Below are 72,089 nucleotides of genomic sequence, written 5' to 3'. Positions count from 1 at the left end.
TTCTGTTATTTATAGCATGGCTGGTAATTTCTTCGTCAAACTACTTAACTGTATTTTATCATACTTTTAAAAATATGGTATGAGGATCTAAAGTTCAGGGAAGTATAACAGTCAGTTGAAAAATACTAACCAGAGAAGTAATCATATAGTCTTGTGTCACCTGACATGCAGTGAACAAGCTGATGAATGAGTTAGGATTTAAATGGTAATTATCATTCATCATTATAATAGACTTATTAATTCATAAATTCTTGGTAAGCCAATTTTCTATAAAAAGGTTAATAATAAAAGTGGAAAAGAAAAAAAATTGCCTCAATGTGATAAAAAATGTAAGAGCTAAAATATCTTTACTGCCACATATCCCTCCTAATTATCCAGTAGTTTTATATTAAATGTTTCTTAATACAAGACTATATTTTCTCAGTATTTTGAAAGAACAAAAAGTACAATTTCTTTTATTACTCAACCCCTCACACTCCCCTGTATGAACCAGCGTAAATACAATAACCAAACTGAGATAATATTTGAATGCTCTAAATTAATATAATCCCAAATAAACTGAGATGGTTTTGAACAGTGATTCTTGTTGGTAAATGTCAAGGTATCACATTTCAAGTGTTTACTGGACTAAATCTTGCATATTCCACACAGTAGCAGTATACAGATATCTGCTTCAGATTTATGTGCATAAAAATGACAAATTGAGCCAAACGTAAGCATGATTAAGTTTTCTTTAGTTTGAAAATGCCAATCAGCCATCTTGACATCAATTTCAACAATACCGGTAAAGCATTTTTGTTGCGCTCCATCCCTTAATAGAGCTACAAAAAGAAATGCAGCAACTGCAGAAGAAAAAAAAATAAGATCAGCTCTAAACACTGCTAAAGTTTAATCCTAAAAAGTCAAAGATAAAACTTATTGAAATTCTTTCTTAAAATTCTTTAAATAGTCATTTAAAATTGTTACTGTTGATTATATTCAGAGAAATAGGACAGATTCTATTTGCATAACTTTTGCTCTCAGTTCGGAACATGAACAACAGAGTGCCATGATTAATGATTTTTACCGTTCTTTTTGTTTTCCTGGTGATAGTTGGCATAAAAATGGGCTATCAACCATGTCAAATTGAAGTCAGTAGGAATAAAATAAATCAAAATCCTTAAGTTGAGTCAACTATAGAGTCAGAATATGATACTCCACTGGACAAATTTGCATCCAATTTTGGGGGGAAATTTTTGGTCATCAAAATAAGTGCATTTCCCATTAAGTTGGCAGTAAAGCTTGAGGGAGAAAGATCACATTGTTTACTGTAAAACTGATACTATAAAGATTATATGAGATCACATGTATAGATCCAGATATGTAAACTGTAATGGGATTTCAAGTAACAGAATAATTATGAATTTCAAATTTTCCTTTATATGCAGTAAAAGTTAATAGTACAGTAAAGATCCAAATCTCTAGGCCATAGGCAGATAACCTGCTGTTAACATTAGTGATTGGAATTTTGTTTAAATAATAGCTGTATAATTAGGACCACATTGCCTGACAAATGTTTGGCACATACAGCTTCCAAGGTTTCATACACCTTGGAAAGAAAGAAGGCAATATCTAACAAAAGTTGATAATAGCCAAAACAACATGGAACAATAAGACCTCCCTCCCTCCCTCCCTCCCTCCCTCCCTCCCTTCCTTCCTTCCTTCCTTCATTCCTTCCATTCTTCCATTTATTTTTTTGTTTTTATGTTGGAGAATATGTGTGTTAGGTGAGCTCTCTGATGTCTTGCCTTGAGGCTCATTTTATGCTTCTAAAACTGAATAATGGGATGGCACATCAGACTGCAGTAGGGAATTTTCCTTTGTAATCGGAGTTCTGAGGAGATATGTTATACTGTATCGTGTTAGAAAAATTAAACAGGTCATCCATGCCTTTCCTGACTATTCTGTTCTTCTCCCTTAGTGGGCAAGAGTAGAATTTCCTGAGGAAGGATGCTCTCTGTCAGGCAGACAGCCCAATGCCCGACCAAAATAAATGAATAAATAGACTAGTTAGTTAATTAATTAATTTAAAATAAAGAAATAAATCAAAGGCTCAACTTTGCCACTTTATCACAGACTGCCTTTGAACCTTAAACACCAGGCTGTGGCTGGGGATCTCAAGCCCTCTTTAGGTGGTTTAACAAGAGCTGCTTCCGTTAACACTAGGCCTGATGATAAATGTTATGTGGCTGGTTAGAGATTGAAAAGTCATCAAGCTATAAAAGTCTATGTTGTTGCTGAGACTCCAGAGGACTAAGTAGTGTTGGATAATAAACTCAAGTTGTATGAGAATCAGAACATTACAGACAAAGCATTACAGCATGAAATTCGTAATTTATTTGAATCAACACATATATGATTAATAACAAAATAACCTCTCTCCTGAGTGTTACTTTGTTTCTATAAACATCCTGTAGACCTTTGGAATCATTCTTATGTAGAAAGTTCATAGGTGTGATGTACACAATTTGTTGTTTGTGCTGTTGTTAGAACTGTTGACCTGTTACTTATTCTCATCATATTTTCCATGTACATTTTTGCAAATATACATGTAAAGTTCATGCATTCTCAAAACTGTTAAAATATATCGAATACATTTTCTTTCTTCCTGCGACTTCCAATTTCAGGTGTTGTTTTCAGTTTTCTAAAGTGGCAGTTTGTTATTTATTTACTCAACTAAGTCCCTGAAAAAGATCGGAAAGTTCTGACTGCTGGGTGTGCGTGCGTGTGTGTGTGTGTGTGTGTGTGTGTGTGTGTGTGTGTGTAGTGCTGATCAAGAGAGGGAAATGCGTTTGCACTGTAAGCACAGTTCCTCGAATTCTGCCTTCCATCTAGAGACCGAAGCAATCAATCATGACTGACATGATGAGATGCAAAGAGTAAAGATGGCAGGACATGATCACCTACAGAAACTGTTATATTTATCCCATCTGTAACTCATTCATTGTTGCTCCAGTTTTCCTAACATTCTCCCACTCACCTCTGAAAAATTGGCAGAAAATTTGGATGGGTTTATTTTTATGACCTCGTGGTTTCATTCTATTCAATATTTGGGGGGAAATACCAACTCTCATGCTGACTTCTTTCATTAAATATATATTTTAAAAATATACATACTCTGAAAACTGAGAATTCTATATTTATCTAACTAGTTGATTTAGTGCGTAAGATACCTAATCTCCTAGCACTTAACAGCCAGGCACCCCATTAGGTTCCTTGGAAAAGAGGGCATGCTTATCTTGGTAACAATGAAACACTGTTTTTAGGATAGATTTCCTCTCATCTGCCAGCATAGCACATGAAATCCCAAACTAAACTGTTGGGACACATCCTTCAAGCTCCCTCACTCTTAGTTACTTCTCTCTGTGCTGACTTCTGGGGTCCTCATGAAAGAGTACAACCAGAATGCCCACTCTCCAACCTGGTTTTGACTCTCTTCCTGGGTGAGATCAAATGATAATGATTTCTTCTGCTACCAAAGGAATTTCAGAGTTCTGGGAGAAAGTAGGCCTCAAGATGGAGAGAAATGGACAAATATTCCTCAGCCTTTGTTTTTTGCTCACAATGATCTCCCTTTGCCTTACAATACATACATTAGCTAGTATGTGTTATGGAATACTGAAGCATTTATTTGGAACTTACAACACTGCCTTTATACCTAACCATATTTTATCCTTATGCTTTGGCAAACAATATTTAAGCATTTCCATGTAAAAGGGTATTCCTTTTTTCTCTTTATGCCTTCACAGCACGTAACATTTCTGTTTTTCTTTCTCTGTAGACACACAAACTTACACACACACATGCACACTCATGCATGGCATAATCAGCGAAGCAAATTTGGCACATAAAAAACTTGGCATTAAAGAGCACAGTGTGTACAATTAAATGCATATAACATGTGGATTATCTTATAATGCCCAACTCTGGCATTTAAAATTTTACATTAAACTTCCCTGGTTAGGATATCATCTCCATGCAAGCAAGAATTATTTATTTGCATATTGATCACCATATTCCCAATGATTGGCACATAGTAGGCACACATTAAATATTTGTTGAATAAATTAGAAATATACCTTTAACCCTGAAACTTCATCAGATAAGAAAAAGATAATTTGTAATAGAAAAGCTATGACATGATTTGTGATTAGTAATTCATGAAGAGTGAGTAATGTTGATTCACAGGGAATACAAGTTTTCGTGTGGGTTCCTGACAACCTTTCAACTTGAAAATTATTTTAAACAGAAATTTGGTCTGAAGTTGAGAAACAGGGATTCAATATAGAGTTTCTGTTCGCAGGGAGATGGTCTTCTTGCAGATCTGATATGGAGCCAGCACACAGGTGTATCTATACCAGGTACACAGATACTGAAATATTTCCATACTGGCTGATAACTATTATAAATGCTCAGCCTCAAATACCTTCTGTAGCCCCAGGCATTTCAATCTCCTTAAGAATTCCCGGGACCTTCCTGCAATCCCACAAAGAGTTAGTGCCCAGTATAGCAGGGGGCCTCCTGCACGGTGGTCAGAGATCATTCTGAATGACCAGTGCCTCTGCTGTACTGCTTGCTAAATATTTTGAATATCATCTCTGTTTTCTTGTTAGAGTTCTGACAGGAAGCCAGTCCTTGCCATTCTCTCAAAGGTTTCATGAGAGGTGTAAAGTTGTCCTACCCACTGTGCAGAAGATCATTTAAAGGTTTGTTGAAAATGAATGAAAGAATGTGTAACTTTAATAGAGATCAACAGCATAGAACAAAGAGGCATGAGACGGGTAGCACTTCAGAGAGAACCGGTATAGAGTAGAAGTCAGGGAACAGAGATAAGAGAGTAAAGCCTTGTCTTGGGCTACAAGGCAAGTGGAGAACAGAACAGCTTGACCGAATAATGATGGGAAGAAACCGGAGGAGGAGGTCAGAGACTGGACAAATGAATCTAGCTACAGTGGTGCCTCTGTGGGCACCCAGGCAGGCTAATGCTGGCATGGTGCACATGTGTGTCAGTCAAAGACATAGACATGAAATCTATCAATCTAATGGGTAAGTGGGGTAGCAGAAATCCAGGCAGTAACACGAAGTAAGGCAGTCCTGGTGACCCTGTTGGCTAAATACGGAATAAATGTGGATACCAGAACCTGAGAAACGAAGGGAACTGGGGAGAAAAGATTCTTGTGGCAGGATTGTATGTGTTTTATGATTCATTAAGCTAGCCAGAATTAGTGAAGCACCTTATGGATTTCAGCTTTTAAACTCAAAGTGAGGCAATCACTTGAGGTTACTCACCTTCTTAAAACTTATTTTTCCTTTGATTTCTTCTCTGTCTGTCCTTTTGACTTCATAACTTTGTCTCTCATTTATACCTCCAGTCCCCTCTTTCATATACCCACTAGCAGTACTCTTCACCCCAAAGTCCTGGTAAGTTGCTCTTTTCAAATGGAAAGACCTACGGTAGCCTCAATCTTTTTTTTTTGTTTTAATTTATTTAATTAACTTATTTTTTTTTTTTTGGCTGCATTGGATCTTCGTTGCTGTGCATGGGCTTTCTCTAGTTGTGGCGAGCGGGGGCTACTCTTCGTTGTGGTGGTGGGATTCTCATTGTGGTGGCTTCTCTTGTTGCAGAGCACAGGCTCTAGGCATTTGGGCTTCTGGAGTTGTGGCTCGCGGGCTCTAGAGTGCAGGCTCAGTAGCTGTGGTGCACGGGGTTAGTTGCTCCGTGGCATGTGGGATCTTTGGACCAGGGTTCAAACTCGTGTCCCCTGCATTGGCAGGTGGATTCTTAACCACTGAGCCACCAGGGAAGCCCAGTAGCCTCAATCTTAATGAACACAGTCTGTACCCTGGCCACAAAGCCAGCAACCAGCTGAGCACTGGCGCTCACCTTGGGTAAAGATGCAGGATTTTTACATGAACCAGTTAAGCAGAGGAAGAGGATACAGAATTAGTCCAAAACCGAAGTAAAAGATAGATAAACTGAGGCAGAAGCCCTAATTTTTATAGTCTGGACCAAATCTGAAAGCATGTAATCAATGCTACCACTCAGAGGGCTCATTATCTGGTAGTGGTTTTATGAGAGATAACTTGTAGGTCATGTGGACTGGTAATGCTGTGGGTTCTGGTCAGCTTCTACAAGGATCAGCTGGACCTGCAGCTGGTAGTCATCTGTGACCCTGTCTGCTACATGCTGAAGAACGCAAAATCAGTTGACTTCTCAGGAGAAGGAAGCCATACACACACACGACAGCATAGTGCATGAAGGGGGGAAATAGTGTACACAAAAAGAAGAATGACATATATAGCAAGAAGGAGAATATCTTGAATAGATACTGACCACTAGACATAATGAGAGTCAGTAAACTTCTTGTCACACACATAGGAACAAGAAAACCGTTGGGAATACAAGACTAAAATATTGGCTGAGCCAATTCCTGGCAAGAGAAATATGACCAACTCCCTATTGAGGAAGAATTGGTAATAAATACTAAACTCATACACCTGTAGTATAAGTTTAACTCATAATTCATACATAACTTAATCTAGTTGATATTTTATAAGTTTTTTCACACAATGATCAAATTATTCTTAAAGAACTTTCTGGATTTAAAAACCCAGTTAAAGAGATTGGTTCAAGATGGCAGAGTGGAAGGACGTGAGCTCACTCCCTCTTGTGAGAGCACTGGAATCACAACTAACTGCTGAACAATCATTGACGGGAAGACACTGGAACTCACCAAAAAATATACTCCACATCCAAAGACAAAGGAGAAGCCACAATGAGATGGTAGGAAGGGCGCAATCACAATAAAATCAAATCCCATAACTGCTGGGTGGGTGACTCACAAACTGGAGAACACTTACACCACAGAAGTCCACCCACTGGAGTGAAGGTTCTGTGAGCCCCATGTCAGGCTTCCCAACCTGGGGGTCTCTCAATGGGAGGAGGAATTCCTAAAGAATCAGACTTTGAAGGCTAGCAGGATTTGATTGCAGGACTTCGACAGGACTGGGGAAACAGAGACTCCACTCTTGGAGGGCACACACAAAGTAGTGTGCACATTGGGACCCAGGGGCAGGAGCAGTGACTCCATAGGAGATGGAACCAGACCTACCTGCTAGTGTTGGAGAGTCTCCTGCAGAGGCGGGAGTGGCTGTGGTTCACCATGAGGACAAGGACACTGGTAGCAGAAGTTCTGGGAAGTACTCCTTGGTGCGAGCCCTCCCTCCCAGAGTCTGCCATTAGCCCCACCAAAGAGCCTAGTAGGCTCCAATGTTGGGTCACCACAGGCCAAACAACCATCAGGGAGGGAACCCAGCCCCACCCATCAGCAGACAAGCTGATTAAAGGTTTACTGAGCTCTGCCCACCAGAACAACAGCCAGCTCTACCCACCACCAGTCCCTCCAATCAGGAAGGGCAGACAGCAGAAGTAAGAACTACAACCCTGCAGCCTGTAGAACAAAAACCACATTCACAGAAAGATAGACAAGATGAAAAGGGAGAGGGCTATGTACCAGAGAAGGAGCAAGATAAAAGCCCAGAAAAACAACTAAATGAAGTGGAGCTAGGCAACCTTCCAGAAAAAGAATTCAGAATAATGATAGTGAAGATGATCCTGGATCTCGGAAAAAGAATGGAGACAAAGATGGAGAAGATGCAAGAAATGTTTAACAAAGATCTAGAAGAATTAAAGAACAAAAACCTAGAAGAATTAAAGAACAAACAAACAGAGATGAACAATACAGTAACTGAAATGAAAAATACACTGGAAGGAATCAATAGCAGAATAACTGAGGCAGAAGAATGGATAAGTGACCCGACGACAGAATGGTGGAATTCACTGCTGTGGAACAGAATAAAGAAGAAAGAATGAAAAGAAATGAAGACAGCCTAAGAGACCTCTGGGACAACATTAAACGCAACAACATTTGCATTCTAGGGGTCCCAGAAGGAGAAGAGAGAGAGAAAGGACCCGAGAAAACATTTAAAGAGATTATAGTCGAAAACTACCCTAACGTGGGAAAGGAAATAGCCACCCAAGTCCAGGAAGTGCAGAGAGTCCCAGGCAGGATAAACCCAAAGAGAAACATGCCAAGACACATAGTAATTAAATGACAAAAATTAAAGGCAAAGAAAAATTATTGAAAGCAACAAGGGAAGAACGACAAATAACATACAAGGGAACTCCCATAACGTTAACAGCTGATTTCTCAGCAGCAGCTCTACAAGCCAGAGGTAGTGGCATGATAAAGTGATGAAAGGGAAGAACTACAACCAAGATTACTCTACCCCATAAGGATCTCATTCAGATTCTATGGAGAAATAAAAAGCTTTACAGACAAGCAAGCGCTAAGAGAATTCAGCACCACAAACCAGCTCTACAACAAATGCTAAAGGAACTTTTCTAAGTGGGAAACATAAGAAAAGAAAAGGGCCTACAAAAACAAACCCATAACAATTAAGAAAACGGTAATAGGAACATACATATCTATAATTACCTTAAACGTGAATGCATTAAATGTTCCAACCAAAAGACACAGGCTTGCTGAATGGATACAAAAACAAGACCCATATATATGCTGTCCACAAGACACCCACTTCAGACCTAGGGACATATACAGACTGAAAGTGAGGGGATGGAAAAAAATATTGCATGCCAATGGAAATCAAAAGAAAGCTGGAGTACCAATACTCATATCAGATAAAATAGACTTTAAAACAAAGACTGTTACAAGAGACAGAGAAGGACACTACATAATGATCAAGGGGTCAGTCCAAGAAGAAGATATAACAATTGTAAATATTTATGGACCCAACATAGGAGCACCTCAATACATAAGGCAACTGCCAACAGCTCTAAAAGAGGAAATCGACAGTAACACAGTAATAGTGGGGGACTTAAACACCTCACACCAATGGACAGATCATCTAAACAGAAAATTAATAAGGAAACAGAAACTTTAAATGACACACTAGACCAGATAGATTTAATTGATATTTATAGGACACTCCATCCAAAACCAGATTACACTATCTTCTAAAGTGCACGCGGAACATTCTCCAGGATAGATCACATCTTGGGTCACAAATCAAGCCTTGGTAAATTTAAGAAAATTGCAATTGTATCAAGTATCTTTTCCGACCACAACGCTATGAGATTAGAAATCAGTTATGGGGAAAAAAACGTAAAAAACACAAATAAATGGAAGCTAAACAATATGTTACTAAATAATCAAGAGATCACTGAAGAAATCAAAGAGGAAATCAAAAAATACCTAGAGACAAGTTACAACCAAAACACGATGATCCAAAACCTGTGGGATGCAGCAAAAGCAGTTCTAAAAGGGAAGTTTACAGCAATATAAGCGTACCTCAAGAAACAAGAAAAATCTTAAATAAACAACCTAAACTTACACTTAAAGGAACTAGAGAAAGAAGAAAAAACAAAACCCAAAGTTAGTAGAAGTAAAGAAATCACAAAGATCAGAGCAGAAGTAAATGAAATAGAAACAAAGAAAACAGTAGCAAAGATCAATAAAACTAAAAGCTGGTTCTTTGAGAAGATAAAAGTGATAAACCATTAGCCAACTCATCAAGAAAAAGAGGGAGAGGACTCAAATCAATAAAATTAGAAATGAAAAAGGAGAAGTTACAACAGACACCGCAGAAATACAAAGCATCCTAAGAGACTATTACAAGCAACTCTATGCCAATAAAATGGATAACCTGGAAGAAACGGACAAATTCTTAGAAAGGTATAACCTTCCAAGCCTGAACTAGGAAGAAATAGAAAATATGAACAGACCAATCACAAGTAATGAAATTGTAACTGTGTTTAAAAATCTTCCAACAAACAGAAGTCCAGGACCAGATGGCTTCACAGGCGAATTCTATCAAACATTTATAGAAGAGCTAACTCCAATATTTCTCAAACTCTTCCAAAAAATTGCAGAGGAAGGAACACTCCCAAACTTATTCTGTGAGGCCACCATCACCCTGATACCAAAACCAGACAAAGATACTACAAAAAAAGAAAATTACAGACCAATATCACTGATGAATATAGATGCAAAAATCCTCAACAAAATACTAGCAAACAGAATCCAACAACACATTAGAAGGATCATACACCATGATCAAGTGGGATTTATCCCAGGGATGCAAGTATTCTTCAATATATGCAAATCAATCAGTGTGATACACAGTATTAACAAATTGAAGAATAAAAACCATATGATCAACTCAATAGATGCAGAAAAAGCTTCTGACAAAATTCAACACCCATTTATGATTAAAAAAAAAATCCTGGAAGCGGGTATAGAGGGAACCTACCTCAACATAATAAAGGTCATATATGATAAACCGACAGCAGACATCATTCTCAATGGTGAAAAACTGAAAGCATTTCCTCTATGATCAGGAATAAGACAAGGATGTCCACTCTTGCCAGTATTGTTCAACATAGTTTTAGAAGTCCTAGCCACAGTAATCAGAGAAGAAAAAGAAATAAAAGGAATAAAAATTGGAAAAGAAGAAGTAAAACTGTCACTGTTTGCAGATGACATGATACTATACATAGAGAATCCTAAAGATGCCATCAGAAAACTACTAGAGCTTATCAATGAATTTGGTAAAGTTGCAGGATACAAAATTAATTCACCGAAATCTCTTGCATTCCTATACACTACTGATGAAAAATCTGAAAGAGAAATTAAGGAAACACTCCCATTTACCATTGCAACAAAAAGAATGAAATACCTAGGAATAAAACTACCTAGGGAGACAAAAGACCAGTATGCAGAAAACTATAAGACACTGATGAAAGAAATTAAAGATGATACCAACAGATAGAGAGAGATACCATGTTCTTGGATTGGAAGAGTCAATATTGTGAAAATGACTATACTACCCAAAGGAATCTACAGATTCAATGCAATCCCTATCAAATTACTAATGGCATTTTTTACAGGATTAGAACAAAAAGTCTTAAAATTTGTATGGAGACACAAAAACCCCGAATAGCCAAAGCAGTCTTCAGGGAAAAGAATGGAGCTGGAGGAACCAGACTCCCTGACTTCAGACTATACTACAAAGCTACAGTGATCAAGACAATATGTTACTGGCACAAAAACAGAAATATAGATCAATAGAACGGGATAGAGAGCCCAGAGATAAACCCATGAACCTATGGTCAACTAATCTATGACAAAGGAGGCAAGGATATACAATGGAGAAAAGACAGTCTCTTCAATAAGTGGTGCTGGGAAAACTGGACAGCTACATGTAAAAGAATGAAATTAGAACACTCCCTGACACCATACACAAAAATAAACTCAAAATGGATTAGAGACCTAAATTTAAGACTGGTCACTATAAACTCTTAGAGGATAACATAGGCAGAACACTCTGACATAAATCACAGCAAGATTTTTTTTGATCCACCTCCTAGAGTAATGGAAATGAAAACAAAAATAAACAAATGGGACCTAATGAAACTTAAAAGCTTTTGCACAGCAAAGGAAACCATAAACAAGATGAAAAGACAACCCTCAGAATGGGAGAAAATATTTGCAAAAAAATCAATGGACAAAGGATTAATCTCCAAAATATATAAACAGCTCATGCAGCTCAGTATTAAAAAAAACAACCCAATCAAAAAATGGGCAGAAGACCTAAATAGACATTTCTCCAAAGAAGACATACAGATGGCCAAGAAGCACATGAAAAGCTGCTCAGCATCACTAATTATTAGAGAAATGCAAATCAAAACTACAATGAGGTATCACCTCACACTAGTTAGAATGGGCATCATCAGAGAATCTACAAACAACAGATGCTGGAGAGGGTGTGGAGAAAAGGGAACCCTCTCGCACTGTTGGTGGGAATGTAAATTGATAGAACCACTATGGAGAACACTATGGAGGTTCCTTAAAAAGCTAAAAGTAGAATTACCCTATGACCCAGCAATCCCACTACTGGGCATATACCCTGAGAAACCCATAATTCAAAAAGACACATGCACCCCAATGTTCATTGCAGCACTATTTACAATAGCCAGGTCATGGAAGCAACCTAATTGCCCATCAACAGACCAATGGATAAAGAAGTTGTGGTACATATATACAATGGAATATTACTCAGCCATAAAATGGAACGAAATTGGGTCATTTGTGGAGACATGGATGGATCTAGAGACTGTCATACAGAGTGAAGTAATCAGAAAGAGAAAAACAAATATCATATATTAATGCATATATGTGGAACCTAGAAAAATGGTACAGATGAAGCAGTTTGCAGGGCAGAAATAGAGACACAGATGTAGAGAACAAACGTATGGACACCAAGGGGGGAAATGGTGGGGGTTGGGGGTGGTGGTGTGATGAATTGGGCGATTGGGATTGACATGTATACACTGATGTGTATAGAATGGATAACTTAATAACCTGCTGTATAAAAAAATAAAACTCAAAAATTCAAAAAAATAAAAACCCAATTAAAGCTCCCCATCTAGGTGCTGAGAGAAGATTCCAATTATTTTATCAATAGACCAATGCCTCAAAAAATCTGACTTAAGTTTTAATTGACCTTCTTACCTTTAATCCTTCTTGGGGGGAAAAAAACAGTGGAGACAGAAGAGGACTATGTGATTGATACACTAGAAAATTTTAATAACAAAAATATGAGGAGGTCAGTTTTTTAGAAGTGGTGATTAATAACTATTAATTTTGACACGTGAACACCAAGAGTAGGTTTTTATGGATCCACTCATAAGAAGTTTTTTTTTAACCTTATATTTTGGGTAACAAGGAATGTTTTTAGTAGCAATATTGTTCATTTATGAAATAAATCTGGATTCAATTAATAAGCTATATTCATACTCAGTCTGTCAAATTCCTGTTTTTAAACAACTTGGTTCACTGAGCAAGCTAATTTAATGCCTTACTAAAAAGAAAAAAGAATGGTCATTCTCTCTAGTTAAAGATACATGTGGATAGAATTTAAGCAAGTAAGTCTTTTCTCTGTGGAATACAAAAATATAACTGAGTATGTATTTTAAACACATATACACAATGGAAGAAATCAAGCTAAATGTGTGTGTTTAACCTCTTCAACTTTCTGAATATTGGATGTGGTGAGATTGGGTATGACAGTCAGGTAGCTAAGTTGAAAGTTTTCTCTTTGTATATGTTTTTTTACCCTTTTCTGTTCAGAATCTAAATAGAAACAGATGACTTCTTCAGCGGTATTTAGACATTTTTCTTCAAAAAAAAACTGAATTTCACCAAGATGAATTAAATGATTGATTGTGCCAATAATCATTAAAAAATGAGGCTGGAAAAATTAAACCATGTTTGCTACTGAATGTTCAGTTATATCTGCTTCTCATTCTTGTTTCACATATGATCATCATTTGGAATAATAATAACCATACACCCAAAGAAACGAGGGCAAAGAAGAGTACATTATCATATTTTCTGTTGTATAATTTATACATTTACTTTTTGTGCAACAATATAATTTAACTTTCTTCTAAAAACAGAGACTAGTGGAGATGCTATAATTATCATCCTTTATTTATGCCAAATAGCCAAGGAAAATTAAATTTTATTCCTAATTACCTTGATTCTTGAGAAAGATTTTGTGAGAATGTTGTAGCAATTTGTACAATCTTACTTTTGTACTTTTATCATTACCAAGTAGGGTGGAAACAATGGACATATCATAGGCTCTATATAACTTTCAATTTTCATCTGACATCTTAGCCTGATAATCACCAGTGGTGCTCATGGGGACATATGTATATGTATAAGTGATTCACTTTGTTATAAAGCAGAAACTAACACACCATTGTAAAGCAATTATACTCCAGTAAAGATGTTTAAAAAAAAAAAAAAAAAGAAGTAGGCAGCTTGGGCCTTTCTACCTCCCTGGCCTATCCTTTTAGCATTTTTTTCTTTCTTTTCATTTCTTCAGAACCCACTGTTAATAAATGGTTCCATCCTGAAGTCAGTTGAACACTAGAGATTTAACAGGCTATCTCATTCAAGAATTAATTGCATTCACACTTGTTTTGATGGGGAAGAAAGCTTATTTCATGGGATAACTTACATGATAAAAATCCAGGCACTATGGATCATGGAAAAGGAAGAAAGGGAATATTGGTAAAGAGATCTCCTTACTGTCACTGTAAAAAAAAAAAGTCTTGCTTCATCCTTAAGACATTGCTGAAAGGTATGTGTGTGTGTGTGTGTGTGTGTGTGTGTGTGTGTGTGTGTGTGTGGGAGAGAGAGAGAGAGAGAGAGAGACCCCCATATTTTCCCTAGCAATAAAAATAACCAAAATCCTGTAAACACACTCATAAATCTCTAAAGGGATTTCTTATATCAGCCATAATTTTGAGTGTTTCATGAATAAAATGATCATACCCAGATGTGCAAGAAATGACAACTGTAATTTGTAAGGACTGACAGCCAGGACTAGGTAATGGCATTCAAACCAATGAGTAATCAGAATAGTTGACAGCCGTTCTTCAAGACTCAAATTTCTGATGGGGCACAACACTTGGACAAACAATTGTTAGTGAACTATGGTCCTATGATAATCAATTTATAATCCCTGAAATTTTAGGACATGCCAATACTTACCAGAATATGCTTTATAAGCTGTATAATTTTCATTAGAAAAAAATCTGTAAAAGGATATCTGAAGCTATAACTACATGATTAATTTTTTGCCACTAGAAATATCAATCACTAAATACCAAACATTTTCCTCAGAGCTACTAGAGACATTAAATCAATATGTAAAATGCCAACAAGACATTACAAAATACATTCCCTGCGCTGTCAAAGAGCATTCTCCAGAATATTCACACTGTAGAATGTTACAGCCTCTACCAAGAATGCCACCATCCGAGCAAGCAGTGAGTCACCATCTATAAAAATTCAGAACTTGCTTAAATCTGGAAGTTTTACTGCTATGGCAAGGAAGTTACCAGACCAGAAAAATGCAGAGAATCTGAGGCAATGCACTAAGTCATCTCATTAATTGTCCAGTGGTCCACATCATTAAATAAGAAATGTTGGGGAGGAAAGAAAACAAAGGCAGCAAGCAGGAGGGATCAAGTAACCAAGGCCAGCCCTTCAGCTATTTTTTTCCTCATATCTCTTTCCCACTGTCCTTCTGACACCCTCCTCACTCTGATGCCCTTCTTCCTGACTTCCTAGATTCAAAAAGTATATTTTGTCCCACAATTTTCTCTACCCTTTGCTCTTGCATTAAAACTAACCTCTTTCCTATCCTATATTCTATTAAACTGTATTCTTTGGAAGATAGTTTCTTTCATTGACTTAAATATTTTTAAAATATCTCCTGCCCACCAAATGATGCGATAGGTGCTGGTGATACAAAGATGAAGGTGAAAACAATTCCCTTCCTCAAGGAGCTTTCTGTCTAGATCAAAATACTCCTGCAAAAGGGCTAAAAATATATTATTTGTAAGGTCTGGATAGGTTTTCATTTTAATAGAGTACTCCTATATACAACTGATAACCTAAAAAAGGTAGTTTTAATGGAAGGAATGTTAGATACTTCCTGAGGAGTGGGGAGGTAGTTTGGGTGTGGATAAGAATATGAAAAAGACCTTTAAGTAATAGTCAAACAACACGTTGGCTCATTTAACATTGCTTTCATGAAAAAGCAACACCATTACTAAGTAAATATAATACCTGTTGAATATTAAAGCTATTTGATCACTGTGGAATATTAATGTATGTTTATCTTGCACGTCCTACGCTGGTAAAGTCAAGCTTGTTATGTTGAGAATTGAGTCTCATTGTAAAGTGATGTCATTCCCATTGTTATTCACCTCTGTAAGGGTGAATAACACCCTTACCTCTGTAACAAACACCCTTACCACTTGGCCCTCACCTCTGTAAGGGCCAAGTGAAGGAAGATCCAAAGATAGAGAGGAGTGCTTCTCAGATAGGTGACTTTGCCCGCAAAGGGACTTTTCACAACGTCTGGAGACATTTTTGGTTGTCAGAACCGGGGGAAGTGCTAGTGGCATCTAGTGCATAGAGACCAGGGGTTGCTGCAAAGCTTTCTGCAATGCACCGGACAGTCCCCCACAACTGAGAACTATCCAGCCCCAAATATCAATAGCTAAGGTTGAGAAATCCTCATATAAGTGATATTGTGTCATCTCTTTTCCTAAAGTTATCGTCTCTTTTCCATTCTGAGATCCCTCCCTCCTGCAACCCCCTTGGGCTAGGGGCAAACTCACCGTGATAGGATTAAAAATGTGATACTGTCACAACCTTATCTAAAAGCATTCAGTGCATTCCTCAAACTTGAGTGTTAAATTATCTGGGATACTTCTTTAAGTATATATTCCCGAGTCTGCTTCTGGAGATCCTTAGTAGGTTTAGAATAGGAGTCAGGAATCTTAGTTTTTCAGGTGATTCTGGTGTGAACGTTTGGAAGGGCATACAAAAGGAAACGCTGATCTGTTGGATAAAACCCAGGTTCTTTAACGTTTGATCAGGCCTCCACTGTGATCCAATCCATGCGTATTTCTTCTGATACGTACCTTGTCCCTCTCCTCTCATAATCTCTGTTCCAGCAGTATTGATCTACTTGAAGTTCACTGAAACATTGTACTGTTTCATGAATTCCCCACCATTAATACGTTTCTTCTGCCTGGATTCCCTTTCCTTCTTTGTCCTACTTGTGTTGGTAAATGTTGAGTGGCTGTTCAAAAAAATAGAAAAATTCCCTGATTTGTAGTATTTGCCAATTTGTATGGTATAAATATTCCCACCATGGCTAATTTCAAGCTACCGATGTGACATTTCTGAAAACTGAGCTGGAAGGAAATATGCACAATCAGCTCTTGAGAAGTGGTGTGAGCTTAACTCCAGCACAACATTGCAAGTAATTGTTATCTTTTATCCTTCCTCATAGCCTTTCACAATAACTCAAGACTGTTTCTTGCACGTTTAATATCGCAATTATTCTTTCAGTTGTATTTCTCAACATGAACGTTACTAACTAGACTGAGTTCTTCGAGATGAAGTCCTATGGTAATAAAAATTGTGTTTTGCTAGAGTACATCTTAACTGAAATGTTTCTGTATTTATGGTTTTGGGAGTATGTTTTCCTTTTATATACCAACTTATTAAGTAAAGTGTTAAGTATTTTTTAAGTTTCAGCTTCAGTCATGCTAAAGTATATCAAGCCAAAGGGCTTTTTGTTCATGCCTAAGCCAAAATGTTAAAGGCGGAAGTGTGTCTTCTGGGAGCCAGCCTAAGCGCTAATAAAATTGAGATATGTGACCTTGGGAAGTTAACTTCGGGCTACTTTTCGCTAATGGGGGATTCTCTTCTGAAGAATCTAGGTTCTGGGTTATTTCAGTCAGAGGAAGTTGTATTTACTTAGATAGTACTTTATCTATAGTCAACTTGGCTGAGTTGAGCTATTTCTCCTTTTAAATTATCAGGGACTTCTTAACCTGAACTACTTTTTACCAAAAAGGATCCCCTTACTGTTTCATTCCTAAGTAACTACCTTCTTGAACTGGAACATACTTTTGAGGGCAGAAATATTTGATAATTGCTCTAGTACCCAGAGACGATAGAGGAAGACATTTTATGCTGCCATAAGAAAGGGTCAGCCTTAAATACATGGACAGATTGTTTCCCTTCATCTGAAAATACGTATAGTTATCTTTCTGAATCCTCAAAACATCACTCTGTATATATTATCCCAGTCATTTGCCTTCTCTATTTATATATTAGATAGTATACTTGTTTTACTAAAAGCCCAATTCTAAAAAGTTTAACAGTCGTCAATGTTCCTTCCCTCTCTCTCTTCCTCTCTCTCCCCCTCCCTCCCTCATGACTCTTGTGTGTATAGTGATAGATTCAAATAGATCTAAAAAATCATAATACAGTATAAACAGAGGAAATGATCTTCCTATAAGGGCATAGGTATAAGGATCAATTAAACAAACTGTGGCATGCTATGGTATAGTATATGCTTTCAATATTTTATAGAATTCTAAGTTGAAACCTGAAGAATAATGTCTCTCCTGGGAGATAATGGTAATTATAAACAAAAAACATGGGGAAGTTTCTTTTTTTAATCCTTAGTTATAAAATTCATTTGTTTGATGCCCATACCAATTTTTTGCTTATTTGCCTGTCATTGGTTCAGGGAAAGATGCAAAAAACTAAGAGATTTAGATGTGATTCAGTAGGATTAGAAAAAAAAATTCTCACTGAGCCAACTAGACTAGTTCCAACTCAAAAGCAAATCCAAATAATGTTTAATTCTTCTGACTTAAATTACTCACTTGAAAAGTAAGTTTAAATTGGCAGTGAGAACAATTCTATAAGCTAGTAGGGCAAGAAACTTCAGGATAGTGATATTTAAATTTAACTTATTAAATACTCGATAAGACTGAAAAATCATTGAAGATCATTTTTTTTGATCCGTTGTCATTTCAGGTTTATTTATTTATTTTCCATTGAAAAAATGTCTTGCTTCCAAGCTTATATCTCTAAGAGAGCTAGAAAAAATTTTGAAAGACTAACATTATACTAGGCAGGCATCCCAAAAGTTGACGGGACACAACTGTGCTGTAGAACTTGGTGAGGTAAATGGCATATGTTTCTTAAGAAATGGACTTTATAACTTTCTTAAAACTTTACTCCCTTTGAATGATGGGCCTTTTTGCCCAGGAGTGAAATGATTATGTAGGGTACTGTACTATAGCACTCTCTTAAATATACATTGCATCAGGGTCATGGTGTTGTAATGTAGAATTTTAAAGGTAAGAGAGTGAGCTTTTAAATTTAATATCTCAGGGACTTTGGATCCTTTCCACCCAAAACTTGGCTTACAGTTTGTCTCCACAGATGATTTTAATGGTTTAAATTAGTTATGGCTTTTCAAACTGTGAAGTAGCCAATAATTTCTCTTTGACCAAAGTTTAAACAATTAGTTCTAACCAGCACCAGTTATTTTAAAAATCAGGTTTTAGAGGAAAAAAAGTAAATGTGGTTAGTTAATTTCTTATTGCTCAGAGACTTATATATTTAAAAATAAAACTCCAGAGATTTTAGTTTGAGGGAGAACTCCCTAGTTCTGTGGCTAGTTGCCCAACGTATTGTTGTGTGTCAGTGAAAATTTAGAAATGTAGAGAGTTATAAACCCCTCTGTCCTCTTTCATATGCATGTGAACAGTATTTCTGTGGCATAGGGAGGTTTTAGAGTTTGTAGGTTAATTTTGGGATCAGCTATCATTTGCAAATTGTAGAAAAGAAGGAAGTGTTCCCATGATGGCATGAGTTTCCTGACTTCACTTCATGGCAAAGTTTAGAGTCTTTTGAATTTCCTTGATCCAGAGTCTGCAAAAGCCTTCAGTGGCAGGTTGCCAGTTTCAGTTAAACTTACTCGGTCTTCGTCTTACTTGAGAGTTTTCAGAGGGACATAATGCCCATTTTGTATTGCCTGGATCAACAGTGCACTCGAAGGCTGTTAACAGAGAGCTGAGAAAGGGGCTGCGTGTGGGGGTGCGGACTCCTAAGTACCTTCTCATGGTTCACTGTATGGTTTGTACTTGTGTCCTTTTGTGGGCAGTTATGCTAACTGTGCTCATCTATCATTCTTTATTTATAAGATGACTTAGATTAACATTAGTATCAACGTAGGCAGGGAGGATGGCTTTGGAAGGGCAGAGGTAATAAAAACAAAACCCACTTCTCCAAGTACTCTCTTTTCTTGCTTAGACGTTCTCACCTTTGAATAAATGTAGCAAGAACCAAGAAAAGTGATCTGAATTCTCTGGGATTAAACATGAGTATGAGTTTTAAGAAATGGAATTGCAACCAGTTCATATCCTCTCATCTTGTCTGGATTTTTTTCCATAACAAAGCCTGGTTTATCCACAGAGTCCATCCATCTACAAACTTTTACGTTTAATAAACATCAGAGTTGAATTAAGTCACTACTATATTTTTGTAGTAATTGTGGAAGGAAATGAAAACAATGGACAGGTTGCTGAATGGTCTGCTACTGCCATTGTGATCTAAACTAGTCATAATATTTAATTTCAGTTTTTGGGTCTGTCAAATGGGGAGAGGTTGGTTAGTCATTTTCTAAATTCCCTTCCTGCCATAAGACTGTCACTATGACATTACTTTAAAGATTATGGTCAGGATAGGATGAAAAAGTGAACGAAAAGGAGGCACTGACTTTTGTCTGGAGACATCTAAATCAAGAGATTTTTGCAACTAAATTTAATAATGGAATGGGAAAATAGTACAAAATAAGGAAGTATAGTGTTGGTGTTCGTACATAATAAATTGATCCTCACCCTCCTGACTGCCATAGTCACCCCCCAAAATATACAAGTATGATAGAGGGGTAGCAGCTGCCTCATATGTCAACTCACGAATTGTTAAGAATGCCAGTGCTTGTCAGTTAGTAGTTTCCCAGCGCAAACTCCTGGGAGGGAAGCTGGATTTAGACCCTTTTGGATTTCCTACGTTCTCCTCTTCCTTCCTTAGAATTTTGGTAGTACCAGTAAGTCAACTCAGGGAGATAAAAATGGAGAGTAGTTATATCAATATCGCCTAAGAGACTGGACACAATGAAGAGGAGGCTAGATTGAAGTGGTATTGAGATGGTGCCCGCTAATTACTCTGTTCACATTTTGAAAGCTGCATCAGAATAAACTCCAAACAGAGTAAATGAAACTGCAATAATAACATTCTATTAGGAATTTTGGATTGGATCTGGTGTAATCTTATTGGTATAGAAGCACTTAGTACTGATTTATTAGGTAAGTGGAGAAAATAGAAATGTGGTGGAGTATGCTCTGAAAAAAGTGTCACTTTCCTTGTTTTTAATCTAAAAACCATTGTGTCAGTCAATTTAGTTTCTGTACACAGTGTTTGAAAGATAACCTTGATTTATGTAAAGTATTATTTCCCATGTTCATTTGTTAATTTAAGTGTTGAAATCCTGATTGAGCACAAGCTATGTGCCAGGCATCAAGCCTGCACTGAGTTACGTGATGAATAAGACCCACTTCCCATTTCCCCATCTCCCAGGAGCATGCTTTATAGTCAAATAATATGGATTGTGTGTCCTTTGTTACAGTGGCAAGTGTCAGCAGCCTATGACATAATTATAATCTGACAGAAAAACAAAATATTCTATAATCAACTTCTTTCTGTGCATATCCACTCCATGGTGCTCTGCTGCTATGTAAAATTATACTCACAAATGCTCTTTAGTAGCATTTTTAAAAGATGAAAAATGCCTATATGGTAAAAATTAATCCCAATTCATTTTAGACATTTATGTAGAATTAGGATATGAAGATATTAGCCAAGAGACTGAAAACTGAGTGTGCCTGCATACAACTGTGTGTTCTATTTCTCAGGCTTAACGGCTTAGCTGTAACATTTGTACATTAGCTAAATAACATCTCAAGGGGAGATGGAGATAGAACCTTGATGTCTACTGATTGTACATGTGTGAGTTTGTGCTCTCAAAGGATGGTCCTTAAAAACTCCCTGCTGGAAGCTATTGTGCATATTGTAAAAGGACTTGCTAAGTGCCAATTGAGCTAGTACTGTATACTTGCCATTTAAAAAGAAGATTTCATACCACTTGATTATGTTAAATAGAAATGTTTGAAATTTATACAGAATTACATCAAAATGGCACACTAGTTATATGTCTAAAGGGCTGCAACTACTGTATTCCATAACTGTCAGTCCTTCTGGTAGATGGTTTAATGTAAGACTGTCACAGAATGCATTACATGAGAAGTATAGAAAGTCTTAGAATAGTGAAGCCATAAATATATATTGTAATAGAACCTAAACCCATGTTTGCATTGAAACATACCTACCTATATACATATACGTACATATATATTAAATTTAATGGTTCAAGTAACACAAATAGAACTCTGAATTTTTAAGTATGTAGAGGTCTAGATGAATCAAGTAAGGTTTTTCTGTGTACATAATAGAGTCAGAGTATCATTCTTGGTGCTGTACAGGGTTCCTATGGGATAACAATATGTTGTGTTACTTTGAACAATTCCTTCTGAAAATGTCCTTTCTTCAGAGGCACCTAATTTCCCCCCTAAAAATGGGGGTGGTTGGGGGGGATTTTTACAACCTTTTAAGTGAATCCTCTCCATCAGCCAAATTATATTTTCAGTGGGTATGTTATCTACGCTCCTCATTAGTGAAGTATACATGCCATAAATGCAATAATAAGCTACCTTAATTCATAAAAATATGGAACTGGGAAGGAAGTAGGCTAAATACCATGACTTTAGCCCCCTTTCCTCCAAAGATCCCATGGAAATAACAAAAAAGAGACATTTTTAAAGAATGAAACTGAGCTGTATATAGAAAATTTTAAAAAGGAGGCAGCTGTGAGCCAGAAATTTTGAGAAAATCTTGGAAGACAGAATGGAGGTGACGGGGGAGAAAGAGAGAGGAAGGAAAGGCCCAGCTCCGATCCCCCAGGGATGGGCGCAGACTTCCCAGGAGTGCCGGAGAAATGCTAAGCCTAGAGTCGGCGGAAGAGTTTTGTGGCATGTGAATTATTGCTCAACAAAACTCTTTGAAAATTTTTTTTTAGGGAATAAAGAAAAGCATCAGTGAGCAATAAGGCAGCCATCAGGGCAGAGGGCCAGCAGGATCTTCTGCTCCCTTCCCTTCCTACGAGGAGGTTACTGTTCCAGAGAAGCTCCAACTTCATAAGCATTCTTTTAAGAACAAAAATGAAAACAATAAGTGTGAACTGGGAAGGCCTTCTTTGGGCATTAGGGTGGAAAAGAAAAGCTAGCAGAGCTTCACTTAGATCCCTACTAGCACCGGGAAGAATTGGAAGGGGACAAGAGGAGGTATCTATCTGCCCAAGAAATAAAAGCATTAAAATGCTCCACCTTCATGGGGAATAGTCCCTAATAATGTTGGCTTTGGGAGGGATCCCCATCTGCTAACCTGCCCAACCCTCACAAACCCCAAGCAAACCTATCGATTGGCCTGGGCTGTCAGATAACACAGTTGCTGCTGCCAGGAACCCTCTTCCCTGCCCTGCCCTGCCCTGGACTCCCACTCAAAGGATGGGCTCTTTTAGAGAACTGACTACTTTCCTTTGACAGTGCAGGCCTCTTCAATATGCTGATCAACCTGGTCCTTTATAAATATCAACCTACAGGCATGTATCATGACATTTGGTGAAAACCCAGTGGTTTGAAAGGGGAGGATTGGTAAGAACAAATAAAAATAATCCTGGGAAATAGTATCCTTAGATTTGAAAAAGTATCTCACAAGCTGCTGTAATAAAAGTGCCAATCAGAGAGTGAAATTAGTCTCTGGGAATTTAAAATAGGATTGAGAAAATTGAAAAAGAAAATCCCTGAATCACTGAAAAAAATACTTCCAAATAGGTGATTTGAGAAAGAAGCTTAAATGTCTTATAATTTAGAGCAAAAGACAAAGAAATGAACAATATGGGACAAAAGTTAAAAGATACAGAGTTTTGTTCCAGGAGATCCAAAATTCATCATCTGAAGTTTTAGTAGCAGAGGATAGAGACAATGAAGGAGCATGGAACAGGAAATGGAAAAAAATTCTCATCATATCCCACAAGTACCAGAACGACAAAAACTAACTTTGATAATATTCAGTGTTGGCAGTGACATGGAAGTAGGTAATCTCACAAACTATTTAGGGAGAATATAATCTGCATAACTTCTATAGGGAGAAATTAATTTACCTTTGACCCAGCATTTTACTTCTAAAAATTTTTCTTATGGGTAGTTTACCCACATGAACAAGAACATATATTCCAGTATTCACTTAAGTGTGATTTTAATAAGTAAAACCTGAAACAGTCTGTCTATCTATAATGATACACCTATGTAGTTAAAAAATCAAGAAAAAAATTTTATATGCTGATATGGAGAAATATCAGATATAGACAAAATTAAATGCCAATCAAAAATATTAAGGAAAAAATGTATGTTTAAAAAAGAACATAGATATAGCCATAGATTCTTTTGTGTGCCTAACAGTTTCTTTAAAAAATCTAAACTATAGAATTCAAGTTTTATCTTTGCTTCTAATTAAATATGTTAGTAAATCACAATATTCTCAAAGATACAAGAAAACGATTGAATCATAAAATGTAACCTTAAAACCCCCCTGGTTCATTTGATAAAAATCAAAAATACTAATTCAGTGTAAGGTAATATTTAATAAAGACAATGACTCTCAAAAATAAAGCATTCAAATGGATCAAAAAAGGAAGTTCATACATTCTCTTCCAGAACAGACAGTGCATAGTCCTGGCTTATCGTAACTCAGTGTCAATTATATAGTGAATGTATGCAGTATTTCTGTGTATTTTCTGATTTCATCATGTGTAAATTGAGGAAGACTTGCCTAGTAGAAGAGAGCTGTTTTAAAAATCATTTAAGGAAAAAATCCTTAAACGGATACTAATGTCTCCTGTTCATCTAAAAATAACAAACTATTTTATGGACCATCCAAGCTATTCATCACTTTCTCTTGGCTGTTCAGCTACCAAGAGAAAATATGGTCACTTTATTCTTTTGGTCACTTTATTCTTAATCATCAGAGAAAAATTGTATAGATTTGAAACTCAAACGTGTACTTTTTCTATCTGCTCACACAAGAAAAAAACAGATTGATAGAAGAGAATATTGAGTCTAAGAGAGAAAATATATGCGTGGATAGAGGAATTAATATGAAATAACACATGACATCATGGTGGAAGAGTGGTAAAAAAAAAAAATTAGAACTTTTAAGTCCTCTAAAATGTAATCTTGTATTTTGGACATTCTATTAGTTAGTTCCCAAGCTGCGGACCCTGAAAAACTAGTATCCCCCAAATGTTAATGCATTTTACTGCTGAAAAGGTTACTGTACCTCTGTTTCTGGCATTCTGGCTGATTAGATGTTCAAATGGACCCTCCTATAAAGCAGCTATATTATGATAATGTACACTTTGAGTTATTGCTAGTTTTGTAGATGTAGGGAATATCTTTAAAACCTGCCTACTGACCCTCCCATACATGTACACATATTGACAGTGAACTGGAACCATATCAGTGGAATGGAGTTGAGACCAAAAAGGTCAGAAGTCAAGATGCCACTAGTAGCATTGCTATCTAGACACCGAGGCTCCTCTGGCAAGGTGGTGAAGTTGGGACCGAGATTCCCTTGAGAAATCAAGAGAAGGACTGAGGTCATTTCAGGTTGTTATCCCTCCCCATCACCCACAAAAGAAAATACTTTTTAGAGGAAAGTTTTCCCAATTTAGACCTATAGGACCAATAAGATTAAATAAAATATTTATAAATGAAGATCATCGAGTACATTAGGAGACCAGCCATGATAAGAAAAAGTTAAAAGAAACAGTGAACAAAAGATTGAGACATCAAGGAAAACTGATATTGGAATTGCCAGATAATTCACATAATTGCATAGGAAATGTTTAAAGAAACAAAAGATGCATTGACAAAGATGAGCATGAAACAAAACCTATCAGGAATGAACTGACAGATTTGGAAAAAACAAAAAGATACTTCCAGAATGAAAAACCTATGTGTCAGGGGGGAAAAAAGCCTCAACGGACAGTTTAAATAGTAGATAAGACAGAGAGAAATGCAAATCAAAATCAAAATGGGGTATTATCTCACACTTGTTAGGAACACTTATTAGGACTCTGTGTGTGTGTGTGTGTGTGTGTGTGTGTGTGTGTGTGTGTGAAGTTTTGGTGAGGATGTGGAGAAATTGGAACCCTTCTACATTGTTGGTGGGAATGCAAACTGGTGCAACCACTAAGGAAAGTAGTGTGGAAGTTCCTCAAAGAATTAAAAATAGTACTACCACATGATCCAGCAATCCCATTTCTGGGTGTATTTCCAAAAGAATAGAAAGCAGAATCTCAAAGAGATAATTGCACCCCAATGTTCATCGCAGCATTATTCATAACAGCCAAGATGTGGGAACAAGTCAAGGGTCCAGTGATGGATGAATGGATAATATACATGTATATATGAATATTATTCAGCCTTAAAAAGAGAAATTCACCAAATAAGCTCCCAAACTGGAGAGGAGTTCCCTATAATAAGAAGCCATGGAAGAATTTCAGGCAACAATAAAACAGGCTCTGCCTTGGATCTCCTTATCTCCTTCAGTCCCCCGTGAAATTATAGGTATCTTAGAACAATCTCACAGCTTACTGGAGCCTTTGGCAATTAGACTTCTATTATCCTTGACATCTGGGCTGAGTAGCAATTACTAGTTTGTCATTGATCCCTAATGGAGAGGTTGTCTCATTAATTGAAAAGTTAAGTCTCTGACCTGACAAATTCTTTCTACAGTGAGTGACTTTGTATTAAACACCCATTAGATGAGAGAAGCCCCCCAAATTTTGCATTGTGAAATGGAAATGGCACTGCTAGTAACTTAGCAAATCTTATGAACAGACTCTTAGCCTCATGAACAGCCTCACTTTTTGCTATACCCAACCTTCTGGCTCAGTGTGAGCCTACAAGACTTGCCATGATTTACTGTTGAAAGAGTATCTCTGCACCATGGGAAAAATCTCAAGTAATGCCTTAGCCATATGCAGTCATAATGATAAATTGCTGATATCTTACCGTAATTGATATGCTCCCCACGGTAGGCTAACTTCAGACAGCTGTCCTGGTCATAGCGCACATCATTCCAATATTGATAAAAATATACCTTTGCACAAATAAACGGGCCATCTCTAATGGCCTGGCTACTTGTTCAGGCCAGCCACCAACTCAGACCTCACTACAAAGCCACACCAATATGGAATAATTTTTACGGAAAAATACAATATATCTGTTACATAAGTACAATATATATCTATATGAAATGACCACTGCTCAAGGAAGTAGTCCTTGGGACTGAAATAGTCAATCAGGTACAGGCAGATATCTCTACCAAAGCCTACTTGATTCATGCTCAAGCCCACCATGGTTATGGGACCACCACCAAATTGATGTCAAATAAAATGTTACATGTATACAGCCCACTGTTGCCGGAAAAAAAATCTCTATGACTTGCCAACCATGCAGCCTTTCTAATGATAATCTCTAACAGGGCTGTTTGGTCCATCTCTCTTCAGCTGTTTATGAATTGCATATGACATACTTCTGCATTGGCTGAGCTTCAAATCACCCAAAGCTGGGGGAAGAGTCCCAGGAGAGTTTGAGGGAGCACAATACACTTGTCTCCCTTTTTCTGAACAGCACACTTCTGAAAGGAAAAGTAAATTCCTTTCCTCTTACGTGCATGTGTGTGTGTTTTTAATGCCTGCTTCTTTTTTTTTCCCCCTCAGAGGATACCTGAATACAAATGAGCTTGAACACTGACTTTGCTTAAAGAGGTTACCTTCTACTTTGGAGGTTGCTTATAACAACAAAATGTGGCTTCTGAGTTTTGGTGGAACTCAGCATGCTGGATAAAGGGAGGACAGTCTGACTCATTCCCACGTACTTCTGAAAACAGTGGTCATTGTCTTGTGAAGTTGAACATTTTCATTTATAGTTACATCTTGGCACATAAATAAACTTTTGCTAATTTAGATACCTACTGTTACATGTATGTACCAGGAAGCGGGTACAAGAACATAGGAAAATTGCTCAAAAGAGCAAAAGACTGGAAACAACTCAAATGTATATCAATAGGAGACTGGATAAATGAAATAGAAATATATTTACAGTGGAATTGTACACAGCAGTGAAAAGGAATGCTCTGTAGCTGCAGGTTACATGCAGCCATATGGATGAATCTTAAGAATGTAACATTGAAAAATAACATTTAAAAAGTCACAAGTCCCAGAATACTGCATATTGTGTTTTCATAAATCTCAAGAACAAGCAAAACCAGTATATTATTTATTCATATTTTTAAAAGAGAAAGTTATGACAGACACAGAATTCAAGATAGAGGTTGGTTGCTTTGTGGGGGGGAGGTGAAGAGGGGCATAGAGAAGAGCATACAGATGCATGCCAGGTTATTGGTGAATTTTTCATTCTTGGATTATGATGAGTTCAGAGGCATTTTGATATATTATTATTGTGTTATATGTAATATACACATAGATAAAATGTGTACTTATATATGTCAGATATTATATTTTAAAAGGTAGTGAAGAAAATAGGTTAAACATTGTTTAAATGGTTCTTTAATAAAATATGTGGGAGCAACTGAGTTACATAATAAATAGGTATATATTAAAGCTGGACTTCTTAGATATTTCAGCATAATATTATTCACTGTGAATCGCTAACTGGGGATATATTTCTTAGTTGAATCCTTTAGGGAATAGAAATCTCATAAGTAAATGAGAGTGCCCCTATCCCTTCAAATTCCTGTACCATCTACCTGCCGTTTTGTCTAAAAGTGCACCATTAATTATCCCCTTCATGCATTAAGTATCATTAGTTCACTGACAAATTATAAATATCTTTGGGTGAGATAATATGTTAATCAACAACTTTTTAGTACATGAGAGTTTATCTGGTAATGATATGTTGCTTTTGAAAGCAGAATCTCTGAGGAGGTGGGCAACAGGACAGGTATGTTTAACTAGAGAAGGGGAGGGCTAGGTCTGGTGAATGGAGAAGCAGGTAGGACTTGTGGGCCTTTGTAGGACTCACGGGCAGGTATGTGGGAATTTACTGTCAGGTCAGGGAATCTTCAGAAAGGAGAAAAGCAACAAGGGAAAAAAGAGAGAGGAAATTTATATGGCTTATTCGGTAGCTGCCATCATCTCCATTGCATGCTTAGTCCTTGCTTTTTGATTCCTTCCAAGCTTAAACCACTCATGCTTGAACTAGGTGTGTTATAACAGACACTGTCAGTACTTGATTCATATCCTCTCGGCCCACTCAGGTTCACCTGCAGCTTTGCTGGACAATTATTGTATATACCAATGGCTTCCTATATTAAGCACCGGTGTCTCTATTTCTACTAGATGGGATGTTCACTTAGAGTACAGGGTAAGCCATGAGTGTCTTGTTTTTAAAGTCATCAAGAGCCACCCTCAGCCACTGAGCAAAGAGAGATGGCTAAGTACCCAGGTTAGCTCCTACCTTGGAGGTGTGTTTACACTGGCTGATTCCCAGGGGCACTGAACTTCAGTTGCTCACAGTAGCGACTTAGCCATTAACACATCCTCTTTATGGTCCTCCTCTCTTCCGTTCTCATTCTGTTGTTCTCATACTGTGCTTCCTGGGATCACCTCCAAAATACACTACTTGACCTGAATCTTTATTTCAGGGTCAGCTTTTAGAGGATGGAAGATTGGCATATATGCACTCAGATTTTTAAACACCTTCTCCTCCCTTTTTAATTTGTTCAGTCGCATTTCTTGTGGATACAAAAAATGCCAGAGTAAATGTTAAATGCTGCAGCATTTTAAGTATGGTATATTATTGTGGTACCCATGCTGCAATATATTTACGTAAAGTTCTTTAATCAATACTGTTTCTCTAGCTCCTTCTACCACCAGGGCAAAGGCTTACCATCCTGTACAAAATTAAGTTATTTCTGCTGCAGGCAGGTTACTTATCATTAAGCCTCAGCTGTCAAACTCAATACAGAAAAATCTAGAAGCCAGTCCCTGAGTGACTGTTTTTGAAGCCGTGGTACATTGTGGAGAGGGTGAAAGTAGGAAAATGAGGGGAAGGAGGCTCATGCCTTTCTAGTCAAGAGCTGATGCTTTCCAGCATTGTCACTTTCTCCACATGTCAGTAGAGGAGGGTTTTTCTAATCATCAATGATCTTTGAAGAGTTCAACAGGCAATTCTATCTTGTATTTTGAGAATTTGGAGCACTAGAGCCTCATATCAGAACCAGATTTGTAGATAACCAATTAGACCCTGCTAAGTCAGTCTGATCCCTAACTAAATATATGTCTAGGGCACTGGGAAGTATACTCTTTTGGATATTTTCTTTCAGTAAATGCAAATCGTACAGTGGTACTTAGGATAATAATAAGGCAAGCAACTGTGTTATGCCCTATGAAAACTTTTACCAGTGGCTCAAGCTGGGAACCCATGACTATTCAGCTATCCATTCATGTTTGTAAAGAATCTAGGAGCTCCTGGCTTCCCATTTCTGAGGTAATTGCTCTCGGCAATTTTGCAAGACAAATCAGAAAGTAATCAGAGTTCTCTCAAGCTCCCTTGAACCAGGTAGAGGATCCAAGTTGAATACACTGAGTTTTCACTAAGGTGATAGGGGAACCAGAGGAAAATGCCTTCCTCTGACTTCTCAGCAATGTCAGGCCACTCATGCTAGCAAGAACCCAGAGCCCTGGAATGTAGAAGAATAAGAAACATGCCCCTCTGAAAAAGTGTGGCATCTATATTTGATAAAGTCAGAGGAAGATCTACATAGAGATCAACTGTAAAGCCCTGGATATCCTTCCTTGATCTCCCCTGAGGACAGAGCAGTACTGATGAATGTGGTTTTCTTGATAACTTAGCCAAGGATCCAATAAACATCTCAAAGTACCCAGTGCCTCCTTATACTTTGTGCATTGAAAATGAAAAACTGGTGAGCATCTCTGTACGGTTCAGGGTAACAGTAAGCCCCAAAACAAAAAGATGTGACCTGGGAGATTTTATAACTGAACAGTTATTCTAATGTAAGGTGGCTCTAAAGTCTTAAGTAAAAACAATTAAAGTGGTCAGGTTAACCACAATTCCTATACAGTAAGGCTAGATAAATGCCTTAATGTTAATTTAAGCTCTGAGACTAACCGTGGGCAAAGTTTTACCTTTGTGATCATTTTTCTCTTTTTGTGGTCCTTGGTGTACTGGAACCAGCTCATACTGGTTAGAGAGAGCCGCTGCCAGCAGCTCTTCCAAACTCTGTATTCACTGACGTCACATGGTAGCTTGAAATTGGCCATGGTAGGAGTGTTTATACCACAGAAACAGGAAGTGGGTATATAAATATAAATCAGAGCACCCTCCCACCCCAGTTTGTTGTTAAACATTTATAAGTATGTGCCCATTTATATTGAAATAAGTAAGGAAAACAAGCAGAGATCTTCGCTTCTTGCCTTTGGCCAGAGGATTCATCTCACTCAGATACTTTGGTCAGGATGAGCCTGGGCCCTGAGGCAACATTGGAATATTCATGAGTCAGTGTGTTTTATCTGGTAAATGTCTAATTTTCAAACTCTTGCAAGTGACCCAATCTCTGTGAGATTTAGACTTTTCATATGCAAAAACGGTTGTAATGCCTGCCCTATCTATTTCACAGGCATGTGATGAGATTTCAAATGAATAATGCATGTGAAATAAACTAATTACAATGTACATATATATATTGTATAGTACAGATATATTTAATATACTTATACATATTATGGTAATAATAGTTAATAATTGACATTTAGTGTTTAGTGTGTGCCCAGCACTAAGTGCTCTACGTATTTTAATCATTTTATCCTCATCAACCATATGAGGTAGGTGCAATTATTATTCCCATTTTACGCTTGTGAAAACTAAGGTAAAATGAGGTTAAATAACTTGCCCAAGATCACACCATTAGTAAGTGGCAGAGCTGAGCTGACAAACCCAGGCAGTTGAGCTTCAGGTCCTGAACTCTTAACCACTGTAGAGATTAAATGTCTAAGGTAAATTGTAGATATTTTTAATAGATAATTTATTTGCTCTAAGAGTGTAAACCCTGATTTCTGCATTGCATCTTGTTACATAAACCCCAAAATGTCACAGTGAAAAGAGGAAAATTTTAAACCCAGTGGACAAAGATTTTATAGCATTATCAAGGATAGAAATATTGGTATTACTGTAATGCCAAGAAACCTCCAAGGTTTAAAGTTTCATGGATCTTTAAAAGCAAGAAAACTATATTATTTTATTCTACTGTAAAGCAGTAGGAGTGCATTATCAAATATTTGGAGGGGAGTAAAACAGGAAAAATCTGATTCCTAAGGTCAGTCTTACCATGTTGGGTGTATATATATATGTACGTATTTTTTAAGCATAGTTTTGACCATAGTTTATGTGCAGTTTTATAAAGTTTTTCAGCATAAAATTCCAGTGTAAATATTTTCCATGTTGCTAAAAATATACATAAAAATTATTTAGTGGATTTTTAGAGTAACTATACCATACATTACATAAGAGGTTGTCTACGTTTGGCATTTACATGTGTTTGTTTATCCTCTTTTTTTATTATAAATGCTGGCATATTCACCACTTGTATATATAGCTATTACAATATTTTGGATTATATTTTAATTTGTACCGAGTTTTATAAATGAATTGGTTCAAATGGGATGAAAAATATTATTGATTTTGGCATTTATTGTCAAAAGTATCTCCCTCTATATATACAGCATTTGTTTATAATGTCTTTAGCAGAGTGGCAGAGATTCCATGTTAGAGATGTGTAGTGGAACTTGTATGTCATACTAAGATGCCTTGTTGGTGATGAAGGCTTTAAGTTTGGGTTAAAATGGCAGCATTTGGCTTTTAGGATGATTGCTCTTAATGCAGATGGAAAGTGATCAAAGGAGATCTAGACTGGTGTCTGGGAGGCCACATAAGAGGGTTTTGCAAGAGTTCAGGCAAGATATAACAGTTCTGAATTAGGTCATTAGAAATAAAGAGCAAAAGAAGAAAACATATTTGTAAAATAACTGGGAAGTAAAAATCAACAAGGTTGATGACTAATTGAATGGGGTATAAGGAAGAACTGTTTTGAGGGGAGAAAGATTCTCAACAAAGTTTTGAATATGTTGAATTTGACAGGGCTGTTTTATACTCAAATGCAGGTGTGTCCTGTAAGCAGTTTGGTATATGAATAGACATATATGCATTGAAAACTCTGGAAGGAATTATCATAAGGATATTGTATTATTTAACTAGGAAAGTGGATGAGATGTCCTAAAGATAGTGTTAAAAAAGCAGAGGGCAAAAAATAGGAGTCAGAGAAGGACAGAGAAGTCCAAGACAGACAAACAAACAAACAAAAACCAACCAACTAACCAACCAAAGAAAAACAATGATCAAAGAGCTATGAGTAGAACTGGCAGAAAATAGCATCACGGAGACTAAGGAAGGAGAGACTTTAATGAAAGGGTAAGTTGTTGGGAGTGTCACCTGCAGTCAGGAAACGTGATGCCTGAAAGGTGTCCTTTAGATTTTGAAAAACAGAGGCCACCAGTGCACTTTTTAAGGCCAGTTTCTTTAGCAGAGGGTGTAGGGAGGTCGAGCTGCAGACGCCCTTGCATCAAAAATGAATCAGTTTTCATTCTTCATCTTTATTAATGTCTTCTGTAAGACAAATTTGGTCTTATTTTTTTCAACTTCTTTTTGGGTTTATTGGCATTTCCTATTCATTTATTTATTTAAGTCAACAGTTCTCAATGAATGATCTGGGACCCCCTGGGAGTTCCCAAGACCCTTTCAAGGGGTTCACAAAGCCAAAACTATTTTCATAATAATAGTAAGACTTCATTTGCCTCATCCTCCTCTGATTTTCTCATGAGCGTAAGATGGAGTTTTCCAGAGGTTGCATAAGTGATGTCATCATCATTCTAATAATTAATGAAATGTGTTTTTGTCTATAATCATGTTTTTAAAATTGCCCAGTTTTGATTTGTGAATATGTTAAGTGTTAAAATATATTGGGGATGGCCAAAAAGTTTAAGATCATACGGGAAAACCCGAATGAACTTTTTGGCCAAACCCAATATTAATCCATATAAACAAAAACTCTTGAGTCCTCAATAATTTTTAAGAATGTAAAAGAGGAATGATACCCCCCAAATTGAGAACTGCTGATTGAAACTATGCTTTCTTTGTTTTCTCTTATGATTTAGAAGTTATATGCCTTCATTTATTTCTACAAAGATTTGCCTTTAAGGAGAAAGAACAAATAAGCATACTAGTTGTAAACATCAAAAATTAAGTCACACCTATTGACATAACAAAAATAAAAGTGGATATATTAAGTGGATAGTTTGAATTCCCTTTCACTACTCCTATGTCCACTTACTAGTTTTGGAAATTCAAATTCAAGGTATAATTCGTTTAATTTTCTTATATTATCAATCTGTTTTTCTCAAGCTGTATTTTTAACATGGCTACCATTTTGTGTGCGGTTTTTTCATGATAGTTTTTCATATTTATTGAGTTAATAGCAGTCAATATCTTGATCAATAACAGTAAATCTTTGGAGCCATTATATAGTTGAAAATTTCTTTAAGTTATCTTCATATAGGAATTAAAGCATGACTGGGTATAGAGTTATCATATTATGTACTTTCACTAAGCCCACAAAATTCTGAATAAGTTGAACCATATCTTCTGGCTTTTAATATTGGATGGAACTCTGAGAAAAGCTTTATTTTTAAACGTTGTTCGGTAGTGTTATGTGCTGAATCATGCTGCCCACCAAAAAAATTCATGTATTGAAGTCCTAACCTCTAACACCTCAGAATATGGCTGTATTTGGAGAGAGGGTCTTTAAAAAGGTAATTAAGTTAAAATGAGGTTATTGGGGGTGGGCCCTAATCCAATATGACTGGTGTCCTTATAAGAAATAGGGATTAGGACACAAACACACAGAGGGAATATCACGTGAAAACACAGAGAAGACAGCCATCTACAAGCCCAGGAGAGAAGCTTCAGAAGAAACAAACACTGCCAACACTTTGATCTTGAACTTCTAGCTTTCAGAACTGTGAAGAATAAATTTCTATTGTTTAAGCCATCTAGCCTGTGGTACTTTGTTATATGGGAGTCCTAGCAAACTAATACAGGTAGAAGGCTTAATTATTTTTGTCTACAACTCTGTAAAGGAATTTTTATGTAATATTATTATTCCAAGAGTTCACAACGTATGATTAGCTGGTGCTTTTGAAGCTACAGTACAGAATACTACTTTTGCAGAATGTTAATTGATGTTATTTGAAAGAAGGAAATTCATGGTCAAGTAATTTTGAAAAACACTAGATAATAGCATAATTTCTTAGAGATGTTAATACATAATTTTTCATCTTGAATGTCTAAGATGGAGTACTAATTTGTTACTATTTTCTGAAACCCACCTCTTTTTTAATAGGAACAGTAATCCAATAAATATATTTTAAGAATTTAAAAAATTACTTTTAATATTTGTAGCAGAATGAGATCTTTCAATCTGTAGACTTGTATCTTTTTCCAGATACAAAAAGGATTTTTTCCCTCTCCTCTTGTATGTATGGCCAATTTAGATAGAAGGTTATTGTTCCTGTCCCATTTGGTCTAATGCCTTCTTCTAAAATGCCAATTGGCCATGAAACAATTTTATTTCTTCCTATTTTATATTTTTAATCTTCTCTCTTATCGTTTCATCTCTTTTGTCTTTATGCTCTGTGCTCTGGGGGAGTTTCTCAAGATTGCCTTAATTACTGATTTAATTTTATGTGGTATCAATTTTGCTCTTTTTATTCCTAAAGCTGATGTATATTCAGATGTTTTATTTTCAGTTTCCTTATAATACTTCCTTGTTTTATCGTCTCTCTTTTACATATTTTGGCTATTCATTCAGCATCCCTTTTATCTGAGACTACTTTGTCTTATTTAATATTTCATCTCCTCTTTCAGTGTTCATGCTCCTCCATTTAATAAGTACAAGATCTGCTTTCCCCAAAACACTTTTGTTTGCTCTAGTAAATTGTTCAAAAGTTTCTTTCTGCTTTCACTCTTGAGTAAATTTATTTTCATCTTGGGTTATGATGTAGATTCTTTTTATTGGCTTCATGGTGAGTGTGTGCATTTGTGCCACGTATGCATAGGTTTATTCATGTGTTTGAAAATGCACATGCTTGTTAATAATAGGACTGTTCAGGTTAGTTGTTTGCCAATATTTGGGGTGGGAGGACTTTTCTTCATTGCCCTCATTGCTTACTCAGATGCTGTCAGCATCTACTTTAAGTTATTAAGTCAGAAGTCTTGCTCTCTCCCCACGTGAATTTTTGTTATCCAGGTATTAATTATCTAATTGCAATAGCTGGTACTTAATGATTACTATGTGCCAGTTATTATTCTAAGTGCTTTAGGTGTTTCCACTCATTTAAGCCTCACAAAAAAAAAAACCTTTGGGGAACCCCAGGCACAATTAGGCTGAGCAACTTGCCCAAGGCCATGTAATTATTACGGAGCCAAGCCTAGGTACTCGACCTCTGTGCAGTACCATCTCTCTCACATGTGTTACTGGACTGAGATGAGGTCTCCCTCTCCCACTGCCTCTTCATCTGACCACGCAGAATTATTTCAGATATTCACCAGTTATTTTAAAAAGTCCTATAATCCTTCTCTTGCTTGAAAAAATTACTTCAGAGTGTGTTGCTTACAAGTCTGTTCCTACCTTGCAACCTCCCTGCGGCAAAATTCCCATGACAAGAGGAAATGTTGCACTGGCCATGCTTTTCTATGATTGGCTTCGTTTTGTTCTTGGAAAATAGTCTTCAGTTAGATACAGAAAGAGAGGTTCTGATGGGGTTAATGGTATGTAATGGTCCTGTCCAGCTTGAAAAGTAACTTTGGCATAGTAGAGAGGTGCGTGCAGAATCCTGTCTGTTGAGACATCAAGTTTTTGACACAAGCACACAGTGAGATTCCATGGAAATGTTCTGCTTTGCTCCTGCCTAGCCCTGATAATCTGCCTTAGGGCTCCTTTACTTTGGTCCTGGAAATTCCTCCTGGAATCTTGCAGACTGTAAAGAACATTCCTAGCTGCTAGTACTACATAAAAGGGAAAGCTTAACCTTATTATTTTACATGAGTGGCAAGCCAGTCTGGTGTTCTGACTAGGCAATTTGGAGGATGGAGAACCAGGGTTCAGTGTAGGAGTGAGGTCATTGAGAGCAAAGGATTACAATGTAGATGAGACAGTTTCAAAATGAAAAAAAACATCTGGAACATCAAGGCCCGAACTATGATGGAAAGGAAGAAATTAACTAAACAAGAAGGACCAATAGTGGCAGTCAGGTAAATGAGCCAGTAGAACTTAAGAGAAAATATCCACTGCGGTTATGATCTACAAAGAATATGATTTTTATATGGATATCTTTGGCTATTTTCATACCTAGAAGAAAGTTATTGAGGTCAAATAATTTAAATTAATTTATTATTAATTATATTATTAATCTGTTATCATTTAAACACAACCCAAGCCCCATCATCTAAGGTGCCAAAGACTCTAACCCTAAGGCATCCTAAGAAGAGGGAGGTTCTTCACCAGAATTTTTTCTGTGGATTGATTGCATTGGACTAGGTTCATTGGACTTTCATTGAAGTGAATCATGGCATCTGTGGGACTATATCACATCTTGTGTGAAATACTCAAATGTTCTATTTTGAGTGAATAGGCAAATGAAGGAAAAGTAGACTGTGGAAGGCTAGTGAATAGCAGTGAAGCATAATATAGATTCATCTGGACATGCACAACAGGAGTCACAAGGCTCAGACTTGATGCCCTTGATCACTTTGAAGTAGTTGACTTCTGGCAACGTGGGATGCTTAGAGAGCCAAACAGGAGAGTATTTTCCTCCTGAATGGTTTTCACTTTGGCCTCATGCTGATTGGGATCATTCTTGTACCAGTTTTGATCCTTCCACAGTGGACCGTCAAGTTCCACCAGAGAAGCCTGATGATCCATTCAACTTCTGACAGTAACAGCTGGAACATAGAGTGTTAGTAGGGGTCAAAGCTACTGAAACCGTGAAAGGAGCATTTTGGATAGAGAAGTACAGTGAGTGGTGTGTGTTCTTGAAAGTAGCAAAGTAGGTAAACTAGTTGGTTGTCAGTGGGATCTATTCTATCATATATACTTGAATCCCCTGCTCTTTCTGGCCAGAAGTCTTTGGGTGGTGAGTAATAAATAGATACGCGTGAAATTGGAGGGTCTTAAGTATTTGGTCTTTCAATACTTACTTGATAAGCATGGAGTCCCAGGAATCAGGTCACTAGATTACTCTTTGATGTAAAAAATATGGTCAGTAAATCACTTAATGGAAGGTATGTATGGCAGATGTCAGCGAGGGGATGAAACATGTCATCATCATGTTGAAGATCAACCACCACTAAGATAGATTTAAGTTTATCAAAGGTGTTAGAAAAAGAATAAAATCCAGAGCAATCATATTCTGAAAAGATTAGAAAATCAGGAGGACACAGAAAGTTCTTTAGGTTCTTGACCTGGTCCTTGATTTAAGCATACATGCCGTACATAGGTGGATGCTCCCAAAATGAAGCCCACGAAATTCCCCATGGCCTGTATTTAATATCATGAATTTTCCTCAGCCCTCTCTGCTCTTCCCACACAAACACACATATTGACCCGTGTCTTGGGGACTCTTAAAATGCTACTGCAACTAGATATTTATTTGTAGTTTTTTTCAGGTTAAAATGAATGGCTAAAGATTTCCTAACAGAGCTTATTATAAGGTGAGAGTAAGCACACCACCTTCTTGTACTGCCTTTGGTAGAAGCAACCACTCTGTGATTTCGGTTGTTTTCTTCTGAACCTGGAGCTCAAAATGCCCTGAGCACCATCACATACATAGGTGTACTACATTCTAGTACATGCAGTTTTTCAACCTGAGTGATATCAGCCTTATTTAGAATCTTGACATTTACTTTATGGTAGAAACTACCGGTTCAACAAAAAACATTGCCCATTCCTTCTTAGGCTGCTGAACAAGACTACATATCTTTTTTTTTTTTTCTTTTTTTTTTTTTTTTTCTTTTTTTGCGGTACGCGGGCCTCTCACTGTTGTGGCCTCTCCCGTTGCGGAGCACAGGCTCCGGGCGCGCAGGCTCAGCGGCCATGGCTCACGGGCCCAGCCGCTCCGCGGCATGTGGGATCCTCCCGGACTGGGGCACGAACCCGCGTCCCCTGCATCGGCGGGCGGACTCTCAATCACTGCGCCACCAGGGAAACCCGACTACATATCTTTTTAAAAAAATTTTTATTTTATATCGGAATATAGCTGATTAACAATGTTGTGTTAGTTTCAGGTGCACAGCAAAGTGATTCAGTTATATGTACACAGGTATCTATTCTTTTTCAAATGGTTTTCCCATTTTGGTTATTACAGAATATTGAGCAGAGTTCCCTGTGCTATACAGTAGGTCCTTGTTGGTTATCTATTTTAAGTATAGCAGAGTGTACGTATCAATCCCAGACTCCCAAATCTATCCCTCCCTCCCACTCTTCCCCCCTGGTAAGCATAAGTTCATTCTCTAAGTGTGTGAGTCTGTTTCTGTTTTGTAAATAAGTTCATTTGTATCATTTTTTTAGATTCTGCAGATCAGCGATATCATATAATATTGGTCTTTGTCTGACTTACTTCACTTACTATGATAATCTCCAGATCCATCCATGTTGCTGCGAATTGCATTATTTCATTCTTTTTAATGGCTGAGTAATATTCCATTGTATTTATGTACCACATCTTCTTTATCCATCCGTCAATGGACATTTAGGTTGCTTCCATGTCTTGGCTGTTGTAAACAGAGCTGCAGTGAACATTGGGGTACATGTATCCTTTCAAACCACGTTTTTCTCCAGATATATGCCCAGGAGTGGAATTCCTGGATAATATGGTAGCTCTATTTTTAGTTTTTAAAGGAACCTCCATACTGTTATCTGTAGTGGCTTTACCAATTTACATTCCCACCAACAGTGTAGGAGGATTCCCTTTTCTCCATACCCTCTCCAGCATTTATTGTTTGTAGACTTTTTGATGATAGCCATTCTGACTGGTGTTAGGTGATACCTCACTGTAATTTTGATTTGCATTTCTCTAATAATTAGCGATGTTGAGCATCTTTTCATGTGCCTCTTGGCCATCTGTATGTCTTCTTTGGAGAAATGTCTATTTAGGTCTTCTGCCCATTTTTTGATGGGGTTTTTTGTTTTTTTGATATTGAGCTGTGTGAGCTGTTTGTGAATTTTGGAGATTAATCCCTTGTTGGTTGCATCATTCGCAAATATTTTCTCCCATTCTGTGAGTTGTTTTTTCGGTTTCTTTATGGTTACCCTTGCTGTGCGAAAGCTTTTGGGTTTAATTAGGTCCCATTTGTTTATTTTTGTTTTTATTTCCATTAGTCTAGGAGATGGATCGAAAAAGATATTGTTGCAATTTATGTCAAAGAGTGTTCTATGTTTTCCTCTAAGAGTTTCATAGTGTCTGGCCTTACATTTAGGTCTTTAATCCATTTTGAGTTTATTTTTGTGTATGGTGTTAAAGAATGTTCTAATTTCACTTTTTTTTTTTACATGTAGCTGTCCTGTTTTCCCAGCACCATTTATTGAAGAGACTGTCTTTTCTCCATTGTATAGTCTTGTCTCCTTTGTCATAGATTAATTGACCATAGATGCATCGGTTTATTTCTGAGTTTTCTATCCTGTTCCATTGATCTATATTTCTGTTTTTGTTCCAGTACTGTACTGTTTTGATGACTATAGCTTTGTAATATAGTCGGAAGTCAGGAAGCCTGATTCCTCCATCTCTGTTTTTCTTTCTCAAGATTGCTTTGGCTATTTGGGGTCTTTTGTGTTTCCACACAAATTGTAAAATTTTTTGTTCTAGTGCTATGGAAAATGCCCTTGGTAATTTGATAGGGATTGCATTGAATCTGTAGATTGCCTTGGGTGGTATAATCATTTTGACAATATTGATTCTTCCAATCCAAGAACATGGTATATCTTTCCATCTGTTTGTGTCATCTTTGATTTCTTTCATCAACATCTTACAGTTTTCAGTGTACAGGTCTTTTGCCTCCTTAGTTATGTTTATTCCTAGGTATCTTTTTCTTTTTGATGCAGTGGTAAATGAGACTGTTTCTTTAATTTCTCTTTCTGATCTTTCATTGTTAGTGTATAGAAATGCAACAGATTTCTGTGTATTAATGTTGTTTCCTGCACCTTTACTGAATTCATTAATGAGCTCTCATAGTTTTCTGGTAGCATCTTTAGAATTTTCTGTGTATAGTATCATGTCATCTGCAAACAACGACAGTTTTTCTTCTTCTTTTCTACTTTGAATCCCTTTTGTTTCTTTTTCTTCTCTGATTGCCTTGGCTAGGACTTCCAAAACTACGTTGAATAATAGTGGTGAGAGTGGACATCCTTGTCTGGTTCCTGATCTTAGAGGAAATGCTTTTAGCTTTTCACCAGTGAATATGATGTTAGCTGTAGGTTTGTCATATATGGCTTTTATTATGTTGAAGTATATTCCCTCCATGCCCACTTTCTGGAGAGTTTTTTTAATCATAAATAGGTGTTGAATTTTGTCAAAAGCTTTTTCCACAACTACTGAGTTGATCATGTGGTTTTTATTAGTCAGTTTTTTGGTGTGGTGTATCACACTGATTGATTTGTGCATATTGAAAAATCCTTGCATCCCTGGGATAAATCCCACTTGATTATGATGCTAAGCTTCCTTTTCAATGAGGGCTGGCCAAATGATGGAGTTTTAACCGAGAAATGTGAGCAGAAGTGATGTGTGTCATTTTCAGGTGAGGCCCAGAAGATCTGTCAACATGAATTTCTCTATGGTTTTCTGGACAGTCCTTTGACACTATTTGAGAATGCATATTGAAGATGGCAGAGAAACCATCAGCCTGAGTCCCTAGGTGAAAATTTTGGGAGGGTCCATTGCCTCATCCTCCCACTTGCCAACCTGAACAGATGCTGGAACGTTATGTAAACACGAAATAAGCTTTGGTTGCATTCAGCCATTGCATGTTGGGTCTGTTTATTACTGCAACACGTGTTACACTAAAGTACTTTAGGTGATGTGCTCAGTATTTCTCATCTAAATACAATTTTACCTTACAAGTAGATTATTAAATGAGAACATAGCTACACATACACAGTGGCTCAAGGAATAGCAGTTCAAAGACTAAGTGTTCAAGCAATAGTCGTTACCCATAATAGTATGATCCTAGGTCACAAGGAATTCTTAATAACTCACTTGTGTAACACCTAGCTGCAAAATGAAAATCTTTTAGTCACCTGGAGTGTTAACAGGCTTCTGAACTAAACTTCAAGGATCAATCTGAATGGATAGTGCCCTATAAAACTTTTCTTTAGTACATGTAGTTGAAAGTTTTTATTCCTGTTTTCTCTAATAGAACTTCTAGGTATTTTTATTAACCTCTATGGTAGGCAGAGTTCTAAGTTGGCCTTCAATGACCTCACTTCCTTGAATTCCTATCCATGGGCAATTACCTTCTCCTTGAGTGGGAGCTGCATCTAGTGACTTGCTTCTAACCAATAGAATACAACAAAAGTAATGGGATTTCACTTCCACGATCAGGTTACAAAAGCTTATGACTTCCATCTTGCTAGCACACTCTCTTTGTTCTCTTATTTGACTTTCAAACTCAGAAGAAGCAAGCTGCCATGGCAGAGAGCCCCGTATCCCAAGGAATTAATTGAGGATATGCTGTGACCAAAACCAGCAGGGAACTGAGGCCCTCAGTCCAGCCACGTCTGAGGAATTGAATTTTGCCAAAAAGGCCAAGTGAATGTGGAAGTGGGTCTTTCCCCGGTTGAGGCTTCAGGTGACACTGGAGAACCTGGCCTGATCCCTTGGTTGTGAGAGAGTGTAAGGCAGAGGATCCACCTAAGCGCTACCCAGATTCCTGATCCCCAGAAACTGAGTGATAATAAATGTGTATTGAAGTTGCTAAATTTAGGGGTAATTTCTTATGCAGCAATAGATAACTAATACACATGGGGTATTAACAGGCCTCTGGACTAAATTTCATGGATCAGTCAAAATGGCTTGTCCCTCAGATAATTTTCCTCAACACATACAGTTGAGATGATCATCTCTTCAGTTTTGTTTTCCCCCAGAGAAAGTATATGGGTATTTATATATGACATTTTAATGTGTATTATAACATTTTCCATGCCAGTTTGTTAGTAGAACGTAGGCCTCTTGAAGGGAGCGATGTTATCTTGCCCATTGTCTTTGTGTCTTCTATGGTTCTGGTGCAATGTGTAGTTGGTATTCAGTGAATAACATAAATGCTAAAATAATGCTCTATCTACTATTTTGGAAATGTACATTTATAACTTATTTAGATATTCCACATTTCCTTTTCTAATGAAAAGTACCTTATTTCTCTCAAATTATGGACAGTGTTTTTCTTTCGCAAATAAATTTATTTTCAAATATATTCTAGGATTATCAACCATAGATTTATACAATTATCTTCAGCATATTTTTCTAGAAAAATAATTTATTCATAGAATTTTTTCTTACTTAGATTCAACAGAGAATTTTTAAAAACATGATTCAAATTTACTAACTGAAGGCAATTTCTTTTTTCCCCATAGTAACAATATAAAAAGCTTTATGATATAGATATACATTTTATCAAAGCATGTAGAAATATATTTAAGGATCTAGCAATTCAGTATCATCAATGTAAACTAAAAGTGAAACCTTTTAAAAATTATGGTATATGTAGAAATAACCAAAGGTAGTAAATAATAGAATGTATGTGTACCTGTGTTTGTATATGTCATACATATTTATGAATACATATAAAATATGTAGGATGAGTTAGAAAAATTAAAATCTCATTTCTAATAAAGGGACTCTTTTTTTATATTTGCTTTACATTTTATGCTAAATTTTATTGAAGCATTTTTAAATCATTCATTTTAGTATCCATTTTTTGTCCAATTATAATCTTTGATCACTTAATACTAGAGGATAAGAAGCCTTTTAAGCACATAAAAACGATGACATTTTGATGGAATTCAGTTGAGCAATAATTTTATCAAATAATATATTTCTTTTTTAAAATACTATTAAAGAAAATATCGAGCTTCCCTGGTGGCGCAGTGGTTGAGAGTCCGCCTGCCGATGCAGGGGACACGGGTCCGTGCCCCGGACCGGGAAGATCCCACATGCCTAGGAGCAGCTGGGCCCGTGAGCCATGGCCTCTGAGCCTGCGTGTCCGGAGGCTATGCTCTGCAACGGGAGAGGCCACAACAGTGAGAGGCCCGCGTACCACACACACAAAAAATATCACACAAATTGGACAGAATAGAAAGAAAAATGTCATCTTAAACCATCTGTCCCACCTTTCAGGTAACTGTGTATAATTCTACAATTATACACGTGTTGATATATACTTGAAATACATACAATATGGAAATAATAAATTTATCAATACATTATGACAGTTATTTTATGAGAGATATTCATACTCTTCTATAGATAGAAGAAAATCTGTATAGATGCTAAAGCAAGGAATTTATAAAAGAAAAGGCTAGAAATCATACTTCCAAATGAATGATATTCTTCTTTATAGTAATTCCCTTGGGAAAGCTCATTTATAGGAATCTTAGCATATTCCGACATAGATGAGTATATGCGTTGCAGTGATGCTGCCACTCTTCGAAACAATTTTGGAATACTTGTTTTGGTATTATGTGAGAGCCATTCAGTAAGCCCTATAAGACATTAGATCCTCTTTTGTGATTAACCAAACATACTCATCATTGATAAAATTTTGCCAGGATTTAGGCATTAACATAAAAGTGCCATAGGTTCTTAAGGCAATTTCAGAAGATAAGTTGAAAACCTTTATTGAACAGTGGTGTAGTTGTTGAAATAAAGTCTACAGCCTTCCAAGACAGTTGCTTCACAGAAGATACAATTGCTTTTTTGATTGTATACATATTGGTATGTTTGCTTAAAACACTCTGACAATATTTCTCCAACTCTGCTTGCTTGTGTATGATGGATGCATATAGGCATAAATATTTTTATTTGGTTACTTCACAGATCAGTTCTATCATGTTCTCTCCAATACTTATCTGAATACTAAATCTGAATATTAATAATAGAAATCATTAGCACAGATTTGAATATAAAACATTCAAAAATAAAATCATTTAAAATTATCCCTGTCACTAGAGGAACAGAAAGTAATCTTTAAACGAAGTGTCATTAGAAGGCAATAAAGAAGAGAGAAAATTTAATATCTTATCTATTGCATTTTTAGAGATGAGAAGATATGACCTAGGGGAGTTAAATGATTTGCACAGAGAAAATAAAATCTTCCAGATGTGGAGGACATCAAAGGGACATGGTCTCTTGGACCACAGGAATAGCAGCTAAGTCACTTAGGTTTCTATTAGATGACATAAAAAGGGCAAAAATCAATGCTATCATTTTGGGACTTACGTATACCAAATTATCCTAGGATATTGACTTTGTTAGTGTTTCGATGTTTAGAATATTTCACTATATTTAGCAGATAGAAGAACTAGCACAAAATGAAAGACACTAAATGCTAACTCTTCACATTCTAATTGCTGCAGCCTTTTTTTTCCAAGCATCAGTCATTGTATACCTGGGCAGTCTGAGCTGACAGCCTTGTCACCAGGCTTTCCTTCTCCAGTGCATTCTAAAGAAAACAGTAAGGTGTTCTTTCTTTTAATGAAAAATTCTAAGAATCTAACTTTTCCATTTTCTAGTGATATTCGGCTACTCCTCTCGGAACAAATAAATATGAAGAGGTATTATTTATGTAACAGGGATTCCAAACATATTTTAATTACCTTTTGGATTGCCCTAATCACACATTCTTTCCTTTTCCTGTAAACCACTTCTAATTGACTGGGAACAGAACCAATAACTCAAAGCTTATTAGCAAATATAAACAAGCAATAGCACTAAATGAGGACCCACAGGATGGCATCCAGCGAGGGTAATAATTGCAGTATTGGCTCTTGTTCATTTGGGCCCTTGCAGCAAAGGCTAACCAGTAATGCATTATACAGGGAGCAGGGTAGAATGTGTGTTGTTCTAGATGGGGTTCCTTCCCTTCATTTCCTTTTCTGTTTCTTCTTTTTCCTATGCTTCTCTTCCATTTTTTTCTTCTATACATGCAACCTATATTTTCCAGCCCTAGTCAGCCTAAAGTACAGTCAAAAGACACAATTTAAATAATAAGAAAATTATCATTGCTATACATTTTTTTCAACGGAATCCTTGGAATGCCAGCCCTCTCTAGGTTCCTTCCTCCATCGTAATGCTTTCAACATTATAAGAGGTTGTATCTTAGTTACTAAAGGCACAAACCCTACAGCCAGCTGCCTGAGTTAGTCTAGTTCCAATCCTTAGTAGATGTGCACCTTCTAAACCTCTCTGTGTCCCAGTCTCATTATATATAAAATGATAAAATCTTAATAATAAAAACAATCCTACATCATAGAATTATTGTGAGGATGAGTGAATGCACATAAAACACTTAGCATCATGCTTATGACAGAGTAAGAACCAAAAAATATTAGCAGTTGTTATTATTGTTGACATTTTTTCTGTGTACCTACACATTCTGAGAATGTTTCAAGCTTACTTCCATTAGCTGTGTGTCTCTCTCTTTATTTTGGACTATATCTCTTTTATACCTTTTGTTTAACTTAATATTTCAGTGTCTTGAACTCCGCATGCAGCATGATCCCCACTGTTACATCACATTCAGACTCCCCCCTGACGTCTCACCAACTAGGATTTAGCTAATGAGCTTCAACTTGTTTCTTCTTTCAAAGTAGTTTCTTCTTCTATTTGGGGCACTGCACAGTGCTTCAGGAATTAAAACTGAGCTGTGACTCTAATATGCTTAGTTATTGTCTCTGTCATGAGATCTTTAAGATGTTCACATAGATAGCTTAGTGGGACAGGTGTCTAAATACCTGATTTCCCATTTTGAATAAGCTGACTACTGCTGAGACCTTTAAAACAAAAAACAAGTAGAAGATATACACATGCAAAATCCAGATCTGCTGACACCTCCTTCATAAGTTGCTTTTTGTATCTCATATTTCTACTCATGAATAAATTATATACAATGATCAGGTCATTTCATTCTTCATATGAAAAATAGATTTAAATTTCTCCACGTGTGTTTGGCACAGTACGTGTCTCAAAGTATAATACTTCCAGTTTTAGTGCCAACTTCACTCCGTATTTTCGAACTTCAAGAATCCATCCCAGCTGGGCAATAACAACTGGTCCTTTCTCACAGAAGTTTTGTGAGAGTTAAATACATTAAGGTATATAAAACCTCTATTATATTGCTACTAGAACTCTTCAGAATGTCATTTCAGAAGTTCAGGATCTCAATATGGCAAAAAATATTTTGGAATGAAGGTTTGAAAATTCACATTCATAAGATTTTAAACAGTTACAACCTGTTAAATTTGTAGTGAATTTCCCTAATTACAGTTTGGAATAGTCAGGTTATTACAGAAAGTGAAAGAGATACTCAAATAATAGTGTTTAGGTACAAGTTATATTTTTTAAAAAATACTTAACTTTCTTCACTTTTGCTTTCACTGTGGAGCTTTGACGCTTGAAAAATATTTTTCAAAGACGTGACAATGAGTTGTTTTTCTGACCCTTATAAATTTATTTTATTATTACAATCTCCAGTTTATCTGCCATCCATACATACGCAATGGCACGAGCACACATTCAAACATAGAACTGTGCTATTGTTCTGTACTATTATTAGCTACAATGACAAATTTTATAACTGCAGCATTTGTAGATTTTTTTCCTGTCTTTGTCCAACATAAATTATTTTCTCTTGCTAATAGTCTAAGAGTACTACAACACAAGTTTTGAAGAATCCTGGTTCTACTTCCTATATCCCTGATTCTGTGGTATAACAATTATATTTTCTTTTTTTTAAAAAAAAAGCCTTTCTGGGAAAATGAAAACACTTATGAATGATAATACACCTTCCTATTTGTAAAACAAACCTTGAAACCCTCTAAAGCCTGGAGTTCTACCAATTATTAGATCACAGTTACACTTTGTCAAGACTAAATGTCTCACATCCTTGCTGGAAGAGAGGAAGACCCTAGGATTACAATATATTTGAACAAGAAGGTGCTAACTTTGCATTATTTTCCATTCTTCATCCTGTCTTTGTCAGGAGCATGGATCCATGCTGTACTCTTCTCTATTCTGGTTGCCACCTTTGTCACGAGAATGAGACACCAGAATCAAAATGTTTCCTGTGAGATATAATAGCATGATTTCCTGCTTGCACCTCTCAGGATGTTGTTTTTAGTTAGGTTAGAGCTCCTGAATCCGTTACAGCATCACTCAGCATTCACCATTCATGCAAGGTGTCCTTCCTGCTTGTATTCACTGTAAAACTATTTGATGTCTTGGTCAGTTTTGCAGCCCTTCTATTTCTCAAACACACCCCTGAAAAAAACTGTTATTGTTTTTTTATTATTATCAGGTCAATCAAATGTATGTTACAATTTGTGGTACAGAAACATACACGTGGCTTAATTATTTTTTTAACTACCCGTCACTTACAAATATTTCAGTATTCCAATTACACATAGGAATATACAAATAGTAGCGGCTATGCTTTTAGAAGTGATGGTGAGATGGGCATTTAAAAGGAACTCATTCCCTTGAAGATGTATTTATTTTGTATTTAGAAAATTTCTACTTTAAAATTTTCACTTTGCCTGGAGGCATATTTTTAGATTACTCTTAAATTTGCCTCTCATCCAGGCTAAGATATAAATACTGTATTGTATTTTTAGACCATGCTTCTGTCACACATGTAAAATGAAACCTGCTGATATATCCAAGTAACCACTTATTTTTTCCAAATGTTAGGATATATGGAACCAACATGGTAAACATCTGTATGCAGTTGCATTTCTCAGTATAGACAGAATTTCATACCCACGCAGGGTAAGGGAAGAGGACATGATAAACGTGTGAAATCCTTTTGAATTTGAAAAGTGTACATATAAGAAGGCAAAGAACCATACGAATCTAATCAATGATACAGCTTCCTGTATTATGTGTGTGAGAAGTATTTTCTGAGTAACTAGTCTCTCTCTTTTTTTCTTCGAAAGAAATTAACCTAAAATTGAATTACACGTGATCTTTTTCTGGGATTAAAAACAGTATGATTGTTATCCATTTGGGCCAGATTAATAAGAAAAACAGAAACCACATTGTTTCAACAGAAAGATTATGATGTAGGTAATTGGTGATCTAACTCTGGCCAACTAGGAAGCAACTAGTCACTCACTGGCAGTGAAAAAACCCCTGGAGTCTTGGCCACTGGACTAGCCCCTCCACTCAGCCCTTGTACTAGGTTGTCTCTCCTGTAGTATTTGTTGTACTGTCACCTTCCACCACGATCATGGTGGCGGCATCCATGGCAGCTCTGTTGGTTCACTCTCAACTCAGGGTATTCTGTAACCCCTTTCCTCTGGGTTAGTCAGATAAGTGATTCCCTTCATACCTCATGGAAGCCAAGAGAAGCTTAGGTGCACGTAAGTCCTTCTTACGCCTGACCATGATGGGTGCATAGTTTTCCAACATGCATCTCCTAATGGGTCTGAAACCATCCTATTAAAAAGTCTCCATTTAGATTCCCAAATATGATTATGGAACAAGTTCCTCACTGCCATTTCAAGCCACTTCAGTCAAATTCACCTCCTACCTCTGGGCGTCTGTCTAGAGAGAGGAGATCAAGACATGCATTCTACTGGCAGCCTCACTTATCTGCTGTCTTCTTTGTCATTGAAATCCCTCAAGACTCCGAGGGGCAGGCTTCTGTTTTGCTCTGGACCTCTCTATGTTGAACTCTATGATGTAGCTCACCAGGTCTGTAGGTCAGTATGTTCAATGTGTGCAAGCCAGTATTTAGGAAAGTATTTATTCCTAGATAAAGCTTTGCTTTAAATATAGTTATCTGTCTTTAAAACAGAAAAATATCCTATTATGAAGATCAGAAACTTTATTTTTCTCCAATACTTCTGCCCTAAAGATCCTAATTCCTATCTCCCAGCCCATAATAAGTAGAAGTCTTATTGTGGCTAGAACAAATATTATGTATAAGAAAATGGAAAGAAAAAAAAAGCCACATTGTTATATCTCCTGTTTCCAAAAACACAAGCTCTGATAAGAGAAGTGCCAGATGAATAGAGCCAGGAGCCTAACATAAAAACACTTTCAACTCCATCATCTGCTCACTTCCACTGGGTGCTAGGATAGCCCAGGGAAGTGGGAATAGCCAGGTTCTGATTTTGTTACCTCACAGGATTGAAGTGGTTGAGATTTGAGACACAGTGTGCTTGTGCCTCAAGACTCAAGAATGAATATCTTTGGCAGAACTTGCCGGCTGGTGAGTTGTGAAGTCGTTCTCATACCGGAAGTTATTTTTGAAAGGTGGTTCTGTAACTCAGTGGAGGCAGCTGATCCTTTAGTCTAGCTTGTATCAGAAGGTCAGAGCCCTTTCATAGCAGTTTTGCTAATAGCTGGTGTTGAGTTTAGCTGAGAGGTCTTCATATCCCAGGTGGCCTGAGGTTCCAGTCTTACTCTCATGGCCCACCAGGTCATTCATTCAGTTCAAGATCACAGTTTCCCCAGATGCGGGGCAGCCAGTCTTCCCAGGGTCAGGGCTAGTTCTAGAGATTGGCTCCAGAAAAACTGTCCAGCTTTTGTGCAGAGCCACCAACAGTGGTGTCCGAAAGCTACTCAAAGCATAACTCCATTGCTACTTTGCTTCCCCAGGACAATAGAGCTTGCTACCAAGATATTTAATCATCTGAGGGAGAAGCCAAGAGAAGCTTAGGTGAATGACTACTCAGATTATTCTTCCAAGAAGAGGAAAGGTCACCTTGAAGGTAATTTGCTTTTTTTTTTTTTACAGTTACATAGCTAGGGGAGACCATTAGATCGGTTTTTGTCAGAGTAAAAAAAAGTAGCCTTTCTTCCCAAAAGCTATTCATTTGAAATTTATGCGTTTGTCTGTGTGGTTAGTGGATTAATGTCTGTTCTGTACTAGCTTTAAACTCCACTAGTACAGCTGCCTGGTCTCTTTGCTTCTCACTGTGGCCCTGGTGCCTAACACAGAACCTGACACAGAAATGGGCTAACAAATATTTGTGGAATTAACAAAGGAGTAAATCTACCCCAGGAGAATGTTTTTCGTTTGCTATATTGTGAAGTATTTGGTATCATCTCTAGCTAAAGAAAAGAAGAAAAAACATCAAGCTAATCCCTATTGGAGTACTCCTCAACCTGAGATAGCTTCCTAAAAGCAGAAAGCTATTTAAGACAGATTGATTCAACCTGTGAATAAATACTTTAGGAAATAACATGACTTAGGCCTACTTTTTAAATCAAATAGACCCATCAGTATTTATTATTTATTTGACCCATCAAATTGTGTTCTCCAAAATATTGGTTCTCTAGGATTTTGCTAGGTAATATGTGGAAAAATGAGAGTCAAATGAGTTTAGAACCAATGGGACGAACAGGTTCCTTTATTGAAGTACTTTTATTGAAGCACTTTTTCAGTTTCCTTTATTGAAGTTCCTTTATTGAATACTTCCTGTTGAGGAAGTATTATACTCTGAAATATAGTGTGCTGGTATCTCAAACTTATTTGACCAGGGAATTTTATTAATATAGTAACTTTCCTAATACTTATTATGTTCCATGTTGAAATATTAGATTCAAAAACATTTAAAATTTCAAACCTAAACTCCAGAAAATAGTGTAAAGCAATTGGTTATGATGATGTGATAGCCATTTGTACATTTTTAGGAATTTCATAACATTAAGTCTTATTTTCAATCAGATTGTGACCAGAGAGTAATTATGTTTTATGCATCACTGCTATAAACATCCTAGCGCTTTCTAGTACTTCACACATAGCAAGTGTTCAATAAATATTTGCTTAATAAAGGAGGAAATGAGAGCTATATCATACTAGAGTGTTTGCTATATTGAATGTAATAATTATTCTGAATTAGCAATATTTTTTGGCAATCTGAGACTATTAATGCATGACAGTGGAAATATGTGTTGTTAAAAGTCAAAAAAAATTATCAAATCAGGAAAAAAATACATGTGCACATTTTTTCTACAGAAAAGAAAAGAGTAGATAGAATAAATTTATTATATCAAAATGTACTGACGAGTATCAATTTTAAAAAATCAGTGTATAAAAGAATGATGTCACAAAATTTTGGTAAAGAAGTAGAATAGGGCTCTCTGGAGATTCTATACTGTCTTGATTTACATAAATCAGATTCTTATAAATAGTAGTATATTTTCCTATGGAATAATTTAGGGGATTTGGCTTTCTAGTTTTTGTTCAGTTCTGTGGAGTTCACCACAGTGATGCAGCTCTGTTTGATGACTGGCAAAATTTCAGAGATTAGGTTGTTACATTCCTTAGATAAGACCCAGGAGCCACCCATAGCTGGTTAGGAAAATATACCTACACAATACTGGGCTAGACCACAGCGATGGCTATAACTTCCCAATAATCAGTATCTAAAGTGGAGTTAGGAAATGTTAACAAGAGGTTACTAATTATTTTTATAAGCTTGTCCTTCAAAATTTGGGAATACATGTAAACGTCCCTATTTGACTTAATTACCAGCAACAGGCTCGGAGGATTTAGTAGGAAGGCCATTCGTAAGCTCCTGATATTTTCATTTGGGGGATTGTACTAAGCAAAGAAGATCCCAAGTAACCAATCTTGCCTCAGTGAGTTGCTGAGGACAAACGTGGCTATATTTAAATGCTTTAAAGTGTTTAATGTGCTATGCAAATAAATAAACTCTTAAAAAAATTAATTCATCTAGACAGTTCTTGGATATGTTATATTTTTAAGCTATATATTATATTCTGTAGGGAAAGGGTAATTTATCTGATCTGTTATTTTTCCTTTTGCCTGAGGGACATCTAAGGATTCGACCCTTGCTTTACTCCTCCTTGAAACATAAACATGGGGAATATTTTAGTGTGTGCCAGATGCAAGATAAATAAGAGTCCTGCTGAGGTTGATGTATAATGAATTATGCACCTATACTTGGGGTGTCTGGACTGTTTATTGAATAACCTGTAAATGATGAGTAGTCAGCTGCATCAGAGATGAGATTTAGTTCCATACCTCCAAGAGGATTATGAGTCTAGCAAGGTAGAAAAGCTGGTGGGACCCTGAAGCTGATGGCTTCCATGAGCCAAGGTGGTCCATATCAATTAGACTTCATCCCCTGTGATCATGTACATCCCAACTTGGAGAAATTGTGTCATTCAGCGGCTATTTCTGGGAGTCATGAGCCTCTGCTCTGTGTTTCCTGTGCATGCCAGGTTGTCTATCCTGCGTGCTTTCTTAGAAACTGTGTAAAGTCTATTTAGAGTGAAGCCTATTTTGTCCATGAGTTTAATGGACACTGAAAGCCCAAGACCACTGTTGTTGGTCAAGCAAAGTGAGTATTGTTCTGTGAAAAAGATCTGAAATATGTTTATTTAAAACCTTCCATTTAGCTGAACTTCTAATATTCTAGGGTTTGATAAAGAAGAGTATAACATTCATGTATTAGTTTCCTACGGCTCTTGTAACAAATTGGGTCGTTTAAAACAACAAAATTTTATTTTGTTCTGTTCTGGAGGCCAGAAATCCAAAATCAAGGAGTTGGCAGGTCCATGCTCCCCCTTAAGGCTTTAGAGGAGGATCCTTCCTTGTTTATTCCTATCTTTTGTGGGGCAATCCTTAGCATTCTTTGGCTTGTAGATGCATTCCTCCAACTTCTCTCTCTTTCTTCACATGGCATTCTTCTGTGGGTGTGTTGTCTGTGTTCAAATTTCCCTTTTCTTACAAGGACACAAATCCCTGGATTATGGTGAGCCTAGTCTTCGTATTCTCTCATCTTAAGTTGATCACATCTGCAAAGACTCCATTTCTAAATATGGTCCAATTCATAGGTTCCAGGGATTAGGACTGAAGCACAGTTCAATCCATAATAATTCACCATACAGTGGGTTTCAGTCACAGCCCTTTTAACATTGTTCTTGTCTTTGATTGCTTGATGCATTTATTCATTGAAAAATATTTATTGAGCTGAGTACTTTTCTAGGTGCTTGTAACAAAGCAGCAAATAAAACAGACATGTGCCCTTAACCTACATGGAGCTTGGATTCTAATGAGGGTAGACAGGAATTATACAAATAACTAACCATAGAATTTGTCAGATAGTGATAAGTACTAGAGAAAATAGTAAAGCAAAGCAGAAAGGCCAAGGCATGCCAGATAGAGCTTGCTATTTTATATAGAGTGATTGGAGAAGTCTCCACCAAGAAGACACTCTGAATGAGGTAGGAAATCATGAGAGTTTTGAATTATGTTTTAATTGGATCATGAGGCTTTTATTAGAATAGAGTGCAGGAGGACACAGAGATCATAATTAGTAGAAGACAAGTACCCTACCCTATGCTACTGTGAAAGTGGGAAAGGAACAGGCAGGAAGTTATGGGAATTGAATATCTAATAGATGATAATGGCTTTGAACGAGCTAGTAATAGAGGTGATGAAAAGTGGTGGGACTCTGATAATGTTCAAAGGATTGAGACAAAAGGATTTCCTAATGGAGAGGATAGCTATAAGATTTTTGAGCTGTTCAACTCGAAGTATGGAGTTGCCATTCACTAAGACGACAAGGCTGTAGGAGCCAACTATGTGTGTGTATGTTTGTGCGTGTGTGTGCACATGCGTGTGAGAAGGTATGTACGTTTTCAATTTTTGACATGCTAGTTTTAAGATGAGTATTAGAAAACATAGTGGAGATATTAAGTAAGGTGTTGGATACACAGATCTAGAGTTCAAGCGAAGGGTGAGAACCAGAGGTATACATTTTTAAGTCATAGTAAAATTAAATTATATTTAAAGCCATAAAGCTAGATAAAAACACTTACCCTGATACATCATTTGACAAGTTCTACGGTGTTTGCAAAAGTTACATCAATACGTAAGGCATTTCTTTCTCTTAACCTTGAGATAATATTTTCTCAATAAACAGGCCTTTATGCTCTGGAGCTATTTACTAAAGCTGATTGCAGGAGGAGGTATATTTTATAGGAGGTATTAAAATAGACTAGCCAGTTAACTTTGGATGAATTGCTTTTACCCAGTTAAGCAATGACATGAACTAGCTGACTTACTGAGCCCTAATCCACCTCTGTTATTCCAGTCATGAATTTTTTTGTAATACAAATTTTCCTCTGCTGTATCATCAGGGTATTTGCCAACAAAAAGTGGGATGTCAGGTTTCTTTCCCATCTTTATTGGACATTCATTTTCATACAGAGATATGACATTAAAAAGTATTAACTCTTTGTTCTGTAATGTTTTCAGTATAATTAAAAGATAGGCTTTGTACGATTCATTTGCACTGCTTCCCCACCTGTTCTCAATGCTGAAATCCTTGTATGACCTTCTTTTTTATTAAATACACTTTGAATGTTATCCATGATTTTCTTCACCAAGGCCAAATTCTCCATGAACTATCTTTTGATAAATAAAGAATATAAGTGTTAACCCATTTCCCATAGTTTAGCGTGTTTTCTTGGTAGTCACCATGATTTTTAAAGGCTATTTTTTTTTTTTTTTTGCGGTACGCGGGCCTCTCACTGCTGTGGCCTCTCCCATTGTGGAGCACAGGCTCCGGACGCGCAGGCCCAGCGGCCATGGCTCATGGGCCCAGCCGCTCCGTTGCATGTGGGATCTTCCCGGACCGGGGCATGAACCCGCGTCCCCTGCATCGGCAGGCGGACTCTCAACCACTGCGCCACCAGGGAAGCCCCAAGGCTATTTTTACTATCTTTTTCCTTAATAGAAAATAATGAAGGGAACATCTTCAAATTTGAATTTGGTTAAGGAAAGTAGGCATACCCTTGGTAGATAATTGCACTCTGAGAAAGAATTTAAAATATAAGTATCTACACAGTGTTGATCACTGCGTAATAATGTCTCTGTCCTTAAATTTCACTTTTTGCCTTTAACTCTGCTTAATAAAATATATGAAGCAAAAAAAGTCTAGATTTCCTTAAATAAAAACACAGTTTTCATGTTTCAATCTTTATATACTTTTTTCAGTTAATCACATAGTTGCAAATGGAATCTAGAAATGTAAACAAATGTGATCATCTGGTACTGAACTATGTTGATGTTCAGGATAACATTGCCTATCAAATCTATATTCAAATAGGAAAATCTCATCACGTTAAAGTATTACTTACATATTCATATACTCATTCCTTGAGGCAAAGACTCCAGCCTTACTTTACAGATGGATCTAGCAATAAAACATAAAAACAAACACAAGGAAAGGAATTGACGCAACACATAACAACTACTAACATACATCACTTCTCTTTACTTCTCAAAAACTCCTACATATTGTATCTTCAAAAATGTTCTTGGAACCTAAGAAGTCAGGATAATTATGAAAAAACTAAATAATGATAAAATAAAAATAACAGTAAAGTAGTAGTAAAATAATCACATTTTTTAAACCTCAGAGGTTTTAAGCACTAAAGAATTCTAAACATCCTTGAGTTGTCTTCTATGTATAGTGTTTGATGATCACCAAAATGCCATCAAAATATTATTAGGAAAACATTACTATGGCTACATTAAAGATTTCTTATTCTTCTTCTAAGTGTCATGTTCCCCATTATTTCACTATTATTAATAGTCTCTCTTCTTAGTCATTAAAATAAAAGGTGTACTTCAGAAGACACCTATTCTAAGAAAAGTAAGATGAAAAACATGGAAAAATTGTAAATAAAAAGATGAGAAGGAGAAGATAGAAAGTGATTGGTAATAATAACTGGAATTGGAAGAATGAAAAAGAATAGAAAGGCTAAAAAAAAGAATCTTGAAATTGAGATTGAAGTCCCCTCTCCCTCACAGTAGTGTATGCCAGCAAAATCCGTAGCATCTCATTTCCTTAAGGACTTAATCCTGGTCTTCCTAGAGAAAATGTTTTCTAGACATGTATTTTTGCTTTTATCTCCCTTTCGCAAGCATTTGATGTGCTTTCTATGCTGTTAAACTTAGCCATGTTTTGTAGTAGAATGCAGAATGCCAGGCTGGTAAAGAATCTGTTACATTTCCAGGACATCTTGATTTTCATGAGCTTCAGAACATTTCCAAGTAGTTGATTTTTACAACATCGTATGATAAGACTTTTAAACAGTACCTTGTATTTGTATTAGCCCGTGCTGCTTACTGCCGTTAGCTGGGAGGCAGTGGGTCTTAGGCCCACTAACTGCTGATAGTATCTGGTGCCTCGTCCTCGTCCTTGAAATTCTCTCAGACTCAGGGTCCTGAAGAATCTACTAGCCTTTTATGTGTTTATTTCTAAAATTATTTTAACTCTTTGAAGTAAAACTAATATATACGGTCTATTATAAAAGTCAAATTGTGCTAAAAGGCTTATGACAGTAGTAATAGAAAGGCAGCCCCCTGCACTCTTCTGCTGGTCCTGCTTCCCAGAGACAATCACTTTCTTCTTTTAGGCCTAATGTCTAGTGTTAAGTCCTTATCTTAACTTAACATGTGTAGATTGCTATTTCTCATTTATTTATTTATTTGGAATATATTAGACATACAGTGTCAGGTTAAGGTGTACAACATGCTGATTTGATACATTGATATATTGTACTCTTTTTGTCATTTACATATTGTAATATGATTGCCCTATGACATTTCTTAATAAATCAATTTTAAAATAGTTTGCTCCCCATAAAGGATATAAGAATTATAGTTTTTTATACTTCTTTCTTCTCCCATCCTTCAAATGAAGTTCTGTTTCAATTTTTATATACCCTTTAAAAAATATTTTTATTTTGAAATTATTTTAAATTTGTACAAGAGTTACAAATGTGGTTTAATTCCTGTACACATATACCCTTCACCCAGCTTTTCCCCTAATGTTTATATCTTACATAACCATAGTTAAGCCTAAGAAATTAACATCGGTACAATACTGTTAAACTACAGACTTTATTCAGATTTCACCAGTTTCTGCATTTATGTCTTTTTTCTGTTCCAAGATCCAATCGAGGGTATCACATTGCATTTAGTTGTCATGTAGCCTTAATCTCCTCTGGTTTGTGACATTTTTCTTAGTGTTCCTTGTTTTTCATGACCCTAATACTTTTGGAAAATACAGATCACCCACCTTATAGAATGTCCCTCAATTAGTATTGTCTGATGCTTCCTCATGATTATACTGAGGGAAGTTACCTCAGTATAAAATTAGTGGATGAAACTTTAAGGAGGAATGGGATATTTGCGTAGCTTCATATTATCTTCGCCCAGTGAATTTAGCAAATGTTCATAAATTATTTGACACTCCTCTCTGGAGGAGGTAGAGCTCCATTCTATTCCAATAGAGTATGAGCTGAATTTAGTAATTCACTGCTAATAAATAGAACATGGAAAGCAAAAAGCTAGTAACTTTACAGTACAGAAATCTGGCAGGTACCCCCTTAAAATTAAATGATCAAAGTTAACATTCCCACTAGTAAGTCATGCTGACATCAAATTCTCCCTGTTATGGTATTATGAGAAGGGCTCAGGACCTAAGGGGAATGTTAAAGAAATAGAGGTGTTTTCTAATTTAAAAGATTCTATGATTTCCATGAAGACTGTATGCACAGGCTTTTTTTTTTTAAGATCGAGAATCATAGACAATGTTTTATCCAAAGTCAGTTTTAAGACATTCAGGGTTACCAGGGCTCAAAGAAGGTAGGAACACAAATAATAAACAAATCCTTTTCCTAGTTTACTCAACCTTCACTGAAACTCTTTTGGTTCTAGTGGTCATAATAACTTGTCTAAGAGACTTCAGTGGCCTTTGTGCATGCAGTGTAGTTTTAAGATTGTATGTTAATATATGCATATGTGTGTTAATCTAGCTGGAAGTGTTTGTTTGTTTTTAGTTTAGTGAAAACAGTTCAAAATCATATGATTATGATTCAAAATCATACATAAAGATCAATTCCAAAGACGTTCATAACTAAAAAATAAGTTCAGACATAGGACATGTAACTTGGTTTATTTTACAGAAGTTCTACCTTGGTGTTTCCATTGTAGAAGCTTGAGGTTCCCCTGCTAAAAGAGAAGGCCTTGCTCGAAACTGAGCAAGGTGCACACTTGATAAAAATAAGACAGTTACTCACAGATCTAAACACTTGGTCCGTGGCCCGGATGCCATGCTGATTGTTAAGGCCCAGAGAGTCTACTATTTCTTATGTATCTGCAGACTCTTGTGTTTTATTTATTCTGGTTGGGATATGGATTATAGTACCCTTTCCATGTGTGTTACTTTGAAATGAGATTAGCATAATAGACTAGATTTTACAGCCTTTCATTTTCAAGCCCACCTTGCAGGTTCAGAAACTAAGAAGTGTTGACAAAGGGCTGATGATGATTGCACTTGCGTGATCAGAAAGGGTTCCCAGGACCTTGCCCACTCCAAGGAGAGATCATCCTTTACAGATCTTATGTAAACGAAGAAAAAAAAAGTTGTAAGCAGGGAAGGACAAACAGAGAGGAGAGACGTTTCCGAGATGTACTTAAATTTTTTTTTTTTTATCCCGTGTGTAAGTGCTTGCTTATGAGGGAGCTTTTATGTCCACCCCCATAACAATATGCATTATGACTTCTGTGTTGCTCCCCAGTTTGCCTGCACAAATAATCTCATATCATGATAAATAGATGAGGAAGAACACTATGAGAGATCATCATATATTAATCATTTCAGTTATTTTAATGAAGGTGAAGTGGAAGTTAGTCTTTGAATGCATCGCTACAATCTCTGACTCCCACAGTGACCCTCGTCTGGTGATGAGGAATCCTGAGCATGCCAGCCTCTTATGGGCAGGACAGTCATTTCTTTCTTGCTTCATAAGAATGAAGACTTTGAAATTTATTAGAGGAGAAGAATTTTTGTGTTCAACCAGAATGAATTGTTTACAATTAATGCTTGGTAATTAATCCATACACATTTTCCTCATATGTCCTAAAATATATTCTACTAGGTTATGAGAAGGTAGTTTTTGTCCTTCAGGCATCAAGTCTCTATAAGCTGCCTCTTGGCCTTAGAGAAAGCACTGTAAATGGAATAGGGAGTCTCCTCGTTTAATTTGATACATCAGGTCATCACCAAAATATTTAGCTCCTGATCTTCCCACGCAGAAGGTGACTAAAGGTTAATAAGAACGCAAGTGGAAAGTAATTAAGGATGAAAATATATACAATAAAATGCAAAACAAATCAGAATAAGTAAAGTTTAGTGTGACTATTAGGTTACGATGTCTTGATACTCACTCCAGTCATGAAATGTTTTTTTTTTCTCTTTTGAAGGACAGAAGAAGCCTGGTACATACAAGTGCAACTGTTCCTTATTGATACATCTAGGAAATAATTTAAAGAAAAAATGATGAAAACAGTAATTTCTTTAAAAGTTCCATTGCCTTTACCTATGGGCAGTGTCGTAGGCAGATAATATTTGCTGTCATTTTCATCATATTTCTCTTTTAAAATTATTTTCTACATACCTTTTTTTTTTTAATTTAGGACTAGGTCATCTATAAGTTCAAGGAATCAAATACAATGGCCAAAATAGAAATTTACTTCTTTTTTTGCATGAAATAAGTCTAGAGATAGGTGATCCAGTGTGTGCAGGGCAGCTTCATGAAATACTTGAGGATCCAGACGCTAGTGTGCATTTACCATCATCTTCAGCTTCTGGCTTCTGCTTTCTAGGTCTCAGTTTGGCTGGTTAAGTTCCAGACTTCTGAATTATGCTGCATTCCAGCCAGCAGGAAAGAGGAAGGCAGACAGCTGGAAAAGGGCATGACTCCTCCCTTAAGAAAAATTTGAAGAAAAATTTTCAATGAGTTGTATAGGTCAAAATGTATTCATCCCTAATTATTGTAAGAGGGGGCTGGGTCTTTTAGCTGTGGTCCTGCTAAAAATCAGGCATTGCTATTATCAAGGAGGAAGAGGAGAGCAGATACTGAGGGACAACTTATGCTCTCTAACATGCTAAGGGTGTTAGTGTGACAGAGAGGATATTTTGTGGTAAGAAAAATGTGTTTATGTAGAGTTTACAATTGTTGCAAGAAAACGTTCAGGTGACTGTTTATATTATGCCACAGTCTATGAGGGTAAGATACATGAAATTTACAAGATATGAGTACACAGCAGTACTGATTTTATCTAAAATTATGAAATCAAATCAATATCTATACATGTTCACATAAACTAAAAATTCAATAACCCTCATAAAAGTAGATTAAAAACATATCAGCTCCCTTAATTTTTCTGCAAACTATAATCTCCTGGAATAGTTTTCCCACCAGTGCCAACCCTGAGAATCTTGAAAAGTAATTAAGTTTTAGATGAAATTCAGATTGAAGGTGTGTCTCACCTGAGAACAAAATAATTCTAGTTTCAAACTATTCTTAGAAGGAAACAATAAAGAAGTGTCATCCATAAAAGAATGTGTCATTTTGTTTCTTTTGTGAAGTTTCTTGGACATCAAACAGGTTTTTCTGAGCATTCCGAATAATTGAGTATAGATTAATAAAAACATATGAGTTAAATTGCCCTCAAAGTGCAGAGGCTTAAAAAAGAGACAAAACTGAGCAAAAGAGATATGAGATTTGTCTAAAGCCAAAATGTTTTTTACATGCTCCCTATGGGAAGTATGTTGCTTTGCTTCATCTACTCCCTCATGCTTGCACTCATATCAGACGTTTATGGAGCACCTTTGATTAGCTGGGCTCTTTTCTAGGAACTGGGGACTACAGCTAGAGAGACTTGGGATTTATAATCTGGCAAGAGGACAGAGCCTAAATAAGTAATTAACTGCAGTTGTAATTAATTACAAAAGAGACATGTAGGGTGCAAAGAGAGCATATGAAAATATATAACAATTAAAAAATTTAGGAAAGAAAAAAAAACACGGATTAGGAACACTGTGAAGTTAATGGAATCAGTATATTTACAATCATGAGCTCGTTGTAGACTTTATGGTTAAGCTGAAGAAACTGTATGAAAAATGAAAATAATAAACTAACGACATTTGCAAGAGTGAAAAAGTTAAACCTGGGTTTCCCCAATCAGTTACATCAATCAAGATGTCATGTCTAACTTATAAGGGGAATATTTGGAAAGCAGAAGGACTACAGAGGAATAATCTCCTAAAACCCTATCCCTCTCCTTGATCGATAATGCCACAACAAACTATTTATTTAACTCTGCAGCACAGTTGAAATCATCTTTTTTTCTCTTTGTAAGACTCAAATATAAGTTTCTAAGGAAGTATGCAGACAATATTTTACTTCGGTAATCAACGCAATAAGGAGAAATTACTACTTCGACAGTTGATCAGGCATCCATCAAAGTTATATACTCAGTTCATAAGTGGAATAAAAGTGGTGGCCGTTAAGGAGACAGGGTATAGGGAAGGAAGGGCTGTACAGTGTTTCATGGGCTGCTAAGTTACCAGAGACAGAGGCTGAGATAATATTCAGCTTTACATTTATAACAGCTCATCAAAAATGTAACATTTTGTTGAAATTGATCTCAGGTTAATTTAAATAAATAGGATTAAAAATTTGTTACAAAATGCATTTTCCTCCTTTTGTATTAAATACAGTTTATGTTTTCTTTGTTTCTCTCCCATTCTCCACATTTATCTGTCATTATTACTAGACCCTACTGTGGTAATACATCAAGGTAATAGTGTTCTGATAAGAATGTACCGGGATAATTTGTCAGCTTTTGCTTCAGAGACTGGAATACTTTAAACATAGAAGTCAATTGTAATAATTGATGCTGCCCTATTTGACACAAATAAAAGACTCATATAATGACACAGTGGTAAAATAGAAAGGAGATTGAGCACTGGACATGAAACAAGAGCTGGAGTGGAAGTAGAAGGATCCTCAGAGTTGTGGAAGAAACTAGAAAATTGCCTCAAGGTCAGAGAAGATGCCCTCTGTAAAGCCAGTCTCAGACTGTGAATGCCATGTGTGTGGGGGGAGGAGAGGAGAGTGTTACAGATACAGGAGAGCAGACATGTAGGTCCATAAATACCAGCTGCAAACTCCAAGAGATGACGTCCACTTAGACCATGATGTGTACATACATACCCTCCACAGTCTTTCCTGGTATCCTCAAACCTGTCAATTATTAATGTCAGAGGCAGCTCCCTGCTTTGAGATTTCCAGAGAGAGGCAGGAAGGGAGTGCCACAGAACAAGTAGAGCAGATATTCAGAGTTTCAGATGCGTTAAAAACCATCTTTCCAGCATAGGTTCTATTGATAATCCCAAGGCCGACTTTAGGTTGTCCATCTCAGTTTTATATATAGGACATAATCTCTCCTTCATCAGTGAAACTTGATAATGGTCAGTGATTTTTATCAGAGAACATAAGTTAGAATCTTCCTCAAAAGCTGAGTTGTAAGAAGTACAGTGTAAAAAACTGAAGAACTCTGTTCTGCCCATCGATACTTTTTACCAGTCAGAGGTTTGTGCCCTGGAACCTCATTATTTGGCTCTTGGGTGAATGTGGCTTTTAATACACCACTTACCTTTCAGTATATACAAAAGCACTATGCTTAACTTCTCACTATGGGAAGATGTGCTTCATTGCTTCTGTTTTGGTTGTGAGATACCTGGTCCACGCAGGCCAATCAGTCCAGTCAAATATAGGCCAGAAAGAAATAGCAATACAATCACAAGCCATAAAACAAAGGTCCTGTAGTGATGTAGAAATCTTCCCCCAAGGCTACCAACAATTTTCTGAGAAATTATATTAATTCATAAGGAAACTTAAAGAGACGCGATACAAGTTACTAAATTAGGAAAGGATAATTTTTAAGAAGTGGGGTGCCACGTTCAAACTTCTACGTACAGGTGGAGTGGGAGGACATTTCATAATGGAGATACAACGTTTATTTAAAAATAAACTTTTGGGCTTCCCTGATGGCGCAGTGGTTGAGAGTCCACCTGCCGATGCAGGGGACACCGGTTCGTGCCCTGGTCGGGGAAGATCCCACATGCCGCGGAGCGGCTGGGCCCGTGAGCCATGGCCGCTGAGCCTGCACTCCGGAGCCTGTGCTCCGCAACGGGAGAGGAGGCCACAACAGTGAGAGGCCCACGTACCGCAAAAAATAAATAAATAAATAAATAAATAAACTTTAAAAAGTTTAAGCAATTATATTCACTAGGCACTTTGCACAGCACTTTATTATCTCATTTAATCCTTACAGCATGCTTGAGTTAGATACCATTATTATTTGCATTTTAATGGTAAGGAAAAAGGCTCAGGAAGGTGATTCAGCTAATAAGTAGGAGAGGCTTTCAAGTATAAGTCAGAGTGCCTCCCCCAGGGTCATTATGCTCTGCTAGATTTATTTACCTTTGCGGTCGTCTTTCAATGAGGGGTTGGGAAGCATAGGCAGGAGGGGAGAAAGGTGGTATAATTGTGGCCACACAGCTGGCTATTGTTCAGTCTTTGATAAAGTTGTACCGTAAATGACATAGCTTCCTGACTCCTGAGTAAAATATTTTGCTGTTGTCTATCTGATTGTGAAATATGGTATGGAGGAGAGGGAAATTTATTTGGAAAGAAGAGGAACAAATAGGTATCCGTTACTACAATATGTTAGGTCTGGTAAACAGTGAGTGGTGCGTGGGATGCACTGGAAAAAAGTGTAGCTCATGTGATTTTATGTATGTGTCACCAGCTATAGCCCATTATAGATAGAGTACACTATCACAGATGCTGCAAATCCCTACTCCTACATCCTCTTTTACTGTGAGGCTGGAAAGTTAAGTACTTGATTTTTGAGTCTTCCTTGCAGCTAGAGGTATATACATGGGACCCAGTTCTGGCTAATGAGTGGTTAAGTGGAAGTCTGTTGGGGAAGGCTTCTCTTTCTAAATAAAAGGAGTAGCTTCCTAAGGAGAAGTCCTTCACCCTCCTGACTTCTGTTTCACTTGAACTTGGATGTGGTTCCTAAAATGTGTAGTAGGCTTGTTGTAACCAAAGGAATCAGAGAAATGCTGGCCAGCCACCCGCTTTCTCCATAAACTCCTCTTGGCTTAAACTTTTGGTCAGTTATTGTTTCTTGCAGCCCAAGCTATTCCTAATTAATACACATGTCATGTTATCTTTCTTCTTTTCCACAAACTGTATTATGCCTGGGTGAAGCTTCAGAAGTACATGATCGTAAAGGTTATGTGGTTTCATGTTGGCAATTCCCAGTTCCCCATTAATTGTGTGCAGCCCCTATGTTTCTTTTTGAGACACAGTGGGCTATTCCCCTTTCCCCAGACATGCCAGAGCCATCCCCTCCTGTGTGCCTTTGCCTAATGCTGTTGCTTCCGCTGGAAATCTTCACAGTCATTCTGAACTGTTGTCCCCATCGTGAAGTCTTCTCTGGTTCTCTCAGGCTCAATGGTCTGTGCATATCTTCCCGCATATCCCCTTAACACTCTGTTCTTATCTTTATTCTAATGCTGATTCTTTGTTTGGTAATCATATGTTTACTTATGTGTTTTTACCAATAATCTCTGAACTATTAGAGGTCAGGTTTCATGTCATACGTGTCAGACACACAACAGGTACTCAATAAATATTTTGTTCTTGATTCATTTCGTCCTCCTTTGAATCCCCCTGAAACTTTCTTCTTACCTCTCTTTGGCACACGTCATTTGCTTTTCTTATTTCATAACTCAGCTACTTGGAATTCTGTCTTGCTCATCTTTGCATCTTGAATGTATTTTTAAGCTAAATTCGTATTTGATGAATTGAATTGGACTGTTAATAGTTAACACATTAAGGATATCTCAATCATCATGTTAATTGCTACTTCCCCTGGGGATGGGGAGGAGAAATGAGGGATGAACTGTAAGTATCCAGTTCACTGAAGGGGTTTTTAAAAATCTCTCCTATTTAAGTTAAAAGTGAAAAATTAATTTGCTATAGAAAGAAACCCATGTCCCGCATTCTCTGATGCAGAAGTGTTTGAAGGATGTAAAAGAAGAATCTGTTTTCAAGAACTTTCTAGTTTCCCCTCTCTAGTCGTCAATCCAATTCAAGTGCAATTTAATAAGTTAATTGCAATATATGATTGACAGAGGCAGGGGACAATGTCTGATGTGAGGACTTCTCTATAAAAAAATTATGATAATAACTAAGGATCCTATTATTTCATTAGGGACTCTATGTCTTGGCTGATGCACAGCAAGACTTTCTCAAATTCTACCTTAGAAGCGATTGATATTAAGCCTGTATTCGTCCATTATGTCACCAAACCAGAAATGGAGAAAATGTTGGTCAAGGTCAGTTTGAATCTTAACTCTTGTGAGCCTAAAGGTCTAAGATGGAAAATAGTATCGCATACAAATCTGGTTGAAGGAATCATTTATCCTGCCACATTTACTTAGGAACATAAGAAGGTAGTAAGCAACCATGAACCTCACTAAATTAAAAAACAAAAACTTGTAAAAAAGCAGTTTCCATGATAAATAAGCAAACAAGGTGGGGGGGAAGGAGTGAAGGAGAATTTTCATTATGTAACATAAATGAATTCAGAGTAATGAAAGATTTAAGAAGACTCAAATATGATTTTTTTAAAAAAGAGTTGTCTTTCTGGAAACCAAGAGGCTTTAGTTTTGAGTATTTTGTTTCTGAATCAGAAATTTCAATGAAGCTATGCATTTAGAATGCACTTATATCTATTTTTTCAAATTTCAGATAATTATTTGATAGTTTAGACCATTAATTATTGTTTTTTTAAATTGAACTTATATTTATTATTTGAATATTTAGTAGCCTTAAAGCAATATTCCTAAAGTGATTTTTCATGTATATTAACGTTCAGTAAAATGTTAAACGGTGGGATACTTCTTAAATTTTAACATTTTATGAAGAGCTGAAGAAAACATTTTATTGAATGTGAAACAATTGAGGAATATAGAAAGATTTTCAACATAGAATTTTTAAATTTAAATAAAAGGGAAAACATCATATAGAGTGGTACTTAAATGCAAAAACGAATAGTTACATCAAAAAACTTTCCCCCTCAAAGTGGAAATAACTCCTCCTTCATTATGCAGCAAGATAGTTGTTCATCTAACCTAAACATTTACAGTAACTGATTTATTCACTGTTGAAAATCAAATCTGTTGCAGTTCAGATAATTTCTCTGCATTAGGAAAATGAATAACTTAAAAGTCTGCTTCAGCAATTTAGTCCTCCCTAAGCAGCGATTCTGCAAGCTTGGTAGAAGGTGTCAAAACCTGCTGAAACCTAACAGAGTCAACTCCAAGTTTGTGTATCCCGGTCCACTCTACCTTTCCATCAGGCAGTACATGTGGACATAGAAAAGCAGCTCTCTAATTAATCAAAGTCAGATGTGTGTGAACGCCTGGAGTTGCTGCTGATTCTTGTCCCAGCTTCTCCCATGTTCTCGCTCTGTGTTTTTCCCTTGAAAACTTCTGCTCTGAGCTGGGAATGCCTGAAGGGCTTGCACGGTAAGTCAACGTGAAATTATCTCAGCAGGAAGAAGTTGCTTTTCAGCTTAAATGATTTAAGGCAGCAATTTTTCACACTCTCAAACTCTGACAAACGCCCAGATTGCCTCTCATGTCTGACTTCAAAATATTCAAAGAAAAGCTATTTTTATTAAAAACACTCTAGAGAAAATTGTATGTCACTTGTTCTCTGATATAACTTCATTTCTCCTGACAGTGACAATTTTCACCTCAGTACAATTTCTTTATTTTTTCCAAAGCTAATTCTGCTTAATATTAGTATTTATACAAACTCATATCAACTTGTCTCTGTGAAATATTCAAGGGTGTCAGGTAAATGTTGCTCACTGTCATTCATCTTCTCTGGGTGTTCAAAATGATCAATCGATTTAAAACTACACGTAGTTAGTTTGGATATCATTGTTTTATTTGTTAAGGGAGAACTTAACAATTGTTAAAACCCTTCTTTTGACACACCTGTGTCTGCGACTGCAAGGATTTCCAAACTTGACGGCACGTGTCTGTTGCCGAAGATCATAAAAGTTTACATTAATTAATCTATTTGTTCTATGCCTTTAAATAAAGCAGGTAATACAGTGCATGTTTTGTTTTATGCTGCTTACATGTTAATAAGATTACGGTGGATGTCATATTGCACAGAAACATCACATTTGCTTTATTATGAATGCTGGCAGTGCAGAAACATCACATTATAATCACTTCAAAAAAGAAATATATTATGCATATTTTCATATGTGTTTATAATTCCACTAAACCTCAGCAGAATCAAACTCAGTAGGGACAAGAATGACAGAAGGTTTAATGTTCCAGAGCCTGCTGAAATCTTGGTACATTAATATATAGCAGGATGGTTAATATGTATAAGGTTACTTGTGGCCTGTGACCTCAAAGCATATCTTCTGGCCTTGTCACGTTTCCATGAGAAAAAGTAACCACTGGCATGTGAATTTTCCGCAGATAATTTGGAGCTTTTTTAAAGGGTTAATTTTGTTTCTAACTGTGAAAGCCTGAAGTAAAGTGTTTATGAGGGTCATGTGAGCAGTAACCATTATCCAGGTACTGAGGCGGTGGAGCACACTCCTTTTTAAATACATGTACCAATTTCCTACAAGTATGCCTTTTATATTCCACTAAATGTTTCATTTCTAAATAAAACTGGATCATTTTTATTTCATTTATATCCATTACAAAGAAATCAAGGAAAGAATTACCTGGCAGCCTTCTTCTTCACACAGTGCTGGGGTCGGGTCAATGGAAGTACATCAAATACAGAAGGAAAGTGCGTTTCATAAATTTCAGTGTTACAACAATGCCATACACAGCTCCTACATTAACACCCCTGCTTGAGAAGTTGTCAGCTTTTCCAGTCTGTGACTTGTAATGTGTTTTCTGTTTGGAAGTCACAACTGCTTTGATTTTGTTTAGCTTCCTTGAGTTTTATTTACCATAGTTACTAGCTCACTGAATGGAAAAATGATTTATGTTTTAAGACATACTTAAACATAACAATCTGTATCTTCCTCAATATTGAAACATTTTTAAGATAATTTCTGTATATATGATGAAATCTGTGAATAGTTGATAGCTTAACCTAAATAATTGTTGAAAAGCCAAAACTTCACTGGTAAAATGACTTTGTATACACACATACACACAAAATTGCCTCTCAGAAGGGTTTAAGTAGATTGTTATGGGTTAAAATTTACTTGGCATTAAGAAAATGAGTAATAAAAATTTGCACGCTAACAGTATTATTTCTTTTGTGTTTTCAGAGGAAGAAGCCATGCTATAATATTGTTTAGGATTCTTCTTTCTTATTGATAAATTCAAAATATGTTATATTCATGAATTGTTTAAATGCTTTGTTTCTATTTTATAATACGTGCATACAGGTAGGAAGAAAGTATAGAATTTGCTTCCTGACTAAAATATTTACAACTTTATCTTATTGTATATTTTAGCTGTGTTATGGGAAAATAGAAATTGTTTATCTGAAATATAATTACCTTAGATATATACCAGTGAGATTGTTACTGACCCAAAGGAATACCTCACATTAAGCTTTAGATTTTAATAAAATTTCAAAATGAGCTCATTCTATGATATTATTATTTATAAAATTATGTTATTTACAAAAGCATGTGATTTGATAATTTAAGATTTTATAAGAAATATTCCCTATTGCTCATTAAAATACTTTACTCTCTATAAAGGGATATATAAATGATAATACATTATACAAATATATGAATTAAATTATATTTGTATTTATTATCCATTTATATATATCTAGCATTAAATCGGTTGTTTCACTAAAACCATTCAGTAAAGTATATTTAGTATTTTTTGTTTCAATTCTTTTAAAAATAGAACAATGGTTTATTACTTAAATTCATGTTTTTCTTTCACCCTTAGTATTTAAGTGTACTGCATTTGAATCATTGTTTATGGAATATTTAAAATATAAAATGTTCTAGTAAAAATTGGAAACTGGGTAGAACACACACACTCAGTTAAGAAATAATTCAGCAACACCACTGTAAGCAATCCTTAGGGTCTACCTTTGTCCCTGAGTCTAGTCTAAACATTTTTGTAATACAAAAAAAAAAAAAAATTATCTGGACTTTTTCAGTGTGATCTATGCCAAGAAATCAAGGAAAGTGATAAAAGCTATAAGAGAGCCTATGCATTAGTGAATATTTATATTGGCAAGATCTGCAAATTTTATAAAAGTAAAACAAACACAGAGGTTGCTTATTTCTGAAAGGAAATCAGCCTCACTGAATTTCTTTCAGGAAAACATTATTGCTCAAAATGATATAATCTCTATTGCTATCTCTAGCAAATTAACTTGAAATGCTGGCAATGCCAAGGAGGTGCATTAAGTTTTCTGTTGTTTACCTTTTCCTAATCACCATAAAAATCCTTAGTGAAACAATTATTCTTAAAACAATCAAGACAGTATATCTCTATAAAGGGGAGAATCGATTTAACAACAAAACTAGATTTATCTCTATTGATCACGAGGCATTCAGTGTAATTTTAGTGAATTATGCCTGGCTTTCACTTCCTAGCAGAAATTTTTCAGTGATGGTCAAAAGGCAAACTGCAAACTACTGCATAATCTTTTGCATGCTATTTACCTGTCCTTAATCACTGCTTTACCAAAAAAAGGCATATACAGGAGACTGAACCAAATATTTATTTTCTGTTACATGAAACAGTGTTACTATTGTGTGTGACTTATTTAATAGTACTTACCTAGGAATCTGATGTCATTTATTTCATTAGTGAAGAAATCAGGTGTCTATTAAAGGATTCAGTGTTAAAGAAACAAATCCAAGTTCATCTTATGAGAACAGAATTAGAAAGATTAAGAAGTAACATGATTTTTTCTTCTTAAATAGAAGTTATTTTTAAAGACATTATTAACACTTTCATATCTGAAACTTCTTAAGCAAGAAGGAAACACAGAAGAATTGGAGGCAGATTAAGAAAAATTTAGATTTGCTGTGCTGTATGCCCTATAAATTGTGCATACCATTTGGAGAGAAATATAAAAAGATGAATATTCTAAAAATATCTTAGAGATGGTATTTGTTGTTCGCTTAAATACGTGGGTGAATGAGTCATATTGGCTTATATCTCTTTAAACAGTAATGAAAATACTCGACCTAAATGTATTTTGTCAGTGTAGTCATAGAATATTTCTTTCTGTGAAATGTTGCACATTTTTCCCTTCTGCTGGAAGGATTAGAAAATTTTATAAATAAATCAGTCCTTATTTAGAAAAAGGGCAATTAAGAAATTCGTATTCGTGTAAGAAGTTTAAACAAGAAATATACCTAAACATATAATTGAAAGATATTTCCTTATAAATCTTAAATCGCATTTTAATAAACAGGTAAAATAATATTATTCAGTCAATAGATAATAATTGCCTTTTCTTATTGTATAAATCATAACTTTCACTTTCACTATAAATAATACAAATAATGTGCTTGCTAAATCAAATGGATGATAATACACTAAGTTAACCAATGTAAAAGACTAACTCATTTTACTATTGCTAAAATTTGGATTCACAAATTCAGGTCAATTAAGCTGTTGTCTTGCATTCTTAATAAAGTCCATGTTCCATAGCTGTTCAAAAACTATAAAGTAACTTTTATTTATCTTGTTACATTAATGATAGCTCAATTGCTATCTTCCACCACACTTAAAGACATTGGTGGTGTTTTGTGCATTTGTGCAAAGTAGTGTTGATATTGGAAATTGCTATATTCAGTTCTAACTAAATTTATTTTAAAAACCTTATTAACATAAATAACATTCTAATAATATTTAACATCAAAGCAAAACAGTTTATGAAATATAAGAAAAGAAAAATTTTAATTTGAAGCATTGAATATTCAAATGTAATATGCAATAATCATTCTT

This window comes from Phocoena phocoena, chromosome 9 (assembly GCF_963924675.1).
Source record: "Phocoena phocoena chromosome 9, mPhoPho1.1, whole genome shotgun sequence".
In the NCBI taxonomy this organism is placed as follows: Eukaryota; Metazoa; Chordata; class Mammalia; order Artiodactyla; family Phocoenidae; genus Phocoena; species Phocoena phocoena.
This window is presented reverse-complemented; position numbering follows the sequence as displayed.